The sequence below is a fragment of the Theobroma cacao genome, chromosome 2 (genome assembly GCF_053813885.1).
Source record: "Theobroma cacao isolate CCN51 chromosome 2, ASM5381388v1, whole genome shotgun sequence".
Taxonomy (NCBI): Eukaryota; Viridiplantae; Streptophyta; class Magnoliopsida; order Malvales; family Malvaceae; genus Theobroma; species Theobroma cacao.
The window spans coordinates 36,942,536-37,014,624 of NC_142640.1; the positions used below are offsets into that span (position 1 = coordinate 36,942,536).

Below are 72,089 nucleotides of genomic sequence, written 5' to 3' on the forward strand. Positions count from 1 at the left end.
GATCCCGCCAAGTCCCGAACAAGCCTTAAAGAAATTTCTCAATAACTCATTGTACACTTTTACTAAACCGTATTCATGCTTGAACCATATATATTTATAACATGAATTCAACAATAAGCATAGCCATTAAATTTTTGACTTTAAGTCATGACAGCACAATTACATACCTTGAGTTCAAAAATCTCAAATTTATGATTATATCAAAACTAATATTTGTTCACATAGTAAAACCAGAGTACTACAACTCAACCTCTAACAGCAGAGCGACTCGGGATAAAATGCTATGAGATGCCTTTACCTATCTGCGGTGGACCATACACACCGATGATTACACGTTAGGCCAATCCCTGTCTACAAAAGGGGAACTAAGAGGGGTGTGAGTCTCACAAACTCAGTGATCATCGACTCTGTGAGTAGGGCGTAGATGGGAAACAAGCAATAAGGTAAAGACTTTGAATAATAAAAATTGCAAGATAGATAAAAATATTTAATTCAAACGAAGATTTGTGCCTTATATATATATAAAAAAATATCGAGAATCTCTTGTAAGTCGTAATCAACCATAATATATATCAAATCAAGTAAGTAAACTTTTGTGCATCAAGACGGTTAATAACCATTTTCAAACTAAATCAGTAAAATATCATTTTAAACCTCGTGTTGTAAAAGATCTCTGTAGTCGAAATTATCTCATGTAATACTCCAATCAAATCTATAAAGTTAGGCAAGCTCCCGCGAAACCAAACAGTAACCAGGTTTATACACAGTTTAATAAATCACCTTGCATGCGAGGGTAAAATTCATATAACAGTAAAACCAGGGGGAGTTGCAGAAAACCGTATAATTTCGTTTTCACCATGCAAGAAATAAGAGTTTGAAAATCCAAAGAGATTTTTATCTCGAGTAAAAAATCAAATAAAATCCATGGTCCCATTACCACTTAATAACCTCGGGGAGCCTCGCTCCACCAGATCCCACATGCCATGGCAGTCTCAACGATGTTGGCCAACATCGGAGAATCAAGCGATCGCAACCGCATAATCATCTGGTGGCCTAGCCATGCATACATATTTCACAAGCCGTGGCCCTCGCCACGCCTAACCTCTCGACAGCGACCCAAAGGTTCTCTAGCTAGAGCTCACTCATGCACGAGGGTCATACTTAACCGATGTGACATCCAGCTTACTCTTGACGCTCTCGATTTATCAAAAACATTTTAAAAATCACATTACATCCTTAAAAATTCATGTCAAAATTATTTCCAAAGCATCCAACATTGGGTATTATAAATCTATCATTTTCTCAAAATAAAATTTATGCATGAATTTCAAAACAATAATTTGCATGGTGAATAAACAATATAGTCATGAATGCACACTGCACAAATGTAAGCCACAGATTTTGATGAAAAATCGTGTGAAGGGTTTGTTTCTCGATTTTCAAAACACTTCACATATAATTTATACATATATATTCAAAACAATTTCTGAAAATAATTTGCATTCACAATTCCCTAAAATTTCTACCAGCACATGCTATCTATAATTTTTGTGCTTAACGTAAAATATACGTACATGTATATATATATATACGAAAATTTTAAAATTGACACCCCCTACTCACCTCACAATAGCGGAATATTACATCGTTATTTCTACTTGCCGGTCGCTCGTCACCTGCTCTGGCACGTCGTTATAGTGCACTATCTTTACTTTAGACTTCATATCAACAATCCAAACTTAATATATTTAGTGCATCAATTTCACTTCTATTTCTCATCCTATCATGAAGCCATATTTCACTAACTCACATCTTAATGCATTTTTTACTAAAATTACTTATATCCTTTGCTCACATGTTTCTTTAGATTATATAAACTCCAACAACTTATTTATGATATTAAGCGCCCACTTTAACCTTGCTAAGTAAATTTCGCCCAAATCCGTCTTAATATTTTTATAATATTAACCATATTCACAGCAACCACAATCATTTCAAATCTACTAGATTATTTTCCAATTTCCATTTACATTATTCCCCTTATTTCTTCCAATTAATATACCATGCAATCTAACACTTTCAGCTAATTTATGTAAATAAATTCCTCTGACAACAATAATTCTTCACAACGAATCATTTCAAAATTTCTTAACTACACTTAAGCACTATTCATCAATTTCATATTTTCTTCTTTGCTTTAGTCCTATGAGACATCATAAAAGAATTTTTAAATATTGTATTAAAGTAATTTAAATTTAATTCATATCATTACTAACCAAAATTTAACTAAACAAGTGGGCTAGCCCCAAATAATCCAACTTCATAACAAGCCCAATAAAAAGCAAGGAAATTTTTACCTATTGGGCTAGGTTGGCCCAAGCCCAAGTCTCCACCTTTCTTTTCTTTTGGGCCTACCCTTCCTTGTTTCCATTAGGCCTCTTTTCTTGTTGCTATTGGGCCCTTTTCATGGGCTCTTTCCATTTTTTCCTTATTGGGCTATGCCCACTATTTTTTTTTCTTTTTTTGTCTTGGTCAATAGCACCTTTTTCTTTTTCTTCCTCCTCCCTGCCGGCGTCGCACCTTTCTTTCTCTCTTTTTCCTCTCTTCTAGCTTGTCAAGCCCAGCTCTATAATATATTTGCCATGTCATTCATGTACTTGATAGCATGTTTACATACTTGGATGTCTCGAAAAATCGTTAAAAGTCGGTATTATACTTAATGGTACAATTAAGTCGATTAAAGCCTCGAACTAGTCCAAATAGAGATTTTGGGATGTATTTGAGAGTTATTGAATCTTAGAATGTCTTAATATGGTGATTTGGAGTCCAATCGAGAATTTTTATAACGTAGGGGCAAAATGATCATTTTGCCACCTGAGGGCAAAAATTTGAATGTTGGATGTGATTTTTGACCAAGTTTGACTTTTTGGAACATAATTTGAATTTGAGAAGTGAAAATTTTCAATTCCGACATTTTTCGAACATAAGGGCAAAACGGTCATTTCACGTATCCATGAGGACGTAATTAGAATTTTTTAAATTTTACACCACCATGACACTTGTCAAACCCATGAATTTCATCTATTATCATTTTATACTTTGGATAATTATGGGATTATATGTGGTGGAAAGGAAAAGCCTTATTAGTTAAGTTTTAAATGTGAACCAATTATATGTTGCCATGTGTCAAGTTTTTATTATTTTATAATTTCCTTTATAAACTCAACATAAACTCTCCCATTCACTCTCTCATTGCCGTCCAAGCCAAAGAACAAAAAGGGGAAAGAATAGAAAAACCCTAAGGAGAAAAAAATTCAAGAGAAATTCATTGGATTTTTGAAAAACGAAGCGATCGGAGGTAAGATTTCGCGATTTAGCTTAAGATCTACCTTACCCATGCTTTCTTTTTCATTTTCTATGGTTGAAACTCAAGTTTTCATGATGGAAGCATGCTGGCCGAATCAAGGGGGGAAGGTTTTGCTGATGGTTTTTGATAGATTTCAGACTATCTAGGTGTTTTTAGTGTTTTGTGATATTCGGTATGAAAAACAAGCAAGAAAACAATATGTTCTTCGTCAAACCCTAATTGGCCGAATTCTATAGGGAATATTTTGAAGATGAATTTTGTCATATTTCATGTTATCTAGCTCGTATTTGATGATTCGCGATATCGGATATCGAAAACGGTTATCGAAAAGTATAGTTTATTTAGTAAACGACTTGAACGATAATGAGAAAATTTTAGTAAATGGACTTAGAATTGATTTCTAATGAGGTATACGGACTTATTGGAGCATCGAAAGTGCAATGAATCTATTTGGAGTTGAATTGGATGTTTTGGCTAATTAAACAGTATATAGTGCGAGTTAGGTCGAATACCATTTCAGTCTAACAACAATTGAACCTACGTAGAACACCATCTTTAAGTGATTATTCGAACACTTCTCATTCAATTTCATACATTCATAGAGAGCCTGAAATAGTTTTATAACAGTTTGGCACAAATATATTGAATTACTTGTTATGTATTATGTATAGGTGGTGAGCCCTCTAGTAAGGGTAAGGATATCGTACCCGAGGACGAAGAGTAGGAGTACTCCCGTTATTGTGAGTGAACAGAGTATCATCTTAATTATCTAAAGTAGTTTATACTCGTTTTTATGATTTTAAAGAATAATGAACTTAAATTGTAAATTATTATGTTTTAAAATTTAAGTGTTGGTTAAATGAAATAAGGCTCATAAATTGTTTTGAAATTGAATGCTGGTTTTGGAAATTAAGTGGAAACTATATACTTGTGATATATATATATATATATATATATATATATATATATATATATATATATGTTTTGACTATTGTTAGTTATGCCGACCCTGCTTTGTAATGAATGTTTCAGCATAATGGGATTTGAAATTGATATATGGTTTGAATTGATGGCTTATGACAATGTGACGGCATGAATGGCTGGATTTGTGTTTGTGTGGAATATATGAACTATTTTGTTTTACCTTGACAGGCTGGGTAATATCATATTAGCCATGTCATACCATCGAAATTTTTATTGATTTGGTGGGGTAATTGATTAGCTTACTGCAGTGGGCGGGTTTTCATGGACCGACCTATTAGAGGGGCACGATAAATTTCGTCATATTTTACCTTAGTAGGAGAGGCGCGGAGGGTATCTCCTAAGGTAGTTTAGAGTTTACTTTATGCCAAACTACCACGTGAGGGTGAAGCTCAGCCAACACCAAGGAATGGCTACGTTTTTAAACGTAAAAACATGTTTTATGTGCATATGTTAATTTAACAGCCTTGGCGGACTTGGTTGGATGCCCAGCGCAAGGTGTCACTGAGTACGATTTTTGGCACAAGCCAAGTTTTAAGAGAGTCATAAGCCTTGTTGATTTTTTTATGAAATGTAACTGTTTTATATGGGTTGAAATGAGTTTTAATGTTATGAATCATATTATGATGAGATGTTTTAATTGTCTCAATTTACTCGGCTTTAGATGTTATAGATGAACTTTGCTTACTCATTGGGTTTATAAAAATTCACCTCTCTTTTTTCACCCATTTTAGGTTCAGAGTAGTCTGTAGACAGTCGATTTTGTCGAGGGTTTGCTTTTGGATTTGCACTTTTAGAAATCGTAGGTCTATAGTCCTGTTTATTTTTGTTATTTTGGGACTCACATGTCATTGTAAAATATTTTTGTATACCCTAGCGCTGTGTGCTGTTATGTCTATGAATTTATTTTGTTATTACGCTACAGTAATTGCTTACGTATAATTTTATAAATATTGTTTTACATGAAAATAGAATATTTTATCTAATATTTTTATTTAATATTGTTAGTTATAAATTCACTTTAAATGGATGATTTAGATACCTAAATTTATTTTTAGATATGAAATATATTTTTTTTATTTATATATTATATTTTAGCAGGTTTCAAAATTTTTAGATAAAATGACCAAAATACCCCTGTGCGGTAGAAATTACTTTTTGATTATCTTTGATATGAAAATAGTCTATATTCCTTTAAAACATGATATTTAGTAACTGTTGCTCACAGAGGAGGTGGAAAACTGATGCTAGAGCCTTGCAAGGTTTCGGTTGACATTCCAAGTAAGGTATGTCTATCGAGACATCGCAGCGGTTGTCACGGGCTCGAAGAAAGTACCGGGTCGTGACACAGCCGACCTTCTTTCTCTCTTTTTCTTTCCTTTCTTCTTTTTCTTTCTCTCATTATCCTTCATTTCCTTTCTCCTTTATTCTTTCTCTTATTCTACTTCCTTTCCTTTCTCCTTTCTTCTTTCTTTTTCTTTCTTTCTCCTCGACTTGGCAGATTTTCTTTCCCTCTTTTCTAGCTAGCAACACCAGTTCTTTCTTCTTTCTCTTTCTTTCAGCTATTTTTTCTTCACTCTCTTTGTCACGACCCGGAACTCCCATCGGACCCATGACAATCGCCGCGACGTCTCGATAGGCACTCATTACTCGGAATGCCGATCGGAACCCTGCAAGGCTTAGCATCAGCTTCCGCATCTCCCTGGTGAGCGACAGCTATTAAATCTTGCATTTCAAGAAATCATAAGTCGTTTTCAAATCAAAATAATATAATATTATTTTTTGGCTCACAAGGGCATTTTCATCATTTTTAAAAAAAAAAACTGAAACCTGCCAAAAAAATGGTGTAAAAGCTAAATATGTTCATACATACTTTAAATCAGATAACTGAAGTATAAAATTACTTTTATAATGACACGTGGGCCCCCAACTAACCAATAAGGTGCAAGTTTGTAAACCTATAATTTTGTCGATGCAAGGCTAACTGAAGTCCTTGATGCAATCGGCTATCTATCGGCTATCCCGAGCCTGAAATGTGGGGAATTGAGGGTGGTGAGATTATAAAATCTCATGAGTAAACAAATACCATCTAAAGTAGAGTAAATGGAGACGAATTAAAATAAGTCATCATGTTGTAATTTCATTACTTTTCAACTCATTTCAACCAAATAAACAGATAGGCTTATGATTTCCTGAAAAGCTTGGCTCGTGCCAAAAATCATTCTCATACTCAGTTATCAGGGATACCTTGATCGAGGGTTATCCCAACCGAGTTTGCCAAGGCTGTTAAATGTTTTTACATCCGAAATTTTAGCTATGCCTTGGTGTTGGCTAAGTTTCACTCTTACGCGGTGGTCCACGTGAAGTGCACTCAAATCTTTACCTCAGGAGATGCTTCATCCAACATCTCCCCCCGGAGGTAAATATATAATTGGGTTACCGTGCCCTTCTCATAGGCAGTCCACGAAAACCCCCACCACTGCAGTGACTATGGATTATTTTATCTACCGCCTGATTTATAAAATCTTTTTCTGTATGACATGGCAATTTATCGCAACCTAGCATCTCAAGGCTGAATACACAATACAAATAATTCTAACACCAAAAATCAGTTTAGCCATTCATACTCATATATTGTCATAAGCCATTCAATTTAAAACCATAAATTTGCAACACAAGCAGGTAGTCTCTAATTACTCTATTTTCAAAACCAGTATTCAATTTTCCTGAAAATTTATAAAATCATTTTATAAAATCATAATTTTTCCTAAAACATAGCAATTTACCATTTAAACCCATTTTCCATAAAATCACACAATTTTATAAAACTACTTTAGATAATTAAGATGATAATAAGTTTACTCACAGTTCTAGGAGTCGATGTACTCCTAATCCCAATCTCCAAACATAATCTCTGTACTTTTACCAATGTAATTTACTCACCACCTATCCACAATGTACAATACATAATTCACCACATCAGTGCTTGACCATTATAAAATCAATTCAGGCTCAGTGTATATGCATGATATGATATGCAACTTATCCGACTATCGCTTAAATGCAATGTTGACCTAATTCGACCTATTACCCGATTAAATGACAATTGTGTCTGATTTGGCTCCAAATTGCTCCATTTCATTTCTAATATTTCAATTCACTAAATACAATTCCAATAATCTAAAATTCAGCCTAACAACCCTCACAATTCTTCTTGAAAATTTCGACCATTGTGGTGCACTATCACTAAAAATTTTCCCATTCCATTTTCTCATCATAAATCATCATTTCATCAATTTTTCAACCAATTCACTTGATCACAAAATCAATTCATTACTTCTACACTTCACATAGGGTTCGGCCATTGAAGGTTCATGGGGAAAATGGATTCTTTTCTTGTTGTTTTGTTTCTAAACATGCTTAACTAACTAAAAACACTAACATAACTTATAATCAAATCAATCTAACATCATTCTCTCTCCATACCCATTTTGACCAGCCATGAATTCACCATGAAAGCATGTTTTTCATCCATTGGAATTAAGGGAAAATGCATGGGTAAGGTAAATCACTAGCAAAATCAAAGAAATTTTACCTTTGCTTGATCAAATCCTTGAATTCCAACACTTTCTCTTTGATTTTTCCCACATAGGGTTTGTTCTTCATTGGTTTCTCTTTTCTTCTGGTTTGGCTAACCACTATGGGAGAAATGGGCTGATTTTTATGCCTTTTTATAAAGAAACAATAAAATAATAAAAGCATGACACATGACATTTCCTTATTGGTTCAAATTTTAAATATTTGACTTTTAATTCTTTAATTCTCCACCACACATTTCTCATGTTTATCCATTTCCATGATGAATAAAATCCCTTGGTCTTGACAAGTGTTGGGGGTGAAAATTTATCGATTTGCCCCCGGGGTGGCAAAATTACCATTTCGCCCCTATACTCCAAATTATACCGAAATTAAAATTTTTCACTTCTAAACCTCAAATCATACTCCAATACTCAAATCATACTTTAATAAGTTAAATGGGGCCAAAAAAATCTTTTCTAAAAATTCTCATTTTGTCCCCAGGTGGTAAATGACCATTTTGCCCCTAGATAGTGAAAAGTTCAGTTTGACTCCAAATTGATCCTCGAACTCCAAATTACCATTTTGAGTCATCCCTGGACTGTGAAACTCTTAATTTCACCTTAAAATTCCTATTTGAACTAGTTCGAGGTATAAATCGACTTACTTGTACTTCTAAGCACAATACTGACTTTTAAATATTCTTCCGAGGCTATTCAAATATACAATCACTCTATCAGTCTCATGTTTAACATGGTAGATAATTTAGGGCTGGGCTTGACACTCCATTTCTCTTTTTCCTTTCTTTTCCTTCCTTTTTTTTTTTGGCAGACTTTTCTTGTCTCTCTCGAGGTCTCAATTTTTTCAGACCACTCGCTTCCTCTTTCTTCTTTATCTTTCTTCTTTGACTGGCCCCCTACCATTTTTTTTCTTTTCCTTCGTCCCTTTGTTCCACATGGCTAGCCCCCACTTCATTCTTCTTCTTCTTTTATTTTTGCATTCAACCGTCCTTTACCTTTCCTTCCATCATACGAGGCGTTATAGCCTTGATGTGGGATTTATAACTCAACTCACTGAGAGCATACAATCTCTTTGATGTAGGATAAACATGACTCCCCGTTGGAATCATGACACAAAGTCACCATTATGGCAATAATGACTCAATACCCTTCTTTAGATATATTATAATTTGTTCACATGTAGTTGTAAGGGTAAATTTTTTTTTATTTGAACAATTTTTAATTTTTAAAAATATTTATACCTTTTTTATCATGATATATATATTAATATCAATATAACATGAAATTATTCACAACGTTATTTATTTATATCTTACTAATAACAGTAATTAAATTTTTTATGTTTTATTCATATTAATCATATAAATTATTGTTGATATATAATCATGTATGTATATATATATATTGGATTTTTTGAGATAATGTCCATAATGGTCATCCTATTTGGATTAGACTGTTTAAAATAATGTTTTACTTTTTATATTGATAAATTAGAATTATCAAGATTATTGGATATTAACAGTATCTAATAAAATATTATCAAGATTATTTTGATGAGACTTATCAATTGATCATTAAAGGGTTATAAATGGACTCGAGTGTTCCACCAAATTTTACACTAACAATTCATTAAGTATTCTAAAAATTACAAAAGCAAAAAACTTTCCACTCTTTAAAGAAAAATCACTCTTTTCCCTGAATCTTGCATTAGGGGGAAAAACCACTCTCTTCCATGAATCCTATATCGAGGAGGAAAACACCACTTTTTTCCATGAATCCCACATCAGGCGAGAAAACCACTCTCTTCCATGAATAGGAATGAGGACAAGGTCTTCATAGGGAGTCATAAATCCCACTTCAATGAAGGACACCATGGTCTTAGTGGGGAGCCATGAATCCCACATCAATGAGGGATGTCATGGTTCTAGTGAGGAGCCATGAACCTTTTGTCCCAACGAAGTCAAAGCAAACAATAGCTTATAGGTTGGTGTGAACCATGACAATAAGGTTTTTATACAATGAAAAAGAGTGATTACTACTCAATTTACTCAATTTCAATTTTTGGAAATTAATAGGCTTGTAGACATCCAAAAATCAAGACTTGGAGTCACTTTATATTAGTTTTCAAAAGGTACAAGATTGGTTTGAATTTGTACGTTTTTCTTACATAGTTATTTAAGTAAAATCATATGATTAGTATTATTGACCAAATTGTCCTTAAGAACTGATACCAGCAAAAGATCTCACCATCAATAAGGTGCCTAAGCACTTTATAATGACTTACCATGTCATGTGTTTAGTGATTTTTATTGACATGTAACTTACCATGTCATGTTTTTAGTATTTTTTCTGACAGGTAAATGTTATGGTCCACAACAACCTGGATGATCAACAATACTGACCAAATTGTCCAAAGAATTGAAACTAGCAAAAGACTGATTAATTCTCACCATCAATAAGGTGTTTAAGCATTTTATCATAACTTACCATGTCACTTGACCAATCTAGATGATCAACATTACTAAGCAAACTATCGAAAAGAACTAAAATTAGCAAAAGACAGATTCATTCTCATCATCAACAACGTGTCAAAGCATTTTATAATAACTTACCATGTCATGTGACCAACTTGGATGATCAACATTACTAAGCAAACTATCGAAAAGAACTAAAACTAGCAAAAGACTAATTAGTTCTCTCCATCAACAACGTGTCTAAGCACTCTATCATAACTTACCATGTCATGTGTTAAGTGATTTTGCTAACATGTAAAGTGTCATGGTCCACACCGCCTTGGATGATCAACATTACTGACCAAACTATCCAAAAAAACTTAAACTAGCAAAAAATTAATTAGTTTTCACCATCAACAAGGTGTCTAAGCACTTTACCACAACTTACCGTGTCATGTGTTTAGTGACTTTTGCTAACATGTAAAGTGTCACAGTCCATAGCAACCCACGAGGTATTGTTCACTTTGACCCACTAACCTCATGGTTTTGTCTCACAAAAGACACCTTATAGGTTGAAGATAGTTTGAACCTTTAAATGTCTAGTATTACTTTTGTGCCACAATTAATGTGGGATTCATGGCTCCCCTTTGGGACCATGACATCTTCCTTTGATGTGGAATTCATGGCTTTACCTGTTGAGAGCATACAATCTCTTCGATGTGGGATTCACTTAGCTCTTTACTAGGACTATGATAGAAAGTCACCATTACGACAATAGTACTCAATACCTTCTTTATATAAATTAGAGTTTGTTCACAAGCTGATGTAAGGGTAAATTTTTTTTATTTGAACAATTTTTAAATTTTAAAATATTTATACCTTATATATATATATATATATATATATATATAACATGAAATCATTCACAACGTTATTTATACCATAGTAATAACAGTAATTAAGTTTTTTTATATTTTAGTCATATTAATCATATAAATTATTGTTGATATATAATCAATTAAGCTTCTTAAGAGTTTATTTATATATGTACATACACACACACACACACATATTCGATTTTTTGCATTATTGCTTTTTTATATTGATAAATTAGAATTATCAAGATTACTGTATATTAATATCGTCTAATAAAATATTATCAAAATTATTTTGATGAGAGTTATCGATTTCTCTTTAAAGGGTTATAAATGGACTTGAGTATTCCACCAAAAGTCACACCAACAATTCATTAAATGTTCTAAAAATTACAAAAGCATAAAACTTTCCACTCTTTAGAGAAAAGCCATTCTCTTCCATGAATCTCGTATCGGAAGAGAAAAATAATTCTCTTCCATGAATCCAGCATTAGGGAAAAAAACCACTATCTTTAATGAATCTCGCATCGGGGGAGAAAAATCATTCTTTTCCATGAATCCCGCATCAGAGAAAAGGTAATGGTCTTAGTAGGAAGTCATGAATCCCACATCAATGAATGATGTCATGGTCTTAACGAAGAGCCTTGAATTCCTCATCAATAGAGCATGTCATGGTCCTAATGGGGAGCCATGAACCTTTTGTCCCACCAAAGTCAAAGCGAACAATACCTTACAAGTTGGTATGGACCACAACACTAAGGTTTTTATATAGTGAAAAGAGTGATTATTACTCAATTTACTCAATTTCGATTTTTTGAGATCAATAGGCTCATAAGACATTCAAAAATAAGACTTGGAGTAACTCTGTATTAGTGTTCCAAAAGTACAAGATTGGTTTTAATCCACACGTTTTTCTTACATAATAATTAGAGCAAAATCGGATGATTAACATTATTGACCAAACTGTCCAAAAAAGTTGAAACTAGTAAAAGATCTCACAATCGACAAGGTGTCTAAGCACTTTATCATGACTTACCATGTCATGTGTTCAGTGATTTTTGTTGACATGTAAAGTGTCATGGTGCACACCAACTTGAATGATCAACATGATTGACCAAACTATTCAAAAGAACTAAAACTAGCAAAAGACTAATTAGTTCTCACCATCAACAAGATGTCTAAGCACTCTATTATAACTTACCATGTCATGTGTTTAGTGATTTTTGCTAACATGTAAAGTGTCATGGTCCACACCAATATGGATGATCAACGTTACTGACCAAACTATCCAAAGGAACTGAAACTAGTAAAAGACTGATTAGTGCTCACCATCAACAAGGTGTCTAAGCACTCTATCATAACTTACCATGTCATATGTTCAATGATTTTTTCATACATGTAAAGTGTCATGGTCCATACCAACCTGGATATTCAACATTATTGATAAAATTGTCCAAAAGAATTGAAATCAGCTAAAGACTGATTAGTTCTCACCATTAACAAGGTGTCTAAGAATTCTATCATAACTTACCATGTCTTGTGTTTGATGATTTTTGCTAACATGTAAAGTGTCATTGTCCACACCAACTTGGATGATCAACATTACTGACCAAACTGTCCAAAAAGAATTGAAACCAGTAAAAGATTGATTAGTTATCACCATTAACAAAGTGTCTAAGCACTTTATCATAACTTACCATGTCATGTGTTCATTTACTTTTGCTGACATGTAAAGTGTCACGATCCATCTTATAAGGTATTGTCTACTTTGGCCTACTGACCTCATGACAATTTATCAAAGACTGATTTCTTTCCATTGTGTAACTATAATAGAGTTATAATGTTACAAAACCATCTCCAAAATTACCATTATAATTAGTATAACAACAGGAAAATAAAATTTCCTAACAATATAGAAAATTACAACACAAAACAATTGATCATGCAATCATCATCTACCCTAAACCCAAATATTTAGATAAGTTAATTACACGAATAAAGTTTGTTCAAAATATTTGAATGCAAAGAAAACTAATCAATATGTAAAAAATTAACTTATATAAAAATATATAAGCTAGTATTTTGGGGTTTGGTAGTGTTCTTAAATGTTATCATAGCAAAGGTTGTCTAGGTTGTTATCATGCTATTATGATATTTTAATTAGTTATCATCACCTTATGAGTTAACTTACATCCATCTTAGACATATAAATTAAGAATAGGATAGAGCAAAATTGATTCCATAAAAAGTTTTGACAATTTTTTTGGTGGGATATTAGTGTTTATTTTTTTTGTAGTGACTTATTGCTAGACCTTGGGATAGCAAGAAAGGTCCATAGCAAGATTTCTCACAATCATTGATAGAGAGAGAACCTTTTTTGCGTATTGATTGGTTACTCACTAGGATTATATGTTTTTGAGAATTATTCCAATAATGCTCAAATTTTACTCCTAATTGATAAGTGTGCTAGTAGGCATTATCTAGTTTAAACTTTATAAAACTTTTTTTGTTAGGATAATACTTAAAATAGTTTGTGAACTATGAAGGATAATTTAAATAAATTTTTGTTTTTTATTATACTTAATTAAGTTTTTATATTTTTATTTTAAACTAAATAAATTTTTACAATTAATAATGATTAATTATTAATCAAAATGTCACTTGTTTTTCCATTTCACGTAATACTAACATATTATATTGATATGACATAATAGATGACGACGTCACATGTTGATTTGATTATATGATACTTTCATCTTCTATGTTAATGCCACATGGATAAACAACAACAAATGACATTTTAATTATAATAATTATTTAACTATTAATTATAAATACAAAATTGATTAAATGCAATAAAAGAATAAGAACTTATTTGAATTTTTTATAGAATTTAAAAATAATAACAATTAGTTAAGCATTATGCCAAAAACATATAATCATTTTTATGTTATAGTTTTTTGTTTTAAATTCAAATATTCAAATTGAAAATTCAAGTTTTATTTCTTACGAAAATTTTGTTGTTATATCAACATCAAAAGTTTTACACCTTTCATAATGGATGATGATGTAGCTTGTTAATGTGGTTATGTGACACTTTTTAATTTTCACATCGATGTTATGTGAGTGTAAAATAAGAAGTGATATTTTGATTAATAATAATTAATTAACTATTAATCATAAAAATCTATTGGATCTAAAATAAAAATATAAAAATTTAATTAAATGTAATAAAAAATAAAAATTTATTTAAAATTTCTTCAATAATTTAACAAATTTTTCAAACATTATACTGAAAAGTATAATCACTTTTATGTTATATTTTTTGTTTTAAATACAAATATTCAAAATGAAAATTCAAATTTTATTTCCTATGAAATTTTTATTGTTATGCCAACAAGAAAAGTTATATAGTTTTAAGAAAAAATAATTTTTTATGAAAAAAAGAACTTAAATGGATCTAAAACTAGTTTTTAGTAAAAGAAAGATAAAAATCAAGTGACAATAATCAAATCCAAAATTTGTGGTCCAGGCATAATTCTCGGCTGCGCGTTCAGTGTTCATTCTTTGTTAATACGAGCTGTACATTACATTTGTCCCAAAAAATTATATTGAAAAAGAAAAACAAGAAAGAGAAACACATGCTCATGCCGACCACGTTCCTAGCACCTAAAATTTGGAAACAAGATCAAGTGACACGCGTCAAAATAACGTGGCAACTCCGCTCTTGATCTACAAAAACCCACGTCCCAAGCAAGTCGGTTTGGTAATTGCCAATTGGTTTGTAAATTAGTAATTGAGCCGTTGATATTTCTAAAGATTTTTAATATAGTTTAATAACTAAATTAAGACATTAAAATCGGGTGCTAACACGGATGATAATTCTCGCGGGGGGCACCGCCTTTGTGATATTATACAAAATTAGAAATAAATAAAAAAAAATTGGTCGAGGCGGACCCAAGTGTGAAGAGAGGTTGTTGCTTTGCAGGTTTTTGCCCCCATCATGCTCCTTTCCTTTCTCTTGCTTTTTCATTTTCTCTCTCTTTCTGTTCTTAGCTGTGCTGTTGCTCAATTCCCATACGACTTCTCTTCTTTTCTTCTTTTTATTTATTTATTTTTATTTTTGTGTGATTCTCTGGAGTCTTGTCTCTTCCTTCCGCCTCTTCTCTCTCTTCTATAAATTACACGGGACCTCTCCTTCATGATCCTTCTTTCTCCTCTTGCCTAACTACACAGCTCTATTTTTCATTTCTTTTTTTTTTATTTCATTTTCAGTTTTTTTATGGTGCTCTGTTCATGTTTACCACCTACTCCAACAGTTTCTCAAAGGATCTGTGCAGTTGAAGCTAAGGTATTATTAGCAGTCTCTCTTTCTTTCTCTCCACCAGTTCTTCGCTTCAGATCTTTTTTGCTTTTTGGAAGCCATGGCCTTTTCATTTCCCGAGTTTCAACTCTTCAAAGAACGCCTTTTCAAGACTTTCTTTATTTCTTCCTGGATCTAAATCATGTCTTTACCCAAGTCTAATTTTAGAAAATTCCAGCTTAATTTCTCCTTTTTTTTTTTTATAACGTTTCTGAGCTTCGGTAGATCTGTGAAGAAATTAAACACGTACTAGTTTTAATTTTTTTTCTGGCTTCAAATTGCAATTAGATCTATCTACTTTCATTATTTAATTTTTGTTTGACTAGATCTGTAGATCTAGAACCGTTTCAAAGTACTGTACAAGAACTCTACGGTTCAATTTTGGTTTCTATTTAGGACGATGTTTAATTAAGCATCTGTTTATGTTAACAGGGAAGTTAATTGTTAATATAGAACAAAAAAGTCGGAAGGAAAACTATGAAGCAGGGTGCCAGCCAACAAAACGCAATTGGAAGCAGCCGTGAGGAGATGCGGAGCTCCATTTCGGTTTCGGTTATGGTGACGGATCGGAGAGAGACTATGGTCTGTCCGAAACCACGTCGTTTGAGTCTTTTAAACGCCACCTTCAACGACCACCCTGTTAGGTCCCTCAGATGGCAACTTCGGTAATTTTCCCATCTGTCTATGCCCTTCAACGTTTACCCTCTATTATTTTTCTTTCAGTCTTTTTTAATAAAAAACGAAAACAAAGAAATGACAAATTGTGTGATGTTTTTCAGCCATCAAGCGGAGCTTTGTGATTCAAAAGCAGGGAGTGATCTTTTGGATATGATTCTTACAAAGGTATGCTTCTTTCTCCTTATTTATTTTTATTTTAAATTTTTTTACTTATTTAAAAATTCGAATTTTAATGGTTTTATTTTAAGGCGCCACATTTAATAAAATATTCTATAAATAATTCTGAACTTTGGTCCCGTAAACAGTAGTAACATCTCGATTAAAAAAAAAAAAAATCTTCTCAGCACCTATTTGTAGGACCAGTTGAAATCTAACCGTTAGTTTCTAGAAAGAGAAGGGTTTGGTTCCGAAATTTCTAGTTTATCATAATTTATTCGAGTATGATTATTTGGTTTTGGAATTTAACAGGGTGGTTGTGCAGTGGAACAAAGTTGTGCACAAGTAGCGTCGTCGCCCCCATTTTTTAGTGGGTCGCCGCCGAGCAGAGTAGCTAACCCATTAATACAGGATGCTCGATTTGGGGATGAGAAGATCATCACCCCAATGTCACCGCCTCCTTCGGGCTTGTCATCGTCGTCTCCATCGTCCTCTTCGAGGAAAGGAGGCTGTATTCGGGTGAATTTTGGCAACAAACCAGCGGTGAGAGTGGAGGGGTTTGATTGCCTGGACAGGGATCGGCGGAATTGCAGCATCCCTGCGCTGGCTTAGAACCCGTTTCAATCCACAAAAGAGTACATAGATAAAAGAGAGGAACTTTAAAAAAAAGAAGAGATCAGGTTTTAAATCACAGAGGAATTTTGAAGTTCTCGGTGACTGAGAAGAAAAAGAAGAGGAATCCTTTCTTAGTGTAAATATGCTTGAAGGGTCCTTTGTATGTAATGAAATCATGGTGTCTTCTTCTTGTAAGTAAATGAGTTTGTTGGACAGAAATAAAGAAAAGAGGCGTCGTTGAGGTGTCATGTTTAGAAACAATATGAGACGATAGTAGTCATTGATCTCGTATTGTTTTTGTGTTGTAAGTAAGTGAGGAAGGAAGAATTTTTCCTTTGGTAGTTTTGTGGTCGTTTATCGAGAGAAATCTGTACAAAATCAAGCCATTTAAGTAGACATTATTGGACAGTGTATATAAGCCCTTTGCGTTTGATTCTCTTTCTTTGTTTTGGGTTTTAATTTGCTAACGAAATTGGGATGTCGATAAAGCTACCTCCGGCCCATGTGTTGATGTTTGCTTATGAATCACGCCAATACGGTTCAAGGTATGGTGGCCTAGAGAAATATGGTTAAAGGTATGGTGGCCTAGAGAAAAGCTCATAGTCAATGGCTTCTTGTCTGTATTGTGTAAAAATGGGCACCAAGCCACTTACAAATAAAGATGAAGGAATCTGGTGTGTGGAAAAATGTCAAAGTGCATTCATTCTAAATGATGAGTGAATTTGTTGAAACCTTTTAACGGGAGATCCTCAATCGGTCCACTTATCTCTTCATCAGCCTTTTCCTTTTAGCAAACGAGCATCATAGTAGCACAGAATGCTGCTCTTCTGCCTTTCTCTTTCATAGCATGTAATTATGATGCTGCTCTCCCTTTTATCTCTTCACACATTTCTTTCACATGCGCATGCACGTCAACAATTAAAACATGTAATCTGTGCCGGACACAGACTTTTAACTAATATTATGTAACTATTTTTTATTTTCTTACAAAATATATCAGATCTATTAACAAGAATTTAGATGCAAGCAAAATACTAAACAATTATAACTATTTGTTAATGTCAATGTGTATACGTATAATAATATTAAGCAATTTATTTTATGGTTTTCACTTAAAATTGTTAGAAAACATTCTTTTATAAAAACAAAATTACTTTTTTTACCATTATTAACGTGTTATACTTCTGTATTCAATGATTTAAATATGAAATTTTAAAAAAATTTATATAGAAAGTTAAAAGGCATAATTGTTATAAAAATAAAAAAAAAAATCATCCTAGAGAAGTAGAGCCAATAGTTTAACTTAATGATCATGTATGATGGTTGACCAAATTAAAGAGTTATAATTTTAGGAAATCTTTCATTTTTGTTATTGCATGACAATAGTAAATTTAGGTTTGGGGCCTTAATTTATCTATAAAACTTTTCAAAAGTTTAGAGAAAATAGAATATATATAAAAAAAATTTCAAATATTTTGGAGCCTGTTGGCTTCATGATGATCCGACATTGCATGTAATAATACCCACTCCATATCAGTACTTTTGGAGAGGGTGATGCTATTTCATCCAACTTCTTTTGGGGTTCTTTTCAAAAACACCCATAAGGTGTTTTTGAAAATAATCCCCTCTATAATTTTAACTATTTTTAGTTAAGAGAAATTAATTTTGAACAAATTTACTTTTAATGAAACCGACTAATATGTTTAAGTTGCGCCTCAAACGGACTTATATTTTTTGAGCTTTTCTTGTTAGACCATTCATCTTTGGAGTATTCCTTACTAGAAAGAAAAATCTTTAAGCATTTTGAGTATTTAGAGTGGTTTTGGATATACGAAGAAAATCTTTGGAGCGTTTTGAACATTTTTAAGTATTCTAGAGTGGTTTTTGATATATAACAAAAAACTTTTCAGCATTTTGAGTATTTTTTGTCAAGTATGTATATTCGTTAATTATGTTGTTAAATGGAATATGGTATTTTGTTTGAAGTTGCTGATTTTGTAAAATGAAATTTAATAGTTTTGGTGGTTTTTAGGCATTGCGTGACTAGTTTTTGGACATTACGTGACTAGTTTTTAGGCATTGTGTTATTAATTTTAGGCATTGCGTGATTAATTTTTAGGTATTACGTGACTGGTTGATATGACATTGCTTGACTGGTTAATAAGGCATTGCATGACTAGTTTTAAGGCATTGCGTGACTATCAGTCATGTATTGCCTAAAAAACAGTCATGTAATGTCTAAAACCAATCATGTAATAATTAAGTCACGGAATATTTAAAAATCAGTCTCACAATACCTAAAAATCAGTGACACAATACCTAAAAACTAGTAATGTAATACCATATAACTAATTGATTTGCCTATTCGCAGTCAGGTTTAAGTTGCCAAAGTTATACAGTTTTCTAATTTACAAATATGTTTAATCAACAGTTTTCTAATTTACAAATATATCTAATCAATTTCTACCTCTCAACTTTGGGATTATATGAATAAACTAATAAACTCAAGAACTTAAAACACATACCTTCATATCATATCTACTTTTTGATATGGCGAGAAAGAGTTAGATAGCGAGATAGACAGTATTTGGTAAGAGAGAGAAATCGGTATTTAATTTTGAAATTTTTATCTAAATGGTGGGGTAGAGAAAACTGAAACTATTTTAATTTATCTAAAATTGTTTAAAGGGCATTGTTGTCGAATTATGCCAAAAATTGACTAAAAATAATTAAAATTATAATAAAAGATATTTTTAAATTAGGCTTATGAGGAGGGTTATTTTTTACAATTTCCTCTTTTTACTAGGCTATTATTAATTGTACTGTGTCAAAGTCTTTGTCATGAACTCTCACATTTATTTTACAAGTTACACGATATAATATGATTAACATGTTTGAATACGATTAACTTGTTTAGACATGATACTATTAACATATTTAAATATGATTAACTTATTTGAAAACAAATAATAAGTTATTTTATGAATTTTAAATATTAATAATTCAATACATGAGTTTAAATAAGTTAGATATGTTGAGCAATATAGATGAAACTGTTAATACGATTAATTAGATGCGTATAAACTTATGATATACGGATTAGGCATGTTAACCCTCTAACACAAATATTTTTTTTATCATAAACAAATTGACACGATTATAATACAAATACAATTATATAAAATGTAAACTTCTTAATTGTTAATTAGTTTTGTGTTAACATGTGTTCAAAATTACCGGTTTTACTTTTATGGACTCTCCATGTCTTGTAGATGGTAGAGTTACAATGTATTCAAATTTTACAGAGTTTATTTATGTATCTGCAGATCCACCATTTTCACTAGATCAAGGCAATTAGCAGTACTATTGAATTCATTCCGACCAAACTTGCACCAAAAGTATATGAGTTTCTTCAATTATAAACGTAGGTTTTAAGTCAGGAAAAAAGTCATGACAGAGTACTAGTTTTGCTCCAAGGGATTTTCCATTGCCACCAAAAAAGATGGTCAATTTGTCGTATAAAACATACGAATAAGCATATAACTTATTGACCGTTAATTATAAAATTCCATCTCTTTTTCTGTATCAAAAGCATTCTATTGTTTGAAATTAAAATGTACGTTATACCTTCTAGACTGTTCCTTGGGGATTTTGGCGCCTATTTACACATGAACCCTCTGCCCTTATCCATTTTAGTTTTTTATTCAATTTTTTCAAGGACTAGTATTTATTTGGCAGCAGTAAAGTTTTTAATTCTATATATGAATTTCAATAATTGACATGTGTACATTTAACTTATTATGTCAATTTAACAAGATGTTTATTCATATGTGTGCCAATTATCTTAATCCATTTACAAAATGTTGTGTATAAGATAATTCAGTTTTTTTTTTTTTTTAAATTTAATATGTTAAGAAAGATATATCATTTCCCAACTGTTAACTAATTAGCTAGTTAGACTAAACTATTGTTAACTAATTAGAGTTAGACTATAATGAGATTAGCCTTATATATATATATATATATAATACACCTCTCTAATACTATATATAATTTTGGAATACGAGATTTCTCTTTTGATAACATAGTATCAGATTGACAATCCCTGTTTCATGCACCCTAAACTCACCCTAAGCGTAGTCTCATGTATCAACAGCTTATGTGACACCTCAGTTGTCATCATTTTTCTGGTGTACTTTACCATGTGTTTTGTCACGTGTTTTGTACATTTTGTCATATGTGTTCTATGATATCGACCGCCACACGTGCACTTCTTTTAAGGTATTTGTTTTTGCTCATTTTACCTTCCTAATTTCGATTTTGACCTTCATTTATGTTAATTCTAATTGTAAGTTGGAGAAATAGAAAGTTTTCAAGCTTATGATCGATTTGATGAGAAACAACTACAATCTATGGGTTTATGATATAAAAAGTTCTTTGATTGGACACAAACACCGGTAATTACTTATTTAGGCTTGTCTAGAACTTTTGAGCTTCCTTGGGCTTCTTTACGCTTGCTTGGGCTCTTCTAGACCTTTTAGGTTGGGACTTGATTTTTCCTTTAAGCTTATAGCTGACTTGAGTCAAGACCAAGACTCTTGCCAAACTGCCATTGATCGCCAAGGGCTCTAATGCTTTTAGTAAACAAGAGCTCGCTAAAGAGAGAGAAAAGAATTGCTTGAAAATGAGAAAGGGTTTATGTACTGGAAGTAGGGTGGGATGGATGGTTGAGACTGATTAAGGTAAATGACTAGGGTTTAAGATTTAATACGAATATTTATCCCTTAAAAAATCATTTAATAGTTTTCATTATCATTTGGGAGGATAATTATCAGCAATAAAAATAAAAAAGTTCGGCCAAAAATAGGAAGGATTGTTGACACTCAATGCAATTGACACTCCCTTTTCAACTTCACAAGCTAAATTTCTAACAATCATAACTTTCTCATCTAATGTCGAAATTAAGAGAAAAGAATTGCTTGAAAATGAGAAGGGGTTTGCAATGGAAGTAGGGTGAAATGGATGGTTGAGGTTAGTTAGGGTAAATGACTAGGGTATAAGATTTAATATAAAAATTTATCCCTTAAAAATCATTTGATAGCTTTCATTATCATTTTGGGAGGATAAATATCAACAATAAAAATAAAAAAGTTTGGCTAAAAATAGGAAGGATTGTTTGACACTCTATAGTGCAATCAACACTCCCTTTACAATTTCACAAGTCAAATTTTGAACGATCATAGCTTTCTTGTCTCGTGTAGAAATTAAGTGATCTTTTTTTTTTCAAAATTTTAGAGAGGCTACTTAAAAAAAATTGATTTGATCAAAGTAATATTTAAGATACGTAAAAAATACTCAAAGTATGTAAAATATCAACACATGCTTTGTATTTCAATCATATATTGTTGAATATTTATAATATTTAATGAGCTTATTCTTAAATATATATTAATCATGTTTATATTGTAAATAGATTATTAAAGTTAGTTTAGTTAGCTTACCATTTTATCCCTTGTTTGTTAGCAGGTTGCTATTTTGTTATACTTGTATATAAATAGAGCAAATAGCTACTGTACAGATAACTTTTCTTGAGGAATGAAATTCATGGGATATTCCCAATTCTTCTTCCACTGTTGACATGGAATCAAAGCCTAAAAAATGGGTCTTTGTTAAAATTCCTTCTTTAACCATTCATTTCTCTTGAGATTCTTCAATTCCTTTTTATTGTTCATATTCTTATCAAATACCCACTACAATTTCTAGAAATTTCCCAAGCCTCATGATAGATCTAATGTCTTCCACCTCAGATCTTTGATTGTTAGCTTCACCCATTGAAGATCCACTGTTACCATTTTATCTCCACCACTCGGATCACCATGGCTCCGTAGATCACTCCCAAGCTGACATCGAATAACTACTCATCATGGAGCAGATCTTTTTTGCTCACACTTTCCATTCGGAACAAATATGAGTTTATCGATGGCTCAATTCTAAAGCTTAATGTCTCAAATTAGATCTTTGTGCCATGGACAAGATGCAATAGCTTCATCCTCGCTTGGCTTCTTGAATCCATCTCACCTCAATAGCCTCTAATATATTCTGCAAGAAAAAGTCATTTTGAGGTTTTGGAAACTTTGAAGGAACATTTTTCTCAACCAGATGATGCAAGGATTTGCAACCTCCAATTCAACCTCTGTAACATCTCCTAAAGTACAAGGTCTGCTAATGCATACGTCATTGACTTAAATTGCATTTGGGAAGAACTTAGGAATTTCAGACCACTTCCATATTGTATTTATGACAAATGTAATTTAGCTTGCATTAATATATATATATAGATCAATGTCAAAAGGATTCAGTATTTAGGTTTTTGAATGGACTCAATAAGTCATTCTCTGCTCTTTGATCTTAAATCGTGATGATAAAACCATTTCCTTCATTGAATAAGGCATATAATTTGGTAATTAGGGATGAGTCACAAAGGAATTTATATTTACAAACTATGTCTATCATAGAGTCCTCTTGTCATGGGCTTAAAACTTTAGCCAAGATCTGTGCGACGTTTAGACTTGTGTATAGAAAAACTAAGCAAGCCTAACCTTAAATATTTGTGAATAATGCAGAAGCAAAAATAACTAAACTTGAATAAAGAGCTTCGTGAAAAATAATTGTATTATTCCCAGATAAAACCAATACTTAAGATTCTAAGCAAATAACCTAAATTGTTTGAATGAAAAATAACTAAGCCTAAGGGTGCTATTTATAGTGTTATAGCCCTAGTTCTAATAAAACTCTACTTCTTGTCTAGTAAAACTAGAGTAGTTAATGGGAGATTTAAATAAATACTAAGTGTTCTTGTTTGATTGAACACCACTAGCCTAAAGTCCTAGTGCAAGTAAACTAAATAAAAAGGGAATTCTATACAAAATAGAATTCCTAGACCTGTGGTTAAAACATAAGAGTCCTAACCCAAATTGTGTCCTTAACCATAAACTCCGCATGCAATTTTCCTGATGCAGCTCCTTGTTGTTGTGAGACCTTGACCTTTATAGACTCGTAGATAGAAATATACGCGATATCCCTAATCAGGGGTAATTTCGTCATTTTCTTAATAAGCCCATAAAAGTAAGTTTTAAACAATATTATGGCTTAAGTAGGCCTAAAGCATAAATGAATGATGAAAATATGGGTGAAATGACAAGGAAATAAAAATTTTGATGATTTTCATGTTCTATGGGCAAAATGGTAATTTTGTCACCCGAGAACAAAATGGAAATTTTTGGAATTTTACACCACCTGACACTTGTCATGCCCATGGATGTCAGCCATTAACATTTTACATTGTGGATAATTGAAACATTTTATGTGGTGGAGAGAGATTGCTTAATGGATAAGTGTTACACATGGACCAATGGAAACATGCCATGTGTCAAGCTTGGATCATTCTAGAATTTCCTTGTAAAATCTATTTAAAACTCTTTTAGTCTCACCCATATGGCTGGCCAAGGCATGAAGTGAAGAGGAAAGGAAAGAACACAAACCCTAGGTGGGAAAATTGAAGAAAAAATGTGGGATTCTAAGGAATTAAGCAAGGTAAAGTGAAAATTCTTTATTTTTACTTGAGATTTACAATACCCATGCTTTATTTTCTTATTTCTATGGTTGAGAAACATGATTTCATAGTGAATAAGTGGTAGGCAAAATGGGTATGGAGAGAGAATGATCTTGGATTGGTTTGATTTTTAGGTATGTTAGTGTTTTTAGGTGATTAATGATATGTAGCATGAAAACAAGTGAAGAAAACCACCAAAGGTTTAGTGCCCATCAATAGCTGAATTCTCTAAGTGAATAATGAGGAAGAATGGGATGTTATTCTAGGTGATTTGATTAAGAAATAATAGTTTTTGGTGTAGGAATTAATGAATAATGGTGAGAAAATTAAGTAGGAAAAATTACGGAGTTAGTGTACCATTGTTGGCCAAAGTTTCAAGAAGAGAAATGAAGATAAATTTTGCCTAATTGTGTGTTAATTAGTTTGTGCTTGGTGAATTGAGGGATTGGAAAAGAAATGGAGCAAGTTGGAGTGAAATTGGACGCATTGGCCAATTTATCGGATGAAAAATCGACTTAGGCCAATACCGGGTCTAGATGGCTACCCGTGCATTTTTCATTTCATATCATATATATATCGAGCCTGAAATAGCTTATGATTGTTAGACATAATTTAAGTGGAATATGTGTCATGGATTATGGCTAGGTGGTGAGCCATTGGATACGGGTAAAGGACTGTACCCGCGAACTGAAAATATGAGTATTTTTGCTCCTAATACCGGTGAGTGGACTTGCATTTCAAAACTTGTTTTGGGGATATAATGTATTTGTCAAACATTTGAATGGATTATCCAGCTTTTCATAAAAACAAATGCTTTAGGAACAAGCTTTTGATAGATTGTCTTCATGTTGTGACATGTGACTATTATTGATTCATGCACTACCACATTGTGTTGATATATATATATGAATACATTGTTGTGTAATGATATTGACTCGGCTATGTGTGAGTAGGGAGTGCGCATAAGCCGATGATGACCCGGTTATGTGCGAGTAGGGAGTGCGCATAATCCGGTGATGATCCGATTATGTGCGAGTAGGGAGTGCGCATAACCTGGTGATGACCTAGCCATGTGCGAGTAGGGAGTGCGCATGAGCTGGGAATAATGATGATGATGGGATGGTGTGCATGATGATGATGGGTATATGGTTGTAAATGCAAATATGTGAGCATTTGATTTGTTGAAATTTGGGAGTTTAAATGTGTTACATGTTGCTATTGTTATTTTAGCAGGATGACTTGTTTTAAGGGAAAAGGAGACTTTTTCCTTGATGTTCAAATCCTCGCTGCAACGAGAAACTCTCGAGTTTGAGGGCCTTTACCAGACTTGGTTTTCGCTGCAGCAAGAATGAAGTTCACTGCAGTGAGAAACTTTCTGTCCATTTTGCTAACTTGTGGGTTTTTGCCATATTTCCCATTTTCTTGGTACCATAGTTGAGCATGGATCTTTGTAAAGTGATTTACTCATGTGGGGTTTGCATGAGGGGTTTAAAAGAACCAAAACAATTGCATTGTTTTGAGAAAATGAATGAATCATGATTTCGTTAAACATTCCTTATGGTATGCTTGTTCCTTTTCTTGTTCACACATTGAGTTTATGCTCACCGCTTTCAACTTCATATTTTTAGATTACGAGGCAACTGGTAACTAGGTCGAGGTACCTTTGTAGACTCGACTATTGGTAGGTGTCTCGATATTTAGTAGCTGTACATTCGTCAAGTTTCTCCGCTGGACATCGAGTCTTCTTTTGTTATGAATAGACGAACCTAATGTGAATTATTAAGATATATGTTGTAGACAGTGTATATACACTTGTTTGGTATACCAGTATGAGGGGCAATGTTCAATATTATTTCGATTCTAAGTTATGATATATAACTTAGTAGTTTATGATGGAATAATGAATATGTCAGATTAATAGGCTTGCTTGGGCTTAGTGGACTACGTCCATTGGGTCCATGCGCCGGTCATGGCCTAAAATTTGGGTCGTGACAATGTTGGTATTAGAGCTCTAGGTTTGTCTAGGTCATAGGACTTCCATTTGTTGGTCCAGTAGAGTGTCAGGTTTTTATGTGGGAACTTCAGTTGTGAAGTGTGAACCGCGGCACATTTTACGACCAAGGGACTGCATAGATTCCCTATCTTAGAAACCACCTTTTCCCTTGAGTATGATTATGAAATGTGTTTAGTAACAGGTGTTTGCTCATCTTGGTAAGAATGCAGCCTAAGACATGAGTCACCTCAAGACGGATGGGGGAGCAAGATGCTCCTACTGAGATGGCAAATAGGCCACGGGCATCCACCCTAAGGGGCCGAGGTAGACGTGGCAGGGCCACTAGGCTAGTGAAGGTGGATACTCCTGTGGGTAAGTAAGAGGAGGGACAGTCCTCAGGTGATGTAGATAGACACCCAACTGGGGGTATTACCATTGAGGATTTGACGGCAGGCTTACAGGGAGTTAATCGGGTTGTAGAGATGATGGCGACTCGTATGGAGGATATACAGAGGGTAGTAGAGGGGAGACCTACAGTGCAAGAATCCCCTAACTCCTAAGGACAAGCCGACCGCCAATATCATGAGGTTGATAGGGGTCACTTAGAGATTTCTTTTCCTGATTTTCTTAAGCTTAAGCCTCCATCATTTTCAGGGTTCGATGCGTCGAAAAAGCCCCAGATCTTTTTAGGTAAGATGGAGAAAATATGTAAGGCTTTGGGATGCTCTAGTGTTTGATCAATCGAGCTAGCACATTTTAGAGTGAGGCCTATTTTAATAGACAAGATTAAAGAAACACAAGGTAAAGATGAGTTTATAGTTAAGGCCTTAGAGGATCCTCAAGGAAGAAAAGGAAAAATGTTTACCAAAGGCATAGATGGAGTGAAGAGGTAACATGGGAGGTCGATGAGGATATATGGAAAAAGTATCCCCACCTTCTTGTTGCATAGAGGTAAGTGACCTTATAGTTGAATTTAAATTCGAGGACCGAATTTCTTTAAGTGGGAGAGAATGTGAGACCTTGACCCTTATAGACTCATAGATAGAAACATACGCGATATCCCTAATCAAGGGTAATTTCGTCATTTTCTTAATAAGCCCATAAAAGTAAGTTTTAAACAATATTATGGCTTAAGTAGGCCTAAAGCATAAATGAATGATGAAAATATGGGTGAAATGACAAGCAAATAAAAATTTTGATGATTTTCATGTTTTAGGGGCAAAATGGTAATTTTGTCACCTGAGGATAAAATAGAAATTTTTGAAATTTTACACCACCTAACACTTGTCATGCCCATGGATTTCAGCCATTAACATTTTACATTATGGATAATTGAAACATTTTATGAGGTGGAGAGAGATTGCTTAATGGATAAGTATTACACATGGACCAATGGAAACATGCCATGTGTCAAGCTTGGATCATTCTAGAATTTCCTTGTAAAATCTATTTAAAACTCTCTTAGTATCACCCATATGGCTGGCCAAAGCATAAAGTGAAGAGGAAAGGAAAGAACACAAACCCTAGGTGGGAAAATTGAAGAAAAAGTGTGGGATTCTAAGGAATTAAGCAAGGTAAAGTGAAAATTCTTTATTTTTACTTGAGATTTACAATACCCATGCTTTATTTTCTTATTTCTATGGTTGAGAACCATGATTTCATAGTGAATAAGTGGTAGACAAAATGGGTATGGAGAGAGAATGATCTTGGATTGGTTTGATTTTTAGGTATGTTAGTATTTTTAGGTGATTAATGATGTGTAGCATGAAAACAAGTGAAGAAAACTACCAAAGGTTTAGTGCCCATCAATAGCCAAATTCTCTAAGTGAATAATGAGGAAGAATGGGATGTTATTCTAGGTGATTTGATTAAGAAATAATAGTTTTTGGTGTAGGAATTAATGAATAATGGTGGGAAAATTAAGTAGGAAAAATCATGGAGTTAGTGTACCATTGTTGGCCAAAGTTCCAAGAAGAAAAATGAAGATAAATTTTGCCTAATTATGTGTTAATTAGTTTGTGCTTGGTGAATTGAGGGATTGGAAAAGAAATGGAGCAAGTTGGAGTGAAATTGGACGCATTGGCCAATTTATTGGATGAAAAATCGACTTAGGCCAATACCGGGTCTAGATGGCTACCCGTGCATTTTTCATTTCATATAATATATATATCGAGCCTGAATAACTTATGACTGTTAGACAAAATTTAATTGGAATATGTGTCATGGATTATGGCTAGGTGGTGAGCCATTGGACATGGGTAAAGGACTGTACCCGCGAATTGAAAATAAGAGTGTTTTTACTCCTAATACCAGTGAGTGGACTTGCATTTCAAAACTTGTTTTGGGGATATAATGTATTTGTCAAACATTTGAATGGATTATCCAGCTTTTCATAAAAACAAGTGCCTTGGGAACAAGCTTTTGATAGATTGTCTTCAGGTTGTGACATGTGACTATTATTGATTCATGCACTACCACATTGTGTTGATATATATATATGAATACATTGTTGTGTAATGATATTGACTCGGCTATGTGCGAGTAGGGAGTGCTCATAAGCCGATGATGACCCGATTATGTGTGAGTAGGGAGTGCGCATAACCCAGTGATAACCCGATTATGTGCGAGTAGGGAGTGCGCATAACATGGTGATGACCTAGCCATGTGAGAGTAGAGAGTGCGCATGAGCTGGGAATGATGATGATGATGATGGGATGGTGTGCATGATGATGATGATGGGATGGTGTGCATGTTGATGATGGGAATATGGTTATAAATGCAAATATGTGAGCATTTGATTTGTTGAAATTTGGGAGTTTACATGTGTTACATGTTGCTATTGTTATTTTAGCAGGATGGCTTGTTTTAAGGGAAAAGGAGACTTTTTCCTTGATGTTTTGATCCTCGCTGCAGCGAGAAACTCTCGAGTTTGAGGGCCTTCCCCAGACTTGGTTCTCGCTGTAGCGAGAATGAAGCTCGCTGCAGTGAGAACTTTCTGTCCATTTTGCTAACTTGTGGGTTTTTGCCATATTTCCCATTTCTTTGGTGCCATAGTTGAGCAATGATCTTTGTAAAGTGATTTACTCATGTGGGGTTTACATGAGGGGTTTAAAAGAACTAAAACAATTGCATTGTTTTGAGAAAATGAATGCATCATGATTTCGTTAAACATTCCTTATGGTATGCTTGTTCCCTTTCTTGTTCACTCACTGAATTTATGCTCACCACTTTCAACTTCATGTTTTCAGATTACGAGGTAGCTGGTAACTAGGTCGAGGTACCTTTGTAGACTCGACTATTGGTAGGTGTCTCTGCATTTAGTAGCTGTACATTCATCAAGTTTCTCCGCTGGACATCGAGTCTTCTTTTGTTATGAATAGACGAACCTAATGTGAATTATTAAGATACATGTTGTAGACAGTGTATATACACTTGTTTGGTATGCTAGTATGAGGGGCAATGTTCAATATTATTTCGATTCTAAGTTATGATATAAGACTTAGCAGTTTATGATGGAATAATGAATATGTCAGATTAATAGGCTTGCTTGGGCTTAGTGGACTACGTCCATTAGGTCCATGCATCGGTCATGGCCCGAAATTTGGGTCGTGATAGTTGTGCTACCCATAGGGCGGCACTTTGTTTTTGTCCCTTGAGTTCTTCCTTACGTAACGTCCATAAGATAGGCACCTAATTTCTTAGCCCTTATGGGGCATGACATGTATGCGTCCCTTGAATTTGTGATGCTTAGGGTGCGTGGCAACATAATGTGTGTCTTGTGTGTGGCCCCTGATTTCATGGCCTACTTGTGTGCGGTTTACAAATTTGGGAGCTAACATGCATGCCCTGATGGCCGTGGTCCTGCTAAGCCCCTCTCCAAGGTGCCTTGCCTATGTGGCTTGGGTTACTTGGGAAGCCCCTTTTTTTGCATGCTGGTTCAATGGTTGGTTAGGCTGGTGATAACTCTATTATATAGAGTTATTTTTAACACACTTTGGGGAATTTAGTAGCTAGACCTTTGAGTTTTACGTTTGGATTTTAGCATTTTAGCTGTTTTCTTAGTTAAGTTAGATTACATGTTGAATAGTTAAATTAAGTGATTTAAGTTTAATTTTAATTTATTTGGTTTAATAACTTTAAGAAGAGTTAATGTCGGTTTCTCTCATGGTTATGTGCAGGATATGTGATGAGCAAGGTGAAATTGAGTTATGATAGCACAAGTATGGTGAAGGTGTCACTTGTACATGTTGCAGTAATTTGAAGATAATTTGAGTTATAGAAATCCAATTGATGTGATTTTTCATTCATTGGAAATCTAAGAAAATGGGCTATAACTTTCATGTTTTCCACTTTATCCAGTTCGGACCAGCTAGAGATAAAAATCATATTCAAAATTGATACATAGATGTAGTTATGCACTTAAAGTAGCATGGATTGAGGTCGGGGCACTGAAAGTGAGACCGCCGTAGCGTCAAAGAACTATGGCCATGGTGTTGAACATCATGGGAGCATCATACAAAAACCCAAGAGCATAGTGCTATTGTGGAGCTACCAAGGAAGACCACAGCGTCACGGCGCCAGAAAGTTATGGCCTTTGCGCCATCCCAACTTCAAATAATACTATCGACGAAAAATTGGAAAGTAGGGCAGCTTGCACATATTTAAGAGCCTTTTTGGAGCATAATCAAGGGGGAGACGACAACAACTATTTTGGAGAATTGGATCTATGAATCAAGAAAGAATTCAAGAGTGATTGAGAGGGTTTCCAGATTTACCAGGATTCAACATTAGTTTTTTTCTCTCTTTTTGTTGTTCTCAATTTCTTGTTTTGAATTCCTTGCTAAATTTTTTTGGATGTTGCTTTTATTGGTTATTATGAGCTAAATTATCTTTCTAGGATTGTGGTGGATTTTAACATGTAATCTGAATATTTGTTTTTGTTTTATTTACGATGAATGGTTATAGTTTTGCTTATTCAAATATGTTCTTAATGTTTTTGATTGCTTGACCAACAATTAATTGATTTGTGAATCTAATTGAGACTTGACAGAAAGATTTTAGATTGGACTAAGGTTTGAATAGTGTATGTTCACATCATTGAGGTAATCTGATTTGCAATTCTGGTAGACATATGCCAATTACCATATATAGCCCAATTAGGACGCTTACTTAATGAACCTTATTTAATTGATTCCTATAGATATATAGTGACCAAATTAAGTTACGTATTTGTATAAGCATCTCGACGGAGACTTGTTGATAACTTTGGATTCTAGGTTAATAAAACCACCTATGAATGTAAATAATAAGAGAAGCTGGTATCAGATAAAGTATTGAATGTACCCATAATCCTATGTTTTAGCCTATTGCCTTTTCCAAGTAATTGTAATTTCTGTTAGTTAACTTAATGCTTATTTTCATATTTTTAATCAATTTTTGAAAATTTTCTATGCTTAAACAAGATTAATTTGTCATAAATTTTAGTACTTAGTAAAGATTTAGGAACAAATCTCCATGGGAACGATACTCTACTTCATCACTATATTACTTGTTCAATACGTATACTTGCATGTGAAAAAGCATCAACAAGTTTTTTGTGCCATTGTCGGGGATTGTGTTTTCTCTATTATTTGCTAATATTAAAATTCCACAAATTAGTCTTAATTTAAGTTTTATTTCTTTGTTTTGCAGGTGTGTTCATGTGAGACCTTGACCTTTATAGACTTATAAAGGGAAGTATACGTGATATCCTTGATCAAGGGTAATTTCGTCATTTCCTTAGTAAGCCCATAAAAGTAAGATTTTAAACAATATTATGGCCTAAGTAAGCCTAAGGCATAAATGGATGATGAAATTAGGGGTAAAATGAAAAGAAAACAAAAATTTTGATGATTTTCACGATAGGGGTAAAATGGTCATTTTTCATCTCGGGTTAAAATTTTAAGCTTTCATGAAGTCAAGTATGTTTAGACCATTATGCACCTTGTCCCTGTCTCAAAGGAGTAAAAAGATTTCATAAATGGTTAGAGGAGAGTAAGTTAATTGGTGGAGGGGCATTTTGGTAATTTAAGTGGAATGGATAAGATTGGCTATAAATATCTTTCTTCCAGCAGCTTCTTCTCTCATTTTTCAGCAGCTTCTTCTTCTTCCTCCTTCTTCTCTTTCACGTTGCTTCCAACCTCCATGGAAGCTTGATATGGAGCTTGCATGATTTTCTCTCTCTAGCTCTAGTTTTCATACTTTTGTGCCCTTTTGACTAGAACCCTTGTATTCTTTCACTCTCTCACTTCAAAACCCTTGAAAAATCTTATTTCCATACTTTCTCTCACTAGTTGGGCATTCTAGAGAGAGAAAAAGAGAATTACCCTATTGATTTGGAAGCTATTGGAAGAGAATTCAACTACAAAGAAACCCTAGGGTGAGTGATGAACTAAGCTTGGTTTTTTAGCTATGGATAATGGCTAGTAATTGAGATTATAAGCTATTTTATTGTTGAGGATGTTCAATCATTTTATAGTGATTAAGTTAGTGAACATAGGTAGCCATTTAATGTGGCAATTGAAAGCTAGCTAAGAGATAGCTTTTAGGGTTTATAGTATGTGAATGGACCTATTGTTGATGCTAATGTGATTCTAGGTTCTAACGAAGCCCCATCACCCCAATTGGATCATTAAGGGAATTAGAGTAAGCTAAAGGCTCTACAATCAACCGGTGAGTGGACTGCCTATCAAAACTATTTTTGGAATGTGACTGTTTTGTACAAAGTGTTTGAATGATTTTATACAACTTTTCTTAAAAATGAGTGCCTTGGGAACAAGTTCTTGAGAAATGGTTTATGTTGTGATATGTGGCTATTATGGATTCCTATACTGCTACATTGTGTTGATATATATGTATGTAGGAATATATTGTTGTGTAATTATATTGACTCGGCTATGTGTGAGTAGAGAGTGTGCATAGGCCGATGATGAACCGGTTATGTGCGAGTAGGGAGTGCGCATAACCTGGTGATGACCCAGCCATGTGCGAGTAGGGAGTGCGCATGAGCTGGTGATGATGAGACGGTGTGCATGATGGTGATGGGATGGTGTGCATGATGATGATGAGTATATGTATATATATACAAACGTAATTATATGTGTTATAGGAAATTTATGAGTAATGGTATATGAGTGTAATGCATATGAAATTTGGTATGTCAAACTTTGAGAAATTATTATGTGTTTCACATTAATTTTGGACATTTTAGCAGGGTGGTTTTTCTTTGGGAAGAAGGGGAAATTTTTCATTTGGTGCCCTGTTTCTCGCTGTAGCGAGAATCATTTTCGCTGCAGTGAGAAACTCTAGGGTTTGGAGGGGTAGAATGGCCGTAAACTCGTTGCAGCAAGAATACATTTTCGCTGCAGTAAGAATGACACTGTAGCTTCTCGCTGTAGCAAAATTCATTCTCGTTGCAACGAGAAACTTTCTGTTTCTGGGTTACAATTTCGCTGCAGCGAGATTCAGCAAAAAACTTTCTGTTTTGTCTCCTATCATGTCCAATTGCTGCCCTATTTTTCACTTTTTTGCTACCATATATGAGCATGGACTTTCAACATTAAGGACTAAATGAGCTAAGTTTAAAATGAGGAGGTTTAATGAGAAACCCTCGGCCAGTTGAGAAACCCTCGTTTGGCTAATAACTTAATCCCAACGTCACTGCAACGAAGATTCGTTGTCGTATTTGACTTGCTTGCGTATCATTGAAGCTTTCATTTTTCAAATGGTTCGTTATATATGGGTTCATGATTTTCAAATGATTAATCATTTAAGGGCTTGATGAGGGGTTTTTAATATGAATGGAACTAAATTGCATTGTTTTGAAACAAGTGCATCATGATTTTAAATTCTCCCTTGTTGTTGCTTGTTCCCTTTCTTGTTCACTCACTGGGTTTATACTAACCATTTTCAATTTCATATTTTCAGATCAAGAGGCAGTCGGTAACTAGGACGAGGTGTCCTTGTAGACTTGTACCCATCTTTTGGTAGGTGTCTCAGCATTCAGTAGCTGTACATTCGTCCGAGTCCCTCCGTTGGATATCGAGTCTCTTTTTGTTGTGTATAGATAAACCTAATGTAAATTAATAAGATATATGTTGTAGATAATGTATATACACTTGTTTGGTATGCTAGTATGAGATGGCAATGTTTAATATTATTTTGATTCATGTATGAAATGTGACTTAACAGTTTATGATGGAATGATGAACATGTCAAATTAATAGGCTTGCTTGGGCTTAGTGGACTACGTCCATTGGGCCCATGAGCCGGTCATGGCCCGAAATTTGGGTCGTATAGTTCAGTCATTGTATAAGAAGAGCAAAAAGCTTGGAGATTATACCTTGTGATTTAGAAATTGAGATAACATTTCATAGACTTCGACGAGAAAATCAACAAGGTTTTGCTCCAATAAATACAATGGCTGACCAGCAGGGTAAACAACATATCTAAGAGCACGTAATAGTTGAAAATCAATGCTTAAGGGATTATGCTATCCCATTGGTGTAAGGGATTCCATCAAGCATTCAAAGGCTAGCTATTCAAGCTATTAATTTTGAGATCAAGCCGGTTATCATCACCATGATTCAAGCCTTAGTACAATTTAGGGGCCTTCTAAATGATGATCCAAATAGCCATATATCAAACTTTTTGGAAATTTGTGATACGTTCAAACATAATGGTGTCATAGATGATGTAATTCCTTTGAGGCTTTTTCCTTTTTCATTGAAGGATAAAGCTAAAACATGGCTAAATGCGCTCCCCACAAGCTCAATAACAACATGGGATGATTTGCTCAAAAGTTCCTTGCCAAGTTCTTTCCTTCGGCTAAGATAGTGAAAATGAGGAATGATATTACATCATTCATGCAAGAAGATTCTGAATCGTTGTACGAAGCTTGGGAAAGATATAAGAAATTACATAGACGTTGTCTTCATCATAGTCTTCCAAAGTGGCTTCAAGTGCAAACTTTCTACTATGGTCTAAGTGGGTAGGTTCGAACCACTATTGATGTCGTTAAGGGAAGAGCTTTAATGGCTAAATTGATTGATGAGGCATATGATTTGTTGGAAGATCGTTGCGAACAACTACCAGTGGCCAACAGAGTGAGCAATGCATAGGAGAGCAACTGGGATTCATGATGTAAATGCTTTTTTGGCATTATCTGCACAAGTAGCAGTTCTAACTAAGACTCTTGAATCATTTGGTACTAACTCCATCAAAAGTCCTTTTGTAGCTTGTGAGTATTGTGGAGATAATCATGCAAGTTATCAGTGTCCAAGCTTAATAGAAATAGTGCAATTTGTGGGGAATAGATAGTAAAATAACCCATACTCTAACTGTCATGACCCGGTACTCCTCTCGAGCCCTGACAACCGTCGCGACGTCTTGGTAAACATTCGTTACCCTAAGTGCAACCGGAACCCCGCAAGGCTTTAGTACCATTTTTTTCATCTCCCCTGTGAGTAATCATTGCCAAACCTTGTTTTTAAAGAATTTTAAGCTTTTTCCCTTTCAAAACTGTGGAAAAATAATTTTCACCTCACAAGGGCGTTTTCGTCATTTTTCCTTGAAATTTTCTGAACCTGACTAAAAATGTAGTAGATGAGTGGAAAACACATATTTCATGATTTAAAATAAATTTGGGTGTCTAAAACATTTATTAAAAATGATATTGCAACTATTTGAATAAAATAAAAATATTCAATAAAATATTCTAATTTATTGTAAAACAATATTTATAGAGTCATCGGTAAATAATTTTTGTAATGTAAAAGCTAAATAAATTCATACGTACTATAATACAGATAATCGGGATATGAAATTTACTTTACAGTGACTCGTGGGCCCACAAGGAACAAAAGTGCACAAAGGCAGTAAACCTACAGTTTTTGGAGAAGCAAAGCCAACTATAATCCTTGACGATATCTGCTATCCACGGGCTACCTCGGGCCTGAAATGGTTGAAAAGGAGGGTGGTGAGATTATAAAATCCCAGTGAGTAAACAGATACCATCTAAACCATCTAAAGTCGAGTAAATTGAGACAATTAAAATAAGTCATCATACTGTAATTTTATTACCTTTCAACTCATTTCAACCAAATAAACAACTACCCTTATGATTTCCTGAAAAGCTTAGATCGTGCCAAAAATCATTCTCATACTCAGTTATCAGGGATACCTTGGCCAAGGGCTATCCCAACTGAGTCCGCCAAGGCTGTTAAAAAGTTATGTACACATAAATCATGTTTTTATTTTGAAAACATATCTATTCTTTGGCGTTGGCCGAGTTCCCCCTCACGTGGTGGTTTGACGTGAAGTGAACTCTAAAAGTGTTAACCTCAGGAGTTATCCATCTGCGCCTCTCAAACTGAGGTATGAATATAACGGGGTTACCGTGCCCCTCTAATAGGCTAGTCCACGGAACCCGCCCACTGCAGTAAGCTAATAATTATCCCACCAATCAATAAAATTCAATAACATGATATGGCAATTATTGAAATTCATAGCCTTTCAAGGCTAAATAAACAGTTCATATATTTCAACACAAACACCAATTCAACCATTCATGCAAATATTGTCATAAGCCATTCGATTCAAACCATGAATTTACAACACATGAAAACAGTCTCTAATTACTCTATTTGAAAAGCCATTATTCAATTTTAAAACAATTTTATGAAATCATTTCACTAAATCACATTTTGTTTGTAAAACCAAAAAATTAATCATTTAATTCATTTCCCATAAAATTCATAAAATCGGATAAAACATACTTTAGATAATTAAGATGATAGTAAGGTTACTCACAGTACTAAGAGTTCTATATACTCCTATTCTCGGTCTTGGAGCACAATCTCTTTACTTTTGTTAGAAGGCTCACCACCTATACATCATACGTGATATGAATTTCAATAAATTGTGTCAATTTATCATAAACTATTTCAGGCTCTATAAATCTATATGAATGCACGAAATGTGATGCGAAATGTTCGAATAGCTGTTTAAATACGGTATTCGACTTAATTCGCACTATTCTCGGTGTAATTAGCTAAAACCTCCAATTTAACTCCAAATTGATTTCTTTCACTTTCTGCACTCCAATTATACTTAAAATACCTCAATGACTATGAATAAGATTCAATTTATCAGTCCGAACCATAAATCACACATGTCTATACATTAGGTAAAAATTCAGATTTTCATGCCAAAATTTCCCATTAAATTTCTAACCTCACCAATCATTAAATACCACCAAAATATCATGAAATATAATCAATTTCAGCCTCAATATCCTTCCTAGAAAATTCGGCTTCTTGTGGGTTTGTGAAGAACAAAGTGATTCCTTGCTAGATTTTCATACTTTCCATTACCAAACAACCAAAAACACTTAATTAGCTTGAAATCTAGCAAAATCAATGCTCAAAACCTCTCCTCTCAAATTCGGCCAACATGGGTTCATCATGCAAACTTGAGTTCTAAGCATGGAAAATGAAAAAGAAAGCATGGGTAGTGTAAATCACAAGATAAAATCAAATAATTTTACCTTTATTAGCTTAATCCCTTGAAATCCCACACTTTTTCTTCAATTTTCCCACCTAGGGTTTGTGTTCTTTCCTTTCCTTTTCACTTCATGCTTTGGCCGGCCATATGGGTTAGACTAAGAGAGTTTTAAATAGATTTTACAAGGAAATTCTAGAATAATCTAAGCTTGACACATGGCATGTTTCCATTGGTCCATATGTAATACTTATCCATTAAGCAATCTCTCTCCATCACATAAAATGTTTCAATTATCCACAATGTAAAATGTTAATGGCTAAAATCCATGGGCATGAAAGTGTTAGGTGGTGTAAAATTCCAAAATTCCAACTTTGCCCCCGTAAACTCATAAAATTACCGTTCTGCCTTTAGGACTCTAAAAATGTCAGAATTTAAAATTTTCACCTCTCAAACTCAAATCATACTCCAATGAGTCAAATGTGATCAAAATCTTTTCTAAAAATTCCCATTTTATCCTCGAGTGACAAAATTACCATTTTACCCCTAGAACATGAAAATTTCAAATTGACTCCAATTCAGCCCTCGAACTCCAAATCATCATTTTAAGTCATTCTGGGATTTTAAAATTCTCAATTTCATCTTAAGATCTCTATTTAGACTAGTTCGAGGCTTAATTCAACTTAATAGTACCATTTGGTATAATATCAACTTTTGACGATTTTTCAACGCTTTCCAAGTATGCAAGCATATTGTTAATCACCTGAAGGACATGGCAAGTACTTTATAAAGTCGGGCTTGACACCAACACTTACAACCCAAGGTGAAGGAACCATTCAAATTTCTCTTGGGCTAATAATTAAGGTTTGTCCTCAATTTCAAGGCCAAATGCACTTCTAGGATTCTAATAGCAAGCTAGAGAACCCATTTTAGAAAAGAATCCAGTTGTGGAAGATTTGCTAAGGTAGTACATGACATAGAATGATAGCATCATACAAAGCCAAACAACTCTCATTTAGAGTCAAGTAGCATCAATTTGAAACCTTGAGACTCTGGTTAGTCAACTTGCTAATTTATTAAACAACCGACCTTAAGGAACACTACCTAATGATACAAAGGTGAATCCAATGAGAGAAGATAAAGAATAAGTTATGGCAATCACCCTGAGGAGCGAAAAAGAGGTTCAAAATAGTGTTAGGCAAGCTAATATTCAAGATAAGCCTATTGAGAATGAAACAATGATTAAGACAGTTGACAAGCAAATTCAAGAGAAGGAAGAAAAGAAAACTTTACCACCACCACCCTTTACTTAGTGCCATCAGAAACAAAAGCTTGATAAACACGTCTAAAAATATCTTGAGGTATTCAAAAAGCTTCACATCAACATTCTTTTTGCAGAAACTTTAGAGCAAATGCCATGATATGTGAAGTTTCTGAAAGACATATTGACAAAGAAGAGGAAACTAGAAGACTTTGAGACAATTACACTCATAAGAAGTGTAGCACAATAATCCAAAGTAAGCTTCCACCAAAGCTTAAGGACCCAAGGAGTTTTTTTGTCCTTTTCTCAATTGGTTAATTTTAATTTTTCGAAAGCTTTATGTGATTTAGGTGCTAGTGTCTCAATAATGCCTTTGTCTGTTGATAGGAGACTTGGATTGATGGAAATTCAACCTACTACAGTACCTTGCAGTTAGCTGACAGAACAATGAGGCACCCCTGTGAGATTATAGAGGATATGTTGCTTAAAGTGGGGAAATTATACATTTTAGTGGACTTCGTAGTTTTGAAATGGAGGAGGATTAAGAGGTTCCGATCATACTAGGATGCCCATTCTTAGCTTTTGTTGGTGCATTCATTGATGTAAAGGAAGGTAAAATAACTTTTAAAGTTAGAGAAGAGGTAATTGAATTTACTATTTTTAATGCAACTAAGTATCCTTTGAACAAAACTTATTATTATGGAGTGGACTTATCCAATGAAAGTAAAGGTAATCCTACTCCACCACTTATGAATAAATGAGCACCAACTCTTGAGTTAGAGCACCTGCCACTACATCTTAACACGAAGCAATGTTATGATGAGCATAATCTACCACTTTTTAGTGATAGTGATTTTAAGGTTAGGCAGCAAGTAGTACTTTCTAGTTCACACATCCATCTTTTACCATGGCAACTTCAACCATATTGGTGGCAAACCATTAAGGTGGTAAAAGTTTTGTCTTATGGCTACATTGAAATTTTTAGTGCACTTATTAGAACATTCAAGGTAATGAAACAAAGCCTTAATTGTTTTTGTGGCGATGAAGAAGTGTAAAAAAGGGTATCATAATCAAGCTAGTGACTATAAAGAAGTGCTTCTTGGGAGGGAACCCAAGCTATATCTTTTAAGTTTAGTTGTTATTTTAGTTATTTGTGTTTTTCCATTTAAATATGTACTTATAACTTCTCTCTTGCTTGCTTGTTAAGTCTGCAGGTTTGGAAAGCATGAAGATAAGGAGGAAGAATATTAGAGCTTTCAACACACTATCACCATTGATAGGGGAGTTTCTTTGTCTTATTCTTTTTACCTTTTCACATTGAGGACAATGTGCAATTTAAGTTTGGGGGAAGGTTTTATTGTTTGCAGTTTTTGTGATATTTTAGGTTAGTTGATGTTAGTTTATTTTCGTTAAATTTTTTTTTTATGCATGTGCATTTGCATTTGCATTTGAATTAGATTTAATTGTGCCAGTTTCATTTAATTTACCTATCCAATGATAAGAATTGAGTTTCATTCCTAATTTGATTCTTTGAAACATGTGAATATTGTTTGAGTGTTATGTAAATTCTTATGCTATGCTTTATCGTTAAGGTGAATTGTCTACTTTGTGAGCACCATGTCTATTACTTAGATTCATTGTACGAATTTAGAGAAGGTTTATGTGAATGTGAAAATTTTGAATTATGTATTAAGCTCTAGAATTTGTTTGATTCTCTCTCGAGGCAAAATTCTAAGTTACATGTAGTTAAGGATATGATTGAGGCCATTTTTTTGGACTGATTGAGCCTTTTGTAGTCCTTTGCAAAAATTATCCTTAGTTTTCCCCCTTTACGCCTAATGACACCTTTTCTTTATTTGAACTCTTATTTTTTAGCTTAAACCCTTATATTAATGTTTTCAACCATTAGTGGTGTCACAGCCTAATTTTCGGGCCATGACCGGTGCAAGGGCCCAATGGGATCAGCCCACTAAGCCCAAGCAAGCCTATTTATATAATCTTGTACATTAATCCATATGTTTTTAAAATCCAAAATTTGTAATGTTCAAATATAATTCCTTTCAAAACAATTCATAAGACCTAATTATGTATTCATAATGGCATCATCAACTATAATATACATATATAGCTTGACAAATGAGTTTTAGCATTTCACATCAAGCATTCATATACACATAATTAGACTTTGACCATCAGCGGAGTGACTCTAGGCACGGTTGCTAACATTTAGTGTCATGGTAAACCTACCGAGCAATAGATAGGGAGGAGCACCTCATCTTAGGACCAGTCACCTTTAACTCAGAAAACCTAAAACATGAAGTTTAAAAACATGACTAATAACCCTGTGAGTGAACATAAGAAGGGAACAAGCAATGTTAAGGAAGGTTTACAAATCATGATGCACTTAAGTTCAAAAACAATGCGATTTAGTTTATTTCTTATTAAAAACCCCTCATTCAAACCCTTGGTTATTTAATCACTTGATGATGAAGGATCCATGAACAACAAAGAAGCTGAAGAGTGAAAACTTTAGTAGAATTTAAGCAAGTCAAGCCTAATACATTGATTCTCACTATAGCAAAAAGGCATTCTCGCTGCAATAAAATTCTGGCCAGATAAAATATAAGGGGTTTTCACTACCATAAGGAAAATCCACTCATGCCACATTGTACATTAAATCAAGCACATTGACAATAATCAAGTTTTCTCAATATTCAATGCAGTCACATATTATTTTCATAACCTTTTCTATAGCATATAAAAAACATATTTATAGCATATATATATACAAGCATGAATACAACCACCACCTCACCCAGCTCATATGCACTCCGCACCGCACATAGTCGGAGTCATCGTGTGCACCCCCACATCGCGCACAATTAATGCCATCATGTGCTTCCCCCATATCGCGCACATGGCATATATCATCATCATCGTGTGCACCCCTACATCGCGCACATGGCATATATCATCATTATCGTGTGCACCCCCACATTGCGCACAACTAATGCCATCATGTACTCCCCTCACATTGCGCACATGGCATATATTATCATCATCGTGTGCACCCCCACATCGCGCACAACTAATGCCATCATGTGCTCCCCCCACATTGCGCACATAGGGAATCTCATCATCCACACTCCCTTACCTCGTCATCATTTGCATGTGCAACCCCCACATCGTGCACATGCGCGGTTATAATTATCACACAATATTAACTATCAATACACAACATATATATATCAACATAATATGGGAGCACAAGGATTCATCATATTACACATTCATAATATATAACGTTTCATCAAGGGCTTGTTCCCATGAAAATTTTAAGAAAAACCAGTAAAATAATTCAAGTGGTTCAATCAAGCATATAATCATTTATTCCAAAACATTTTAATGCAAGTTCACTGACCTTACAATAGCGGGATGTTACATCGCTATTAGTTCGGAGGTGTATCTAGCTATTGCTACTTGCCGGTCACTCGTTATTTCCTCTAGCATGCTACCACAGTGCACTACCTTTACTTTTGTACTTCCTAGCAACAATCGAAATTCAATATCTTTAGTGTACCTCATTTCTACTTCTCTTTTTCCTTCAATCATGAATCCTTATTCAACTAACTTATATCTTAACACATTTTTTACCAAAGTGGCCTTTATCCTTTACTTGCGTAATTCTTTAGATTATGGATACCGGCAACTTATTTATGACTTTAGCACATATATAAATCTTGTCTAAGGATATTTATCAAGTTTATCCATCATTTCCACAATAATTACCTAGCATATGGCAGCAACTATAAATTTACTTCCATCAAACATTTTCTAAGTCTACATGTACCACCATCCTCATTTACATGTTGCCACCAAGCATAACATTAATATTCATTCATGCACACCAACATCCATAACCTTTTAAACCTTTCCTAACAACACATATCTACACACCAAACTTCCAATTAATATAATTGCCTTCCAACTATACCCATGACATCACAATAACACTACATATGCATACAATCATTCTCACAATATTAAACCAATCATAAGCTTCAAATTGTACCATTAAGCTTACCACTTGATTTTAGCTTGGATTTCACCTAACAAAATTCATAATTTCCTCACACCCATGATCACCATAGTTGCCACAAAATGACTCACACATCATTTTTTCAAAAATTTAACCAGCCATGAGCTTAAAACATAAAAACCCTTACCTTATGTTTCTTGAATCTTGAGACCCACTTGATATTTCTTCAATTACTCTTGAATCACTTACTACCCAAGCCTTTCACCTTTCTCTCCTTTCTTTCCTTGGTTGATTCTCTCTATTTTTTTCTTCAATTGCATGGGAGTCAAGTGAAAATGAGGTGGAAGTATAGAAATGGCGTGGGAGGAAGGAGATGGAGAAGAAAAAATGCCATCTTGAAGAGATAAGGATCAGCCAAGAATAAGGATGAAGAGTCAAAGCTTCCTTTGGAAGCTTTGACCACTTTAATGGTAAAATTATCATTTTACCCTCTAAGGTTTTCACCCTTTTTAATTGTATCCTCCCACTATCTTTTAATTCCAATTTCTTTCCATTATCTTCTTTTACACATTTACAAACGAAATATAAAGTTTTAACTCCAACGCGGTGTCTCCATAATATTTAAAATATTTATCTACCCCGCACAATCTTTATTTAATAAGGCACGCAGGCCCTATTAACATCATTTTTCTCCGAAATTTCCTCGTTTGTCTTCTCCCCCACTTAGATTGATCATATACTCCCTTTTCATAAAAAATTACGATATTGAATAAAATATTAATATTTTAATAATATTTTATTAATAAAATATTATTTTATTCTAAAATTTTCCACTTGTCTCCTTGGCACCCAAACACATTGTTATATCTTGATTCACTTTTGAATCACTTTTTATCTCACAAATTCATCCTCAATAAGAATATTATTATTATTTTATTATTATTTCCTCACGTGCGAAAATATTTTATCTTAAAATACTCTTTTCACCTTTCATCATTTTTAAACATTCCAATTAACCTCAATTAGCATTCGATAAGTTTTATTAGCCACCATAACAAAGTACGGGATATTACAAGTGGATCCTTCATTCCTAAATGCATAAGTCAATTTAGGAAGTGTTATGAGTCACATAGTGAAAGAGGTATTCAAGTTGAAAATTGAAGAAATGTTCAAAATAGGATTGTATTAATCTCACTACCCAATAAAAGAAATAAGTTTGGGGTGTGAAATTGAGAAAAAGAAAAAAGGAAAGAAAGAAGAAGAAAAAGAATGCAGTTTTGAACATAAGAAAAATTTTGATGAAAAAGGGGTATATTAGGTAAAGGAAAATAAACCTCTTAATAGGTCCTAGAATGACTATGTGCTTAGGATGATTTGAGCTATACATTGTCCCATATCTCACCTTGACCCTAGCCATACATTACAAGCTAATTAAAGTTCTATTGATCCTTGATTTAGTGTTAGTCTAGATTAGTGGAGAAAGAGATGAAAAGCAAACTTATGAAATTTAATTATTAATTTGAATTTTGCATGAATATAAATTGATCCGGATTGTAAAATGTCTAGGTGATAGATTGTACACACACACGAAATTTCACTTAATGATAAGCTTGCATTTGAATGGAGACATAAACTTGAATAATATTTGTATGTGGAATCAAGTTATGAATACGGAGCAACATTTGAGGATACTAATGGTAATTAGTGAAATGGCGCAATTGAACTCTAGTTAAATATTTTCATGTTTAGGTTATTGCATTTAGTTCTTTGTTTTGCTCGAGTACTAGCAAAATCTTAAGGTTAGGGGTGTGATAACTCTATTATATAGAGTTATTTTCAACACATTTTGGAGAATTTAGTAGCTAGACCTTTGAGTTTTATGTTTGAATTTGAGCATTTTAGGTGTTTTTCAAAGTTAAGTTAGATTACATGTTGAATAGTTAAATTAAGTGGTTTAAGTTTAATTTTACTTTATTTTGGTTTAATTCTCTTTAAGAATAGTTAATCTCAATTTCTCTCATAGGTATATGCAGGATATGTGATGAGCAAGGTGCAATTGAGTTATGATAACACAAGTATGGTGAAGGTGTCACTCGTACAAGTTGCAGTAATTTGAAGATAACTTGAGCTGCAAAAATTCAATTGATGTGATTTTTAATTTATTGGAAAGGTAAGAGAATGGGCTACAACTCTCCTGTATGCCACTTTACCCAGTTCAAAACAGATCAAGGTGAAAATCATGTTCAAATTTGATAGATAGATGTAGTTATGCACTTAATGCAACATGGATTGAGGTCACGACCTTGAGTAAATCATGGCTACGGCACTAAAAGTGACACCATCACAGCATCAAAGTACTATGGCTCAGCGTTAAGCATCATACAAAAACCCAAGAGTGTGACGTCGAAGAAGTAGCACCGAGGCACTACCAAGGAAGACACGGCATTGCGGTGCCAGAAAGTTATGGCCACGGTGCCACCCTAACTTCTAAAAATATATTGTCGATGGAAAATTGGAAAGTAGGGCACTTTGCACATATTTAAAAGCCTTTTTGGAGAGTATTCAGGGGGGAGATGGCAGTAGCTTTTTTGGAGAATGAGAGCTACGAATTAAGCAAGAATTCTAGAGCAATTGAGAGAGTTTCAAGATTTACCAGGATTCAACAGTAGTTTCTTTCTCTCTTTTGTGTTATTATTATTTTCTTGTTTTGAATTCATGGTTAAATTTCTTTGGATGTATTTTTTATTAGTTATTATGAGCTAAATTATCTTTCTAGGATTTTGGTGGATTTCAATATGTAATCTGAATATTTGTTTCTGTTTTAGTTATTATGAATGGGTATAGTTTTGCTTATTCAAATTTGTTCTTAATGCTTTTGATTGTTTGGCCAACAATTAATTGATTTGTGAATCTAATTAAGACTTGACAGAGAAATTTTATATTGGACTAAGGTTTGAATAGTTTATGTTCATGTCACTTAGGTGATCTGATTCATAATTCGGGTAAACATATACCAATTTCCATATATAACCAAATTAGGACACTTGCTTAATGAACCTTATTTAATTGATTCCTATAGATATATAGTGACCCAATTAAGTTAGGTATTTGTGCAAGCATCTCGACGGAGACTTATATATAGCTTTGGATTCTAGGTTAGTAAAACCACCTATGAATGTAAATAATAAGAGAAGCTGGTATCAGATAAAGTGTTGAATGAACCCATAATCCTAGGTTTTATGTCTATTGCCTTTTCCAAGTAATTTTAATTTCTGTTAGTTAACTTAGTGCTTGTTTTAATTTTGTTCTAATTAATTTTTTGAAAATTTTATTTACTTAAATAAGATTAATTTGTCATAAATTTTAGTATTTAGTAAAGATTTAGGAACAAATTTTTGTGGGAACGATACTTTATTTCATCACTATTTTGCTTGTTTACTACGTATTCTTGTGTGTGCAAAATCAACAATAGCTGGACTTGTGTGCCATGTCATTCTTGCTCGCTTGATTTTTGCAACACCCTCATTATCAAGTGGAATGCCTTGATGGCTTTTGTGAACTGCCATAAGTTTTCTGTTGGTTTCCAACTAGCTTCTGCTTCTAGCACTTCCTCCCACTTTACTAAGTATTGGTGTTGTGGCATGTATTTTTGGCATTGCAACACCCTATAGGTGAGAATGGTGTCCACCTTCTTTTTGCATGCTAAACATACACCCACTAGTGCCTTTTGACTATTACTGCAACTTGGATCCTTCTTTTCTATGTGATATGGTTTCAACATACTAGCGTGAAAGACTGGATGGACTTTCTACTTTGGTGGCATCTCAAGTTTGTATGCCACTAGACTAATCCATTTGGTCACTTTGTAAGGCCCCTTTTAGCGTCTTAACAGTCCTTTTTGGAGTCCTTTATTCTTAAAGTACTAGGTGTAGTTTGACTAGTACTAAGTTTCCTATTTTGAAACTTACCTATCTTCGAGACTGATTAGCCCATTTCTTTCTGCGTTTTATGGCCTTCAGTAAACATGTGTTAGATTTAACGCTTCAATTTGATACTAAGTTTTAAAATGACAAACAAGTGATCGAAATTCTTTTCCAAATGTTCAAGCAAGTTTAAAAAGTCTTTGAGATGGTTTAAACGAAAAGAGCTAAGTGTTTTAAATGGAAAACAATCAAAAGGCCTTTTATTTAAGGAATCTGCCTTTTATCTATCGATAGATGTTCGTCATCTATCGATAGATGAAGAACATCTATTGATAGTTGTTTGTCCTGGCATTTAGGTTTCAAAGACCAATTTCCATTTATTGATAGATCACTTGAATTTATCGATAAATAGCAACTGAAAGCTTCAGAGGGTCCCCTAGCACGCATCTATCGATAAATATTACAATCTATCGCTAGATAGGCATGAATTTCAAATTTATTGAAAGGAATCTATTGATTGATTGCAAAATCTATCTATAGATAGTGACTAGTGGAGCATATTGAATGACTATTTTTACATTAAATGCACTCCAACTGCGTTAAAAAGCTTTTGCTAGTATAAATATGACTTCCCACTACATTTATGAAGGTTGGAAGACTCTGAAACACAATTCTAAGAAAAGAATTTAGCCACAATCATTCAATATTCTTTGTTCTCCTCTTCAAGCATTTAAATATCCTATTATGTCATTTATTGAGCCTTCATTTCTTATTTTGTTCCTCACCAAACATTGTACTTAATTTGCGACTCAACCTTTAAGAGGCATTCTAGATGTACCCATCTCATTTATTGTATACTAGTGAGTGGTTATACCTTAACCAAATTAAAAGGTAGGTTGCGCGGTTATACCTTAACCAAACTAAAAGGTAGTTATGTGGTTTTACCTTAACCCAAGTAAAAGGTAGAAGGGTTCTAGTCTCATCCTTGAAAAGACTATTATTAAGGTTATGTTTGATCCATAAAAGGCACTGTATTAAATGTTATTTCAATAGTGTATTTAAAACTCCTTAGTGAATCTAAGGGAGCAGACGTAGGCAAGGTGGTCGAACTTCTTTAAAAATCATTGTGATGATTTTTTTTCTCTTTCTCTCAAGTTTAATTATGCACTTAATTTTTGTGATTTCACAAGAAATCAATTGTTCTACTTACTTCAAAAAAGGAACTTGTTTTAAGAAAAGTTGTTTTCTCAAAAATTGGAAAGAAATCTAATAAATACTTAAACTATTGCAATTCATCCTCTTCTTAGAATTATTCTTATTGAGCTTATAGCACTAATAACATGCATGAGTAAGATTGAGTTGCTCTTACCATTGGCGTGCATGCTTATATGTTGTGGGAAATTCTCCTGTATCCCCTGCAATTACGATACTCTGTGTAAGAGGTTGTTGTCCTATTACTATTTCGAATGGACTTTTCCCTGTTGCCTCAATATGATGTAGGTTGTGAGAAAATTAAGCGATGTCTAGCCATTTTGGCCAATTAGCTTGGATGACTCGCACAAAATGTCGTAAATAAGTTACCAACATTGCATTGACCCTCTCGATCTGCCCATTTGATTGTGGATGAAAGCTGATCGTAAAGTTAAGTAGTGATCCCATCTTTTTGAACAACTTTGAGCAAAATTTCCTTGTGAAGTGTGTGTCTTTGTCACTCATTATGCTCAACAGAATTCTCCAATGTTTGACAATATTGGTCATGAAGTGCTTTGTGGAATTTGTTGCTGGAAACTCACAGCTTACAGTGATGAATGTTACGTATTTAGAGAAACGGTCTACAATGACCATAATGCATCCCAATCAATTCACCTTAGGAATGCCTATAATGAGATCCATGCTCAAACTCTCCCACAGTCGACTCAAAATTGGTAGTGGTTGTTGTAACCTTGTTGTTTTCCTTTGCTAGGACTTGTCTTGTTGGCAAACAAGACATGTTCATACATATGTCTCCATATCCTTGCATAACTATGGCTAATAGTACCCTTGTTCTACTAGCGTAAGCATGTGGAGCAATCATGGAAGCTTTGAACAAGTTGAGTCATCACACTCATTGAGTATCTCCTTTCGAAGCTTGCCATGGGATGACACATAAAGCCTTAGGCCCTTGGTGTATAATAGCTTATCTTGAACCTAAAACCTTTTTGTTCTCCCTTCCTTGGCATATTCAATTACTGTTTATGTTACCATGTCATGTGATTACCTTTTTTTGATGCACGGCATGAGTATGCCTTGTGCCTTGTTAACAACTGCTATTGTAACCTTATGACTAAGTGCGTTTGCTATTGAGTTAGCCTTCATTGCCTTGTACTCAAGTATGTAATCAATTCTACCAAGAAGTCTTGCCATTGTGCTTGTTTAAGACTCAGTTTCTTCTGGTTATGAAAGTAGGATATAGCTATGTTGTTAGTCATAACCACTAAAGGTGCTTCAAAAAGCTAATGTCGCGATGAGTAAAGACAATGTACCACGGTAATCGTCTCTTTTTACTAGATTGTGTACCTCTTCTCTATATCATTGAGCTTGTGGCTCTTGTAAGCCACTAGATGTCCTTCTTGCATCAACACTCCTCTTATAGCAAGTCTGAAGCATTTGTGTGCACTCATAATGTGAGACCTTGATTTTTTTAGACTCGTAGCTAGAAGTAGATGCGATAACACGGACTAGGGGTAATTTCATCATTTTCCTTAGTGACCTCTTAGAAGTGGGTTTTCTAATATTATTAAGGCCTAAGTAGGCCTAAGGAATAAATGAATGATGAAAATGAGGATAAAATGACGAAAGAAATAGAAATAATGATGATTTTCAAGGTAGGGGCAAAATGGTCATTTTTCATCTCGAGTCTAAATTTTTAAGTTTTCATGAACTCGAGTATTTCTAGACTATTATGGACTTTATCTCAGTGTTAAAAGTGTAAAAAGATTGCACAAAGGATTGGAGGAAGACAAAGCCAACTTGTTAAGGGCATTTTCATAATTTAAGTGAAGTTTGAATAAGCTTTAGCTATAAATATCATTTTCCAAGAGCTTCTTCTTCTTCTTCTTCCTCCCATCTCACGTTTCTTTCATCATCCATGGAAGCTTGTTTTGAAACCTTTATAAATTCTCTCAAGTTAACCCCAATTTTCATGCTTCTGTGCACTTTTTCATAAAACCTTTTATGCTCTTTCACCTTAAATCCCTTAAAAAGTCTTACTTCCATACTTCCTCTCACTAGCTAGGTGTTTTAGAGAGAGAAAGAGGGGGCTTCTATAATAGCTTGAAAATTTTTGGAAAGGAATTCAATTACAAAGCTACCAAGGTGAGTAGTGATTTAGAGTTGATTTTTAAGTTGTTGAGAATGGCTAGTGGATAGATTTGTGAATGTTTTGTAGTTGAGGTTATTTATTCATCTTTAGTGTGATTAGAATAGAGAAAGTTAATAGCCACTTAATGGCAATTAAAAGCTAGTTAGGAATAACTAGCAGAACATGAATTAGGAGATAGCTTTTAGAATTATGGTTATGTGAATTGAGTTGATTTGTGATGCTATTGTGTGTGATAGGTTCCAACGAGACCCCACATCTCCATTTGGAACATTAGTGGAAGTTGGCATCGATCTAAGATTCAACAACTACCAGTGAGTGAACTTGCATTTCAAAATATTTTGGGAAGTGCTTACATGTTTAAATAAATCATTTGAAAGTTTCATTTGTTTTTACTTTAAAAAAATATACTTGGGGAACAAGCCCTTGATGAAATGTTTCTATCATGTGAAATGTACAATATGAATAGTTCATGCGTTATCACATTATATTGATATGTATATTATACTTTGGATGCTCCTTTTGTCTGATAATGATGACCCAGCTATGTGTGGTGTGGGAGTGCACATAATCTGATGATGACCCAGCTATGTGTGGTGTGGGAGTGCACATAATCTGATGATGACCCAGCTATGTGTGGTGTGGGAGTGCACATAAGCTGATGATGACCCGGCTATGTGTGAGTCGAGAGTGCACATGAGCTGAGTATGGCGGGATGGAATGCATGATGATGTATGTATATATATATGTTATAGAAAGTTTATGAAAATATTTGTGATTGTGTTGTATGTTGGCATTGTTAATTGCTCCCAAATTGCTTTTCATTTCAGCAAGAAAATGGCTTTTTGATGTAACAAGACCCTTTTTAACTAAGTTGCTTTGTTTCTCACTACAGCGAGATTCATTCTTGCTATAGTGAGAAACTCTCTGGTTGGGGGGGGGGGGGGGGGGGGGTTTACACTGGCCTGGTTCTTGCTACAGGAAGAAATTTGCTGAAGCTTTTCGCTGCAACGAGAAATTCTTGGGTGGTTCCAAGATTCTGGTGCAGTACTTTCACTTCAATAAAGATTTTAACCATCTTCTGCTCAGAACTGGGCAAAGTGGTAAACATAAAAGTTGTATCCCAGCCTCTTAGATTTCTAATGATCTAAAAATCATGTCAATTGGACTTCTGTAGTGGGAGTTATGCTTAAAAAATCGAAGCATATGCAACCAAGACTGCCTCTTCACTACAGTGAGAAAACCCTCTATTTGCTTGTCTTGCTCGGTCATTGCTGAAATTTTCATTCTATTCAACTTCATGGTTTATCATGGATCTTGTAACATTAAGGGATTAAACATTCAAAGTTTAGGATGAGGGGTTTTAACCAAAAATAGACTAAATTGCATGGTTTATCATAAGTGCATCATGTTTTCTAAAACATTCCTTATCGTTGCTTGTTCCCTTCCTATGTTCACTCACGGGGTTTATACTCACATTTTTAAAACTTCATGTTTTCAGATTTGGGGGTAGTTGGAACCTAGATTGAGTGTCTACGTATGCTCATTTTCTTGGTAGGTACTATGGCATCTCAGTAGCGGTACCTTCACTTAAAGTCACTCTACTGACGGTTGAGAGTTTTTTCTCTGTGTACACGTCTATGTAATGTAAACTACTAGGAGTCATGTTATAAATGAAGTATGTATATGTTGGATTGATGATGATGCCTTTATGAGACGGCAATGTATGATAGTACTTTGAGATAATACAAGTATGAATATTCAGTTGCTATAAAATATTATTGAAACATTTACCGTTGAGAATTACAACACATGGTTTTAAAGATGCTAGATGGAATGAAGAACAGGATCTCATAAAAAGGCTTGCTTGGGCCTAGTGGGCTATGCCCATTGAGCCCATGTGCCGGTTATGGCCTGAGATTCGGGCTATGACAAAGGTGGTATCAGAGCTCTAAGTTTAGTCGAGTTCTAGGGATTCTCGTGTCAGTCAGCGGAGTTGTCGGAGTTAATGTAGAGTCTTGTTTATGGGTTGTGATTGTAGCACAAGTCATAGATATGAGGCTATATGAACTCCTATTCCTAGTAACCTACCTTCTTGCTAACATTATGTAAAGGTCACAAGTGGTGCCGTTGTTTGGGTTTGAGATGCCACCTGAGACATGAGCTGTTGTTGGAAAGATTTTAAGCAAATGCTCTTAATGAAAGGTTAACGTAATAACAAATTCCTCTGATTAAAGATAGAGGAAATTGGAGCTGGACTAATAGGTCCGTAATGACTTATTCATTCGGTGGAGTTATAATTTAAGCCCATAATTGTCAATGGGAAGAAATTGGATGACATTGGATCATTATTGAGGTCAATATAAAAGAACACGTACGATAATGGTAATAAGGGGCACACTTTGACTGGAATGAATAGTGATGGTTGTAATTTACTTGGAATTTATAGATCTAAGTATTGAGGAAGGTGTCAATTGATGTTTATGTGCATGAAGGTAAGTGCACTATGTTAAATGAGCTTGTCATGCCCCTATAGAAATGGTGTGGGTTTTTGAAATATTTTGTAAGCGTATAAGTGTTGACTATGTGCATAGCAGCTTAGATGGAGCTAGTTTTGATTTCAATTAAGTAATTGCAAGATCCCAAGGCTCGATTTGAACTATTATGGTTTATAGTTATAAGTACATGAGTTAGCTTAAGGGTGAAATTCAGTGACTATTATAATTGATGTGTGGTCAACAAATGAAAGGTTGGTAAACAAATTTTCTTTGAGGAGGAGCATGAACTTTGTTATGCTGTGCATGAGGTCAAAGGATTAAAGGACTAGTTGTGGATTTGATAGCTTGAAGTTAAATGACTGAGAGATGTCAAATCTAGTCTAAATTCCATACGGAGTTCTATATTTGAGTTTGATATACAAATTGCTTTAACAATCAATTTAAAAGTCTATTGGGTTTAGTATGCAATCTATGATAAAAATGATCAGTTTCGAATGTGTTCTCCATAGAGGTAAAGGATTTAGGAAATATCATTTTTTGGATAAGTTCTAAGAGGGAGTTTCTACATCCTAAGTTTAAGAAATTTAGATTTTATAGTCGCCAGGGCGAAATGCAACGGTTAAGTAAATCATTCACTTTATAAATGTAATTGGTTAAGGATTGGTGAGTAAAGTTAAGATCTTAACACTAAGTGGTGCACAACTTGATGTTTAGGTATTTAAGAGTTATTTGGAAACAATTGTCTAATCAAGTTGCATTAAAATGTTATGGTAAAGGTATACGATTGTTAGTGGTGGAATATGCCTAAAGGATGATCTTGACATACCATAAAAGGGTGAAATGTGGAGTAGACATGTCGAAATTGAGGAAACTAAGAAAAGGGTTCTTACACATGGTAATAGATGTTGACATTTAAATGGATGTGTATATGTATATGTGGAGTTACTCATGTCATTGGTGGAAACAAAGAATTGTTCTTAACGATTTGACATTTGAACACAATATGCTTGGTGGGTTGCATAGGTGGTATTATAAGATACTAAATTGGCATAATATACGTTATTGGAAATAATTATGAAAATGGGGGGAGAATAAATTCTAGAATTTTGAAGTAATGATGTGAACATAAGTAGAATGATCAAGATAGACAAAATTCATGATGATACTAAGTTGAAGTGGTTAAACTATTTGAGTTAAAAGATAAGAAAGATAGCTAGTTGCGAATACTAAGAAATTGTGGAACACTAGAAGCAGTGAATAATTATGTGTATGGTGTTATACGTACATGGTGAATTCATTATACAATATGGAAAGATGTCCTAAGGTGGGATTTATTGATTTGTGACAAGTGTTAAGGGATGAAATGAATTTGAAAATATTGGCTTGACCTATTATATGTGATAAACCTGCGGGAATATAAATGGCTATGGAAATTGTGACGTAAACTTGGAGGAAAATCAAACGGTCGAGGATGATCAATGTAGTAACCTTAAATGTAGACGAATAGCAATGATTAAGTAAACCACAGCAACCACCACGCCACAGCGCTAGGAGCACCTCATGTCTAGGACGTATGAATAAAATGTTAGGGGCGTGAAGCTGAACTTATGAGTTGAATTATGGTCATTTGGACTTGATGTTAAGCTTCGTTAATTGAAGTTTTAAGGTTTTGGAAAAGTATTTATATGAATGAATTGGAAAGCTTCTTTATTGCCTTATATATTGACATGTAGGTAAATGAGACAAGAGATTAAGCCTTGTTAAAGGCTAAGGAAAGAGTGAATGAAAAGTAAGGTAAATAATGGGAGAAATATGGATGTTGCTATGATGAACATAAAAAGCTTAAGAATAATCAATGCAAATACACTAAGATAGTTGTGTGGTCCGAATTAAGGACAAGGACGCCTTAGGAGATTTGAAAATAATGTCCGTTGAAACTGATGAGGTGGAATGTCATTGAGCATACATTGGATTGTTAAAGTTATGAGTGGTTTTGAAGGTAAGCTTTTGATTGTATAAGTTCTCAACTAAATTCCACTAAAGGATGTGTTTAAGTGTTTTAGAAGTGTATTGAAAAGCATAAGAGAATATATTAGTTAACTTGCCATAAAAGATCGAAATGGCATGGCCATGAGAGGCTTGTGAGCAGCCAAGCAATGTATAGTTAAATGTGCAAGGGAGCTATGATTGGTATATAAGAGTAAGACTTTAATGATGGGATAGTGTTCACTGCTTTGGGCAATGAACCATAAGTTATGGGCTTGTATCCACTTTGTGAACACTTTGGTGAGATAATTTGAAGGGGTTCTCACAATGTGAAAACATTAAAGCTCAAGGAGCTAATAGTTATATAGTGATGTTGGTGTTCTAATTGATATGTCACGTAGTACAAAGGTATATTGCAAGTCTAAGAATGATTGGAAATGTTGGTTTGAGGCAATGATTATCTTGCCATTATGTAGGCCAGATAATGTTACGGTCTCGATATGCTTGTGGAGGCAAAGCATACAATGGTAAAAAAAAGTGTTTCCCTCACATGTGTTTTTTCATTTTGAGTAATTAACAAAGTAGAGTACCTGATAAGGGTAAGCAAGGATTGAACTATGCTTTAAATGCTTAGTGAATAATGGCGATATGCTCTAGTTAATTGATATTACCCTTGGTGAGGAAATAGCAGTACACAACGGGATTCGTAGAGATCTACTTGGGAAAGAGATGATGATTTGATGTTTCAAGTAAGCATGTACGAGTAAAGATTTTGGTAATAAGCCATGATTTAGAGTCAGGATACAAGAATTGAATTGGGACTAAGTAATGTCGAGATGACATAAGAATATAACATATATGTTGGAAATACGAAAGACAATTAAGAAGTAAAGAAGACTTTTAAGGATTGTGGTATAGCATAAATGTAATGATCAAGTAAAGATAAATTTGAAAGATCAACAAAATAGTAAGTTACGACATGACAAACATGTTTAAAACACGTTTAAACACGTTTACTTAATCATGTTATCGTGTTTAAACGTGTACACATAACACGTTTATTAACTTGTTAAACATTAATAGTTAAAGACTATTTTAACCTTATATAAATAATTTTAAATAATTATTTTAAAAAGTTTTTTCAATTTTATAAAGGATATTAATGTAATTATACATACTCAAGTAACTTAACCTAATTTTTCACCTTTGGTTATTATTTTGGATGAGGCAACGGCTAATGCACGGCACCACCAGTCCACCAAACACTAGTCACCAGATCTTTCTTCTCTTTTTCAATTTTTTCCCCTTTAACTTCAACAGCTTTAGATTGGGAGTGTTGAGCGGGTTTCTTCAGCAGTTTTTTCCTCTTTCATTGAAACAAAGGTAAGCAGTTTTTTTTTTTTGAAAAGTCTTTAGAAAAATGTCATTTTTGCAGTTTATTAGTTCTTGGGTAGTTGCCCATTACATATGAATTTTGTTGGTTTTCTGGGTGGGCTTTCTTGGAGAGTCAAGGGAGGGATATCATAAGGTGAGGTTGAGGTGGGACATAAGGTGGACATTTTGGAAGAAGGACCGGGCTGTGATGCTAAGTGCGGCTGCAGCTTTCTATCAGGAGTTGCGACTTTTGGTTGTTGAATGGTTTTGGGCATTTGAAATATTGAGATTACATTTACGTTTATTTTTGTTTAATTGTGTTAAACGAGTTATTAATCATGTCGTGTCGTATATTGACACATTTAATGAACGTGTTAATCGTGTTGTGTCGTGTTACATGTGTGTTAAACGTATACGTGTACGTGTTTTAAATTTAGGACACGAATATTAAACGTGTCGTGTTCGTGTTTAACCTTAACGTGTTTCGTGTCTGACACGTTTACGACACGTTAACACTAATTGCCAGGTCTAGATACTGGAGGGTAACTTGATGAAAATGATAATTAGTGATTGTGACATGTTTATGACAATGTGGGGCAAGGATGAGCGGTAAGATGAAGCTTACACATCTGATTAGAAATGATAAGAAAAGAGTATAAGCCTGTAAATTATGTGAAGTTATGCATAGGCACAATGAGAATCTGCGTGGATTACATAAGAACCAATTTATGGTAGGATGTAAAGTAAATGGTGATTTAAACATTTGAAGGGGTAATCTGGAGTTGATTATACCTTAATATTCATGGATTAAACTTGACCTATGGGAATGAAATGGAAAAGTAAAAAGGGAAACATGAGCGATAAGAATATGATGATGAACCTATATGTCGATGACACCGTTATTGTCAATTCCTCCTCTAATGCTACTAAGCGAGTTATAGAGTTCTTGAAGTCCAAATTTAAGCTAAACGATCTTGGCAAATTGAAGTATTTCCTTGGTTTGGAAGTTGCCCAATTGAACAAAAGTATGCTTTTGATCTATTAATAAAATATGGAGTTCTTGGCTGTAAGCCTATCACTACACCTATTGATTATAATCATAGGTTAAATAAAGCTACAAACATTGATCAATTGGTTGATGCAACTAATTACAGGCAACTTGTTGGTAAGCTTCTATATTTGATCTTTTCTTGACCTGACATTTCTTCTGTTATTCATATACTATCCCAATACATGGATATATCTACTCAAGCTCACCCACATGTTGTTTTCTAAGTTCTCAAGTGTATCAAAGGTGTTCTTGGCAAAGGCATCTTATTTTCTTCTCAATCTGCTTTGCAAATACAAGCATATAGTGACAGCAATTAGGGAAGATGTTTAGATACTAAGAGCTCTATCACAAGTTTTTGTATCTTCCTTGGTAGTTCTTTGATAAGTTGGAAATCCGAGAAACAAATGGTTGTTGCTTGTAGCTCTACTCAGTTAGAGTATTGTGTAATGGAAGCTACTACAAGTGAAGTTATTTGGTTACCATGTTTACTGAAGGATCTGAGCATTGCTCATGTGCATGTTCTTTCCTTACATTGTGACAATTAGTTTGCATTCCATCTTTGTAAGAACCCAATCTTCCATGAACGAACCAACCACATTGAGATAGATTGTCATTTCATAAAGGAGAAAGTTTTATCAAGTATCATCTCTCCAACATATGTTCATACAAAGTTGTTATTGGCAAACTTATTTACCAAGGTTCTCCAACCTAGTCCCTTTCTTCTCTTTCTAGCAAGATGAGTGTGCATAACATACACACTCATATTAAGGGAGAGTCTTAAGTATATATTAATCATGTTTATATTGTGAATATATTATTAAAGTTAGTTTGGTTAGATTACCATTTTATCCCATATTTGTAAGCAGGTTGTTATTTTGTTATACATGTACATAAATACAGTAAATAGCTACTGTAAAGATAACTTTTTTTTAAGAATGAAATTCATGGGATATTCCCTATTCTTCTTCTATCATTGACACTTATCATATCTATTAGAAGAAAAATATTTGTACACTCTTTTTTCATTTTTTATTTTAAAAATTCTTTTTTTGTAGGTCTTATCTTCTTGATTGTTTGTAAAAATCCTAACTAATTTGTCAAATGACTGTTTTCTTTAAAAAACACCTTTTACTATATTCCATATACATTTTAATGTAAACATTTTATTTAAAATGAATAATAAGATTTGAAAAAACCCTGTTAAGATTGATTAAATCGGGAATTAGTGGCGTGATAAGTTTAATTCTTGGTTTGACTTTTTACTCGCGGTGATTCGTCAGCGAAGAAACTTGTCCCCACATAAATAAAACTTTGTCTTCAACCCACCCCGCAATCATACGATTTTTAATTTTTTGTCAATAATTGGTTAAATTAAAAATTTTAAAATAAAAAAGAATAACAATGATATAGTGCTAGGCATGAAAATCTTTCCCACCCAATCCAATAAGGCTTGCTTCCCTTGACCTGAGTTGGGTCTAAATTGAGTTTGTTTTAATATCACTTTATCAAGAAAAAATTACTTTCTCTTTAAGAAGTCAATTTGATAAGATATGTAAGGTTCATACTTATAAACTTTTAGTTTATAGTTAAAGTATTAACTTTAATTTTCATCAATCTTAATCTTGGTGTAAATCGGGTTTTAGTCATGAATTTCATGAATTTTACTTAAAAATTTAATTATATTTCTTGTCATTTCATATTTTACTATTAAAGTGTTTATCCTATTTATGAACACTACGATTAAACAAGTAAATTATTCCATAAAAAAAAATCCTCACTCTTTGCAAACATATTAATATGTTTTTTTGAAAGATGCAAACATATTAAAGGGAAATGTTTATTTTTTATAAAGGTCTTTTTATTTTTAGAGAAAATAGTTTAAAACTTAGATTTGAGAAAAACTTTGATTCTTTTAACTATCTTTTATAGATTCTAGAAATTTGGAAATAAAAATTGGGGACAATTATATTACCTTGGGGCTCCGGCTTCAATTTGGCTTGGCCATTGATTATAAACAAAATATCTAAAGTTTTAAATATAACAAAATGTTTAATATATATTAATGTTATATTATCATTAATTAATTATCTTTAATCAATTATATTATTATTTTTATCTGTTACTTGAACTTTATAACGATATTTAAAAAGTAAAACCTAAATAGTAAAACAAGTAACAAAAGAGTAATCAAATGGGGCCTAAACCAAAATAAAGGCATTATTGGTCTCAGCAGATGGTCAAAAACCTCTATAAACAAAATATGGTAATGTTGTGAATAAATTGATACTAATAAGACAGAAGGTCGAACAAGCTAAATTTCCAACCACAAGAGTAGATTCTCCTTCACATCTGGCCTCTCAAAATTTTTAAATTTATTTTATATTATATAAAATTTTTAAAATTTTTTATATATTTCTTTAACGACCCTCTCAAAATAATTTTTTATTTAATAATTAATATAAATAAAAAATAACAAAATGATTTCACATGCCTCAATTTTAAAGTTTTTTTTCTTCTCTCAATTTGTATTATTATTATTATTTTTATTTATTTCTATTCTATTTATTCATATGTTTTAAATTTCTATAGATTTTTTTCTCCAAATTTTTACGACCTATGAATCATATTCTTTTCTTTTTTGTGTCATATGTAGATTCTATCTTCTGTTTGCTATATTCTTTTTTTCTGTTATATAAATTTTATTTTTATGATTTTAATCTCTAAAAATTAATAAATTATTATGTAATTCTTAAATATAAGTTGTAGCGTTGCATTATTACTTAAACTTCCATCAATATATCATTTGTTTTATTAATCCTAATTATGTAAAAGAAAATTATATTGAATATATCTTTTTTATATGTTTTACGTTTATATTTAGTTGAAAGAAAATTATCTTAAATATGAAACCTTTAAACAATCTTGATTGTGTACGAAGAAATTATCAATCTTATATATTGTATTTAACTATTTATGTTTTATGTATTATAATTTTATATTTAGTATTATAGTTTAAATAAAAATAAAATAAAAATATTAGAAGTTGACTGCATTAATTTTTTTTTTCAAATTTGATTAAAATATGAATAAGTTAAAAACAAAAGAAAAGAAGCAAATCATCCAAATGATTGTCCTATACATGAGCCATCAAGCTTCAATGCTTCAACTTATGAATAGGAGCAATGTGAATAAAAACATCCAAAACTCAATATTAAAGAAATAGATATTTTTCAGTACATAATTAATAATTAATGAATTTAAATCCAAGAAATATGATGAAGCACAACTTTCAGACTATTGTAAATATTTTTTTCCTTGATTTACATATTACATAAAATTTTGTTTTATTATTAATTTTTTAATTGTTGATTAAGTTCAAAATATTAATTTTTAAAATTTTAACTTTTATTTTTCTATTTTTGACCCCTGCACTAAGAGTTGACTAACTTCTTCCCTCTCCAACCATAGTAGGTGCTCTCTCAAATGTCCAAATAATTGATAGCTGCTCCTATTTCCTTTAGAACAACAAAATTCAATGGGAGGGATGACCCATTCACCCTAGTCTATTTTCAATTCTGGTTCACCAAAACGAGTTAGTCAAGAATTTGGACGATAGGGAACATTCTGTCTAGACAAATTTGACCCACTACTCTCTTTTAATAACGACCAAGTCTCAAATGACTGCCCGAATGGAAATCAATATTGGTCCTCTAAACACCTGTTGTATATACATCCATTCCTCCCAGTGGCTTGCAGATGGTACTGATTCTGAACTTATTCTAGAAGTTTTAGATGCTCAAGTTTACAAGTTTATACAACAATAACCCACCAACTCCATTAATTTCTTCTCTAAACCTGGCAATTTCTTATTGGATCTTCAAAATTCATTTTCTAACCTCCCTGTGTCTTGCATCTCGATCACAGAAATATTCATTGAACGTGGGCTGCATTCAAGATTGATGAAATTACCTTGGTGCTGATCCACAATCCTTACCCTCGAAGCCTTACAAGGGAAGATTTTGTCAGTATGTGAATATCTGCCTTTTTACAGAAGACGAGGGTGGCACGTGATGTTGCATATGATCACAAAAATTCACCAAAACTGCTCACATCACCATGCTCTCCAACTTCCAAAACGGTCTCCCATCTTTTTCTCTTCTCTTAGCTCTCTTTGACCTATAAATATCACTATTTTCTTCCTCACCCGCCTTGCCTTACCGTTTCATTTGCGTTGACATTTTTGTATTCCCAAGCCATAAATTGTTGAAAATTCTGGAGCATCAAGAAAATGAAGAGGCAAGGAAGTAATTTAGATGGTGCCACCACGCTGCAGGCTGGAAAAAATGAAGGCAAAAAGAAGAGCCAGAGAGCTGTAGAAGCCAAGGAAGAAGAAGGGAAGAAGAATGAAGGAGAACCAGCAGTGTTTACGTTGAAGAATTTTTTGGGGTGGGAGGAATGGCCGTGGTTAAGAGGTGCTGCGGATGAGCAAATGTCATGGGGTGCGGTCTGGTCGCCTTTGTGGGATGTTGATTTTGTTGACAAGGCTTATGGTTCATTGTTCAGTGATGTTGCTTGGGATGATGATATTTGGAACTTGAAGACAGTCATGGAGATACCAAAGCCATGAGAGAGAAAAAAATAGGAACAGAGAGAGACAGAGTTTGGCAATTTTTCACTTATAAAATTAACAAAATGAAGTTCGATGTCTTTGGTTGTTGTCTTTAGATATTTCTAATTTGGGCTGGAAACAGTGCAGCTGTTGGTCACCTTCTTCATATGATTGCTTTGTTAGCAGATACAAATTAGTAAACCAGAATCAGCTGCAATATTGGCTAAACCTGGCGAGAGATGGAAAGAAGTGAGAGAGAACTAAAGCCTGCCTTAACAGATAGAGATAGCAACCATATTCACCTTGGTCTTTACATTGTCCAATTTTACTTTTATATGTAAGTTGCTATTAACATTGTTTCCCCTTCTCATTTTAATCTTTACTATACGACTGTAATCAGGGCTGTAGATGCGAGACTTATAATAGGTTGTTGCCAATTGAGAAATGTTACACAGCAGTACTTTCAATTATCAAAAGAAATGGTAGCAGTAATGAAGAGTGGATGCTCAATCCACCAACCGCTTTGTTGGGTCTTTTGTTTGGGCTTTAAACCGTTTTTGTTGTGCCAAAAAGAAAACTATCGTAGCCCACATCTGATACTGTTTAATTAGGATTAGGACTTTCAGCTCAGATAGAAGAATTTCAGGGTTCACTGCTTAAACTTCTACAATTTTCTTTTTCTGCTTATTGGATGAGAAAAGACATCATTTATCGAATAGTAATTTTATTATTTAATTTATGGAAAAGTAAATAAGAACAAAACCTGTTCAAAATCTGCAATATAAAGCGTTAAATTAGCTTAAAAAAGTAAAACAAAACTGACAGATTCCAAGAGCCAAAGGATAGAGTCAAAATAACAAGAAAACACCAATGAGATGTGCCAAAGTTTAGGCCCCAGAGGCTCGTGAGCAATCTTTGACAGATCACTAAGTTTTGCTTAGTAAGATGAAGAGCACAACTTTTACATATAGAGAATTTGGCATGGCTTCCTAGACTAATTTCCCACAAGAGATGATAAATGAATCCAAACCTAGTGGGACAAAGATGGCAGTAGAAAAAGATTAACCTCTTTGATTGGGAATACCAGGACTCGTTACCATTCCATCAAACAATCAAGAGATCACAATAAAAGCATCACAAATTTCACTTTCAATTCAGATTGGCACTGTTCAATACATGATCAGAGAATCAAACGAAAATCCAGAAAACTGAGAAAAAAAAAAATCAAACTGGTGAAGCAAAAGAAAAATGAAACGATCAACAAATTGATACCCACAAAACAGGAAGCATTTTAAATTTAAAAGCCTGGAGGCTTGTAGGCAATGAAAATGATGCACTGCACTCGGCGCCTGTTGTCAAATCCGATGATCCGAATGAATGATTTGGGGTAAGCCTTCTTGGCCTCTTCCAGCTCCTTCAAGACTTGCGTTGCATCTGTGCAACCGAACATGGGGAGCTTCCACATTGTCCGGTAGCGCCCATCGTCGTATCCAGGGGATCTGTGGTTCTCACGGTAAACAAATCCGTCCTGCACAAGAAGAAATGGTCAATTCCTGACATTGTAATATGGAGAAAAAAAAAAAAAAGAACTTAATCAATCCAAATTCTAACAGGATTGGCTAGGAATTGCAAACATTTTTTTGGATAAACCTTTTAGGAAACTTTTGGAGGACTAAATGCTAAAAGGTAATTAACAGATGGAATCGTTTGTGATTCAATCTGTGGCTAAATTGACTACTCTAACTGTGTTTCTGCGCTCCAATTTTTCCTTTAAGTTGATAAGTACTTAAGCCATTAACACTATTTTAATGATAAATTAAGGGGAAACTGACAAGGTATCTGTAAGGGACTGGAGGAAAGAGAATTCTAATAATAATTTTCTTTTTACTGGCTTTGTCCCGACACAATAATTTAATCGCCTCTCCAACTCAAACTTTGCTTAAATTAAAACGGTTCTTGCATTAATTTGATGTTTCAGAAACCAAAGGTCACTGCACCTAAAAATGTCTTCAATTTCAAAACTCTGTAGAAAAACATCATGCCCTGAACAATATGCTGCCTAATCAAGCACAAAAGGAATCAAAGAATTCCCAATTAGTGTAATCTCACTTTCATGCTTACATAATAAGTTTTACCCTTTCCTTGTACCGCATACCTTGTCCCATCACAGTGAAAGACTATAATAGCCATAAGAAAGAAAAAGTGGAAAGGTACCTGCAATTCAAATTCCAAGCGAGGAATCCATTTTCTGCGAAGAAGGTATTCAACTTCCTTTGCCAACTGTTCTGGAGAGATCAGGGAGGTAAGACACAGTCTCAAACTTCTTCTTTCCAAGCGGAGGCCACACTTGCACTCAATAGAATTTTTTTTTCTAGGTCAAAAATTTTCAGTTTAATTTGCTTTGATGCCTATAAAGTTCCCTCTTCACAACAAGTAGTTGAAAACTCAAAGTTTTATTAGCGCAGCAGTTGGTCTCGTGGCATTTACTTGAGTTAGGAAATATTGGATTTAATTGCTAATAGAAGCAAAGAAATCGCTTCGTCCTTCGGTTGTTATATGACATGTAATCACTGCCAGGAAAACAATTTCAAGCAACAGGTTATTCCTTCGAATTACCTGCATGCACTGGACTCTTCCACCATTGCTAGCTATAGAGGTAATGTCATTGTTGAGTTTACGGGTCACTGGGAAGGCTGAGGTTGATTTAAGCCTGTGAAAGGTGCAACCATGCTGGCTTGAGCAGGGGTGGCATGGTTAACGGAGGCCACTGCCGCAGATGAGACCATGGAAGATGCCATGCCTCTTTCTTCCTTGGCTAGCTAGCTATCGCAAAGTTTGTGTGATCAGTTTAAGAGGTCTTTGCACAGCTGCTTGATTCACTATATATAGGCAAGGAATCTTAAGTTTACTTCCCTATTGCTTATGTTAAAATGTTGTGCATCTGGCGGTCTAGAATTCATGCGGTAAATATTGGAAATTTCTTGGTCCTTAGATCATGGAAGGGGTGACATTACGGCTTGATGGACACATAATACAGAGGGTTTTGGATTCCAAGCCTTATCGTTAAGCACTCCACTGATTGTGACACATGGCAAACGCCCGTCATCTTATCTCATCCGAGGAACCAGGGCTTGAATTTGTGATGGCCGTTTGTCTATATCTTTGTCAAGTCTTTTTTTGGCCATTCATTTCTTTTGTTGTTGGCAGCACATCATATGTGGGGTGGTAGTTGGTACCTGCTGGCTGGAAGCGGATGTTCTTGTGATTAGGTTTCACGATTTGCAAATTATCTTACAGAAATATTTTCCGCAAATGACTTTAATCTACTATTCTTCATTCTGGTCCATGGCATTTGAGCTCGAATTTCCATTCCCATCAATTCAAGCTGGCGATCAGATGCTTAGTTATTATCTGAACAAGATAAAGCAGTAAGCTCCATTAATTGGTGAAGCAGTATTGCTATTTGCAACAGCAGATGGCGGAGTCTTTTAGAATTTAAACATGGATGGGTGATATTAAAATAAAGAGAAAGGCTGAAAATATCTATTATGATTTTATGCTATAGAAACTATGGCCAATAAATTTACTTATCATATTTATTAATTCAATTTAGGAATTTTCTACAAACCTTTTGAACTGAACATACTTTTTGAGTTGATATGTTTCCTCTTCATGTCAAGGGCAACATCCTGCCTCAGATTGTAGTTCAGTGCAAACTGCAATTTCAGAATGTTTTTTCCATAACCGGTAAGATTTATCAGATTAGTCACCAAATAAAAGATGCAGTAGAATTGCCTACCTATACACTCTAAATTAACCTTTTGTGACATGAGCTGGACGAGCAAAATGAGCTTGACCCTTTTAGTCTACAGTATAGCTTCATTCTGTTAATTTGATTAATGTCTTTTACTCAGATGGCTTTACAAAACGAAGCATCGCCTGCTCATTGCCATCCTCTAAGAAAGCTTATAATTCCAAGGAAATCTTTTGACAAAGGAAAGTTAGAAAAAGCTTGTAATCATATGTCTTGATGATGGTGGAAATTCTTTGTGTAATCATGATTATTTTTCTGCCTATTCAAATCAATCGCATTTCTTGCCACGTACTCAAGAGTCAAGGTCATGATTAGTCAGGGATTTTCTTGTAAGCCATCTTATTTGCAATTTCCCTTAATGCTTGCGGTTTGAAGATTTCTATGATGATGCAATAAGGTTCTTCTGAAAGATGAGTGCCCCGGTTCAAATTAGCATCCCTTTAAGCCGGTAGAAAGTACAGAGTGTAAAGTAGGGGCCTTCCCTAGGTACGTCACTTCAGGTACCATATTCATTTTCTGTCCTTATCTTAGTGCTTGTAACTTGAGCTTGAGAGAGGCAAAGAGAGATAGATTTGAACTCAATCCAGAAATATGGATACATGTTTAAGATAAAAGGACATTATCTCATATAATTTACTCTTTTATGTACATTTTGCCCTTTTATCATTCAGACTTCAATATTTCTGCGTGAAAACAGAGTTTAAAAATGGAAATCGTGGACTAGATGCCACAAGGACCAAAGAATCCACCAGACAACCCTGAAAGTGTATTAAATTTAGAAGCCTGGTGGCTTGTAGGCAATGAAACAGATGCATCGTACTTGTCTCTTGTTGTCGAATCCAATGATTCTGATGAATGCATTGGGGTAAGCTTTCTTGGCCTCCTCGAGCTTCTTCAAGACTTGTGCTACATCAGTTCAACCAAAAATGGGCCGCTTCCACATTGTCCAGTAGCGGCCATCATAGTACCCAGGGGATCGGTGGTTCTCACGGTAAACAAATCCGTGCTGCAACAAATCAAAATCACATAGCTAATTAGCCTTAGCTCAAACTAAATAAAATGTCTGGCAATCATGAGGTTGTACGTGAGAAGAAGCATCAAAGTTCACCTCCAATTCAAATTCCGAGCAAGGAATCCAATGGCTGCGAAGAAGGCAATCAACTTCCTTTCCCAACTGTCCTGAAGTGAGATCAGGGAGGTAAGACAGTGTCTCAAACTTCTTTCCAAGCGGAGGCCATAGCTGCACTCACCAGAATACTATGAAGATTCAGAAACTTGCAATTTCTATTGAACAATCTTAATTGGCTATTAATAACTTTATTATGCGCTATTCTTATAATCGAAGTCTCATATGTACCTGCATACACTGGATGCTGCCACCGTTGCTTGCAAGGGAGGTAATGTCATTGTTGGGCTTGTTACAAATGTCTTTTGTAATGTTATATTTTGCTTCGTTGTACCGGTATTAATGTAAGTTTTCTTCGCTGTCTTGGTGTCTCAGATGTGTTACCTTGCATGCTTTGTGCTTATGATTAACACTTGTTAATATTATCAACAAGTGTAATGAATGTGACAGCAATATGTAATCTTGTAATTAAGCATATGAATGCAAGATAGCCTTTGATATTATCGTTTTCTTAACTGCTCTTTCATCTCTGTTTTACAACCTCAAAGTAGAGACTTTCATAATTTTCTAATTGAGTCCTTCATGCTTGTCAATATTAGGGCTTGCGGGTGACTGGGAATGCTAAAGCAGATTTAAGGCTGGAGAATGGTGCAACCATGCTACCCTGAGCTGGGCTGGCACGGTTAACGGAACCAATGGTTGCTGATGACACAATAGAGGAGGCCATTTTTCTTCTCTCTCTTTTTTCCTTTTCCTATGTGATGCACCACTCACTATTTATAGCTTCATCATCTCTTCTGCTCACAACTATAAGGACCTACAAATGTTTGACACGTGTCAAAAATTTTGTTTTGTTCCATTTTCGGAGATGGAATGAATGTATGGTTAACATTTTTCCCATTTTGCATGTCATTAATTTTAAAGGAGTATCTGTCATGTTAATTGCGATTGCAGGTTATTCACCATCTGCCACAAGTTGAAAGTTGTTAGACTATTGAGGTCATATTGAAGATATTTTGATAGTAAAGGTTGAAGATATTTTTGACACCACAAATGGAAGGTGGATTTTTTAGTATGAAAGACGTAAGCAGGCTTTGGGATGTCATAGCCCCAATTCTGTCAAAGTATGTCTGTGGCTTTCAGTCATTTTGTAAAAAAGTCACAATGGTCACCATGGTTTCTAGTTTTGTAATGGCTAGTTAAGTTGTAACTAAATTTAGTTTAACTTAAGTCGGTTGCTATGTAATATAAATATGTATAAGCTATTAATGAAATAGTAGTGAAGTTTGTCTTTGTTTTCATATTCTTTCTCTTTCTTAGGAACTCCAACATGGTATTAGAGCATTCTAATAGTTCTTAAGGGACCTGCAAACGTTCTTCCAACCTAATAAAAAAAATCAACACAAGCCTATGTCCCTCTCAAAAAAAAAAAAAACTCTAAAAGATCAAAACTGAATGGCCTATGTTGGCTCCATTAGTTTTTGATGATAATAAAACATTCCCATTCATTTGTGTCTAATAATTCTACTTTAGTATGCAGGACAAAAATTGTATGCCTATGGTAAATAAATATTTTCATGGGACATATCAAAAAGGCATATGAAGAAGAAGCCACAATTCAATCAACAAAATAAAAGCTCCTTAGCTGAATAATGAAGGGTTAGTTAATTAAAATTCGAATCAGAAGTTGGCGGGCTCAAGAGTATTGAGAAACAGAAAAGACTTAGTTGACTAAGAAATGGGTTAGTCGACTAAGAAGCTACTGCTAAAAATCTGGACTTTAAGACAGAACCGACTTAGTCGACCAAGAAGTAAGTTAGTCGACTAAGTGCTCACTACTAAAAACTAGAAACAGAAAATAGAGACAACTTAGTCGACTAAGACATAAGTTAGTCGACTAAGAGCATTTTGCTAGAAAATTTAAATTGTGCACTAGAAGACAGATTAACGGCTAGAACTGCAACAAAACTATTTCCAACAGTCAAACACTGTCTAACTCACTTCAAAGCTGATTTTCCAAGTATAAAAGAGGCTTCCAACGGCTAGAAATGTAATTAAGGCTTCCAAGAACATAAAAGAGCTAAAAACCAGCAAATACTCTCTGCTCATTTATTGCACTCAACTCTTATCTTTGTAATTGTGATCTGCACTTCACTTTGTACCACTTAGATCAATCTTGTGATCATAGGTACACTCTTATCACTTCTCTCCTTGTATTCTTAGAGTGAGCAAGTCACTATAAGGGATTGATTCAAGCTAGAATTACTTGATTGAGCATAGGTTCTAACTTAGACTTGAAAAGTTAGGTGTTAGGTTTTACTTGATCTCGATAAAAACTATTGTGAAAGGTTTTAGCTAAGCTTGGTAAAAGCCATTGTAAAAGCCTAGTAAAAGCTTGTGAATTTCACTGTTCATAGTGGATTTGTTTGGAAAATCCTTGATTGAACAATCAAAGTAGTGGATGTAGGTCTTAGACTGAATCACTCTAAATTCTACTGTGTTGTCTACTCTGTTTTGTTCTTATTTTCATTCCTTATTTTCACTTGCATTTGTTCCCATTTAGAGCCAATTTTTGAAAGAGCAAAATTGTACTATTCACCCCTCTTAGCACATTTACTTGGGACCAACAAGTGGTATCAGAGCCTAACCCCTGTTATTAAGGTCTAACACCCTTAGGTAGATCCAAATGGCTTTTCAAAAATCTAGAGTTGCTAAAGGACAATCAACAAACAGACCACCTCTATTTGATGGCTCAAATTACCCTTATTGGAGTACTAGGATGTCAATATATATTAGAGCAATTGATTATGAGATGTGAGACGTTATAACTGATAGACCATTCACTCCTTCAACTTTAAATGTAGTGACTAACGAGATGATCCCTAAGCCAAGGTCTGAATGGACTGAGGTTGATACTAAAAAGGTCCAAACCAATTTTAAAGCAATCAATACATTGCATTGTTCTCTAAGTCCCACCGAATTCAACAAAGTATCAAGCTATACCAAAGCAAAACAGGTGTGGGATAAACTTAGGATTATCAATGAAGGGACTTCTCCAATCAAGGAGTCCAAGATAGCCCTTTTGACCCACAATTATAAAATGTTTAAGATGGAGCCTGGTGAAGATATCACCAGCATGCTAGGTAGATTCACAAACATTACAAACAAACTTAGTCAGCTAGGCAAACCAATTCCCGAGCATGAAATTATTAAAAGACTTCTTAAAAGCCTACCCAAAAATTGGAAGCCTAAGGTGATAGCCATCCGAGAAACCAAAGACTTAAATGTTAAAACTTTGGATGAAATTTGTGGTTCTCTCCTTACTCATGAGTTAGAACTTAAGGAAAAGGAAGAAGAAGATAGGAGGGAAGCAAAAGAAAAGAAGAAGAGCATTGCCCTAAAAGCCAGCGTTCTTGAAGAAGAATTGGATGAGCTATCTTGTGATGATGATGAAGAATTGGCACTAGTTGTAAGGAGATTCAGAAAGCTTATGGGTAGAAGGAATCTGAGATTGGCCAAAAGAGGATTTAAGAAAGATCAAGGTTCTTCATGGAGAACCAGAAACAAAAATGACTCCAACAAAAAAGAAGAGCTTACATGTTTCGAATGCAAGTAGCCTAGACATTTCAAGTTCGAATGCCCCTTGCTGAAAGAAGAAACTTCAAAGAGAAACAAGAAATCAAAGAAGGCAATGGTGGCAGCTATTTGGTTAGATAGTGGTACTTCAAGTTTTGAAGCTAAGGAAGAAAAAGTTGAAGAAAGAGCAAACCTATGTTTGATGGCATGGGATGATGAATTTGAGGTATTCTCATCCCCTTGCAATATTTCTGTTGATGAACTTCAGGAAGAATATGAATGTTTATATGATGAATTTGAAAAACTTGTTTTGAAATACAAGACTTTAAAGAAAAAATTTACATATCTAGAATCAGATTTGGAAAAGATTAAACTTGAATTTGATTATGTTTTCGAACAAAGAAACTTTCTGCAAATTGAATTGTTACATTTAAAAACAGATTTTGAAACTCTAAAATTAGAATTGGAAAGCAAAACTAAAACCTTACAAAAGGTAAGTGAAGAAAATGCTACACTCAAAAGTTTGAAAAATGAAACTTCAAGTAGAAATACATACTTCAAGAAAAATTCTATTAAAGCATCATCTAGGTGTTATTTTTGTGATAGAATTGGTCATCTGTCCTATGATTATTGTAGAAAAAGAAATGTGAAGAAAATTAAAAAAATTTGAGTTCTAAAAGGATCCTTTGTTGCTGCTAACAATTAAGGACCCATCAAGGTATGGGTACTTGTTAAGAAAAACTGAAAATTTGTTTTATAGGTTGAGCTGCACTCAAAAGATACATGTTCAAGAGCTCAACTAAAGAAGAAGCAACCTTGGTATATGGATAGTGGCTGCTTAAGGCACATGACAAGAGATGAAATGCTATTTGTTCAACTGGACAAAAGAAATGGAGGTACCGTATCCTTTGGTGATGATTCAAAAGGTAGAATTCATGGCATAGGAACGGTTGATAAGAACTCCCAAACTCAAATTAGTCATGTATTGTTGGTTAAAAGTTTGAAACATAATTTATTAAGCATTAGCCAATTGTGTGACAAATGTATTAAGGTATGCTTTGACTCAACTAAATGTGAAGTGATAGATATTGTTAGAAATTTTGAGAATATGGTGCCTTGGAAAGCAAGTATATTCTCATGTTTAAATTCATTGAATTTATTTATAATGAAAGTATATTTTGATAATAAGAAGAAGAGTTTGTTTTAGTAAGCATTCATTATCTAGTTATTAAGGTACCAAGATTCTA

At 34.0% G+C, this 72,089-nt stretch overlaps 1 protein-coding gene, 1 long non-coding RNA gene, 1 other non-coding gene and 2 pseudogenes across 4 annotated transcripts; 1 reads left to right on the forward strand and 4 right to left on the reverse strand.

Moving 5' to 3' along the window:
- Positions 1-15,277: 15,277 nt before the first annotated feature.
- LOC18609253 (uncharacterized) lies at positions 15,278-17,521 on the forward strand. The gene is made up of 4 exons (XM_018116392.2): positions 15,278-15,623; positions 16,068-16,300; positions 16,415-16,478; positions 16,782-17,521. The coding sequence occupies exons 2-4, from the start codon at positions 16,113-16,115 to the stop codon at positions 17,079-17,081; spliced, it is 552 nt and encodes a 183-aa protein (XP_017971881.2). The 5' UTR covers positions 15,278-15,623; positions 16,068-16,112; the 3' UTR covers positions 17,082-17,521.
- Positions 17,522-35,565: 18,044 nt separating this feature from the next.
- On the reverse strand, positions 35,566-35,672 carry LOC148764216 (small nucleolar RNA R71). Its single transcript, XR_016024909.1, has one exon. It is a non-coding gene; the product is annotated as a small nucleolar RNA R71 (small nucleolar RNA).
- Positions 35,673-36,566: 894 nt separating this feature from the next.
- On the reverse strand, positions 36,567-43,907 carry LOC108660747 (uncharacterized). Its single transcript, XR_016024494.1, has 3 exons — positions 43,715-43,907; positions 42,910-43,033; positions 36,567-36,680 (listed from the first exon to the last, which is right to left on the reverse strand). It is a non-coding gene; the product is annotated as an uncharacterized LOC108660747 (long non-coding RNA).
- Positions 43,908-63,446: 19,539 nt separating this feature from the next.
- On the reverse strand, positions 63,447-65,190 carry LOC18609255 (ribulose bisphosphate carboxylase small subunit, chloroplastic-like; annotated as a pseudogene). Its single transcript, XR_016024585.1, has 3 exons — positions 64,943-65,190; positions 64,541-64,697; positions 63,447-63,854 (listed from the first exon to the last, which is right to left on the reverse strand). The product of XR_016024585.1 is annotated as a ribulose bisphosphate carboxylase small subunit, chloroplastic-like (transcript).
- A 1,558-nt stretch (positions 65,191-66,748) lies between these two features.
- Positions 66,749-67,993, reverse strand: LOC18609256 (ribulose bisphosphate carboxylase small subunit, chloroplastic-like; annotated as a pseudogene).
- Positions 67,994-72,089: the final 4,096 nt, after the last annotated feature.

Coding starts and splice junctions, on each gene's coding strand:
- LOC18609253 (XM_018116392.2), top strand. CDS start 16,113: ATGAAGCAGGGTGCCAGCCAACAAAACGCAATTGGAAGCAGCCGTGAG. Junction 16,301..16,414: donor TCCCTCAGATGGCAACTTCG/GTAATTTTCCCA, acceptor GATGTTTTTCAG/CCATCAAGCGGAGCTTTGTG. Junction 16,479..16,781: donor TGGATATGATTCTTACAAAG/GTATGCTTCTTT, acceptor GGAATTTAACAG/GGTGGTTGTGCAGTGGAACA.